At 48.4% G+C, this 57,446-nt stretch overlaps 3 protein-coding genes across 3 annotated transcripts; 2 read left to right on the top strand and 1 right to left on the bottom strand.

The window, feature by feature from the left end:
* The first annotated feature begins 315 nt into the window (after positions 1-315).
* On the top strand, positions 316-2,097 carry LOC149275519 (uncharacterized). Its single transcript, XM_089504638.1, has one exon. It carries the CDS (start codon positions 316-318, stop codon positions 2,095-2,097), a length of 1,782 nt encoding a protein of 593 aa, XP_089360764.1.
* A 12,304-nt stretch (positions 2,098-14,401) lies between these two features.
* On the top strand, positions 14,402-25,792 carry LOC149275518 (uncharacterized). The gene is made up of 5 exons (XM_089504636.1): positions 14,402-14,458; positions 14,551-14,715; positions 14,797-14,920; positions 15,377-16,445; positions 24,931-25,792. The coding sequence occupies exons 1-5, from the start codon at positions 14,402-14,404 to the stop codon at positions 25,790-25,792; spliced, it is 2,277 nt and encodes a 758-aa protein (XP_089360762.1).
* Positions 25,793-36,939: 11,147 nt separating this feature from the next.
* LOC149275517 (uncharacterized) lies at positions 36,940-56,956 on the bottom strand. The gene is made up of 10 exons (XM_089504635.1): positions 56,882-56,956; positions 56,618-56,791; positions 56,391-56,457; positions 54,516-55,892; positions 51,767-51,882; positions 51,441-51,543; positions 49,713-51,202; positions 43,328-43,765; positions 41,246-41,254; positions 36,940-37,374 (listed from the first exon to the last, which is right to left on the bottom strand). The coding sequence occupies exons 1-10, from the start codon at positions 56,954-56,956 to the stop codon at positions 36,940-36,942; spliced, it is 4,284 nt and encodes a 1,427-aa protein (XP_089360761.1).
* Positions 56,957-57,446: the final 490 nt, after the last annotated feature.

The raw sequence follows: 57,446 nt of genomic DNA, 5'->3' as shown, positions 1-57,446 counted from the left end.
TGTTCTAAACATGATTTAAAATTATTATTATTTTTTTTTTTTAAGGAGTGTAAATATTCAGAATAAACAGACATTCCGACCACGTAGATGGAAGATCATCTCCTGCGTCATCTCTCTCGTCATCGAGTCTGAAGAAACAAATACAATCACAAGAAAATCCTGAAACGATCCGTAACGAGGAGTTTGGGGATAAAAGTGCCGCCACTCGCAGCCGAGGAACCCCAATCTCTGGTGGATAAAGTGTTTAGTGAGCGAAATAGAAACATTCATAGAAATTTGAGGTTCTCCATTATCTTCTGAACCCAATCTCGAGACATGGATGATCAAACAGCAAAACAAACCTTTCCGTGTTCCGAATGTGGGAAATGTGACACCTCAATAGGAAATTGTAATAAACATGAGAAAATCCACACGGGAGAGAGTCCGTTTGCGTGTTACACCTCCCAGACGGCGCTTACGATTCACCAGAGAAAGCACACGGGGGAGAAGCCGTTCGCCTGCTCCGAATGTGGGAAATGTTTCACGAGAAGTCATGAGCTGAAAAAACACGAGCGACGTCACACCGGAGAGAAGCCTTTTGAGTGCTCCGAGTGCGGGAAACGTTTCTCCCAAATAGGAAATCGTAATAAACATGAGAAGACCCACACGGGGGAGAAGCCGTTTGTGTGTTCCCACTGTGGGAAATGTTATACCTCCCAGACGGCGCTTACTATGCACCAGAGAAAGCATACGGGGGAGAAGCCGTTCTTGTGCTCCGAATGTGGGAAATGTTTCACGAGAAGTCATGAGCTAAAAAAACACGAGCGACATCACACCGGAGAGAAGCCTTTTGAGTGCTCCGAGTGCGGGAAACGTTTCTCCCAAATTGAAAGTCGCAATAAACATGAGAAGACCCACACGGGGGAGAAGCCATTCGCATGCGCCGAATGCGGGAAGCGTTTCATCACAAAAGCAAACCTTATCCAACATGAACGGAGTCACACCGGTGAGAGACCGTTTGCGTGTTCCCACTGTGGGAAATGTTACATCTCCCAGAAGGCGCTTACTATTCATCAGAGAAAGCACACGGGGGAGAAGCCATTTGCCTGCTCCGAATGTGGGAAATGTTTCACGACAAATCATAAACTGAAAGTACATGAGCGACATCACACCGGAGAGAAGCCTTTTGAGTGCTCCGAGTGCGGGAAACGTTTCTCCCAAGTAGGAAATCGTAATAAACATGAGAAGATCCACACGGGGGAGAAACCATTCGCATGCATCGAATGCGGGAAATGTTTCATCACGAAACCCAACCTTATCCAACACGAACGGAGTCACAGCGAAAAGAGACCTTTTGTGTGTTCCGAATGCGGAAAAAGTTTCACCACCAACCAAGCGCTTACCAGGCACGAGCGGATTCACACCGGGGAGAAGCTGTGCGCGTGTTTGGAGTGCGGGAAACGTTTTCTTACAGAGCCAGAGCTACGGAGACACGAGCTGTATCACAGCGAAGAAAAAACATTTGCGTGCCTAGAGTGCGGAAAACGTTTCACCTTAAAGTCAGAACTCACCAGACACATGCGATACCATACTGGAGAGAAACCATTCGAGTGTCTGGAATGCGGGAAATGTTTCACTACGACGACAAGCCTCTGCGCTCACAAGAGAACGCACACGGGAGAGAAACCATTCGCGTGTCCTGAATGCGGGGAACGCTTCATCAGGTCATCACACCTCAGTGCTCATGTGAGAACGCACACAGGAGAGAAACCATTTGCGTGTTCCGAATGTGAAAAATGTTTCACCACAAAGCCTTCTCTCGTCATACACCAGCGAATCCACACGGGAGAGAAGCCGTTTGCGTGTTCTCAATGCGGGAAAGGTTTTATCACAAATTCAGCCCTCAGCGCACATGTGAGATATCACACGGGAGAGAAGCCGTTCGCATGTTCAGAATGCGGAAAGGGTTTTAATGCAAAGTCAACGTTAATTCGACATGTGAGAACTCACACGGGAGAGAAGCCGTTCGCGTGTTCTCAATGCGGGAAATGTTTTAGATCAAGCCAGCACCGGAGTAGACATGAGAAAACGCACCTTGGAAAGGGAGAATTTGCGTAATAGAAAGTAGCAAATTCCCACATAAAGGAAAAAAACAACTCCATGGTACAAGTAACGGCTTTATTAGATACAGGAACTCGCATCGGGAAATTTGTTCCGAGTCCTGAAAGGGAAGAACCGGATTTTTCACAATTCTCTCGGAACTCACCTTGTATAAAGTCACGAGAATCATTTATGTGTTAAATTTCCTAATTCCTATAATTCATACTCTCTGAGGTTTTACATCGATTCGAAGAATAATCTGGGCCATTATCTGCTGCGAGGTTTATGTTTTATAATCATTTGTTTCTTGTTTCCATTTTGAAGTATTTTTTTAAAATAAATAAATCGTGTGAAGCAAATTTTCTGGTGCATGGAACCAAAATCCTCTAACATAAACCACTGAAGTCGGGAAAAAAGTGATCGTTACCTATTTGAGAGAAGGTTTACGATGAGGAGGAACGAGTCGTTTCCCTCAACACCGATGATATATTTCACCCATTATTCATTACGTCACTTGGATTTCTTTCTAAACAGAATAACATGGATTCCAGTGGAGTCCATAACCTGCCTTATATCTAAAGTACATCCGTAAAATGACATAAACACCGGTCTCTGACGTGGAGACAGGGACAGGCCACACTGAGGAGATGGTTATTATGGGTAACAGACGTCAGCACAGAGTAAATCCCATTCTTTTACGAGGTCGGCCATTCGCGGCTCTCCTCTTACCTTTTGGGTTGTGATCTTGAAATATTCCTATGAATCTTTGTAATTTAGACAAATTCTCTAAAGCTTTTGCTGCAGAATCTATAAAACCATCGGCTGAAGGACACCCCATTTATAACCATGTCAGAAGACTCGATTCTCAGCAACGAAAGCGCCTTCCGCCAGACTGTCACTTCATTCTTATTAAAAATCACAAAGTTCTCTGATTCCTGAAATCGATGGAAGACCTCGGAGTATGAATTATAGTAATCATGAAATTTAACAAATAAATGATTCTCGTTGTCAGGAACGCACCCTACTCCAAGCGTGTGCGTGACTTAGTTCTGGTGGTAAAGGGGTTAAAATTCACTGTCTGCCCTAGACCAGAAATAGTGATAAAAATATCCACCCTTAATACCCCCCACAATTAGCTATAATGATATAACTGATACCATAACGCTGCCACCAAGACAATTTATAAATGGGGTGCCTCGATCCCCCAAGTGAATTACACGCAAAACCCACAAAATATACTTTAACTCAAAAATAATGTGACTTCAAATCACCAATAAAATGGTCTAAAACAGATGCTAAACAGATTATTTACACCAAACAGATAAAATAAAAAGGAGAAATTACAGAAAACCTAACTACTCACTTGAATGGTAAAGTAACAGTTTTTCTGTCCGTAGGACTCCGGCAAGGAAAGATGGCGACTTACTCAAAAGTAGATCTTGGCCCCTAGTAACCCCCACCCCCGACCGATTTCCTCTTATTAACTTTATACCTTTTCCAGTTCATCTCGAGTTTCCAAGTCGGCCCAGAGGCGGTATAAGCGGATAGAAGGGGTACCTATAGGATCCATAAGTGACCTCCCCCTTGTGTGGTGGAACCATATCAGTCAAAATAACTCATTTTATCGTCCCTCCTGTGCTCGCCCCAGCAATAATTCATGCATTTAGGAATTTCTTGTAAATTATGAAGTCATAGATATGTCACATATTTATCGATTTTTTTTTTTTTTAACAGGGTATCAGAAATTATTAGTAACATAAACTGTTAACTCTATATGCTCCAGCAGCTTTGTAAATGTGTCCTTTGGTGCTAAGCAATAAAGGAATATTTATTAACAAGCCCCGGACCTGTTACCCACAATTCTTTCACATGGTTCTAACCCGTGTGCGCGCTGGCGCTTACTGAAATTCCCTTTAGTGTTAAAACATTTGGCACAGTCCCAACACTTTATGGCTTCTCCCGGCCGTGCAGTCGGAGATGTTGAACAAGGTGCGAGTGACAGGTGAAGCATCTCTCGCACACGGAACACGGAAACGGTTTCTCTCCTGTGTGGGTCCGCTGGTGGACTACTAACCCGATCTTTTGTTTGAAGCTCTTCCCGCACTCGGAGCAAGGAAATGGCTTCTCACCCGTGTGAGTCCGCTGGTGGACTACCAACTCTATCTTTTGCGAGAAGCATTTCCCGCACTCATCGCACAAAAACGGCCTCTCGCCGGTGTGAATTCTGAGATGTTTGACGAGGTTTGAGTTAGTGTTAAAATATTTGCCGCACTCGCAACACGAGAAAGGCTTCTCCCCGGTGTGGGTTCTGGTATGTTGAATAAGGTGCCAGTTACTGGTAAAACTTTTCCCGCACTCGGAACAGGAAAAAGGGTTCGCCCCGGTGTGAGTTCTGAGATGCACAGAAAGGCTTGCTTTACTGATGAAACAACCACCGCACTCAGAGCAGGAATATGGCTTCTCCCCCGTGTGAGTTCTCAGGTGTTCCACAACATGTAAGTTCCTATTAAAACATTTCCCACACTCAGGACAGGAAAAAGGCTTATCACCCGTGTGAGTCCTGAGATGTTCAAGAAGCTGCAAGTTCCTGTTAAATTGTTTCCCGCACTCGGAGCAGGAATAAGGCTTCTCCCCGGTGTGAATACGACGTCGCCTAACGCGCTTGGATTTAGAACAAGAACTTTTCCCGCAGTCCTGAGAGGAGGCCGCCGATCTATCATGGATGGTCTGATGTAGAAGAAGATCAGAGTCACTGGTAAACCGTTCCTGACACTCGGGGCAGCTATATGCACCCTCATCGGGGGGCGTTTCACACTGAAAATGTGTGTTACTGGTTTGGGTTTTATCAGTAGAAGTAGATCCCTTGTGTTCGGTTGGGATCCAATAATCTTCATTGGAAGCGGATTCCTCCTTTACGTGGACAGACGTATTATCCCCCCCGTCGTGCTCTGTGTGTGTATCGGGGGCCGAGACATTTCCGACTTCATCAGAGGGGGGTCCGTCCTCATTACGAGTCGATGTGAGCTCTGTCTGTGGAGACTCCGCCGGGTCACAAATGTCTGTCTCTTCACATGAGGCGGATTCCTCCTTAATAAAATGAGACGTCTTACAGTCCAGCGGAGAATTAGGGGCTCGATCTCTGACCTCGGACGCGTCTGTCGGAGAGAAATCATCAAATTAAGTGAAGCAGCCGCTTTCCCAAACAAGCAGATTTCAGATCTCTCGCGGCTGCCTTATTGCCGAGTATTTATTATACGGACCTCACATTTTACACGTTATTTGTTACAGTGAAGATGCCTTAATATCTACACACAGACCGCAGGGATTAAACCTCTTACCCGGAGAGCCGCGGGGCTGGTGGGTCTCCATCATCACGTCCCTGTAAAGCTCCTTGTGTCCTTCTAAATACTCCCACTCCTCCATGGAGAAATAGACGGTGACATCATCACACCTCACAGGAACCTGAGACACACAATGAGCCGTCACCATCCAGACACACGCCTCGGTGTTACTGTATAACGTCCCGTTCCCAGCAGCGCTCACCTCTCCAGTCAGCAGGGACATCATCTTGTGGGTCAGTTCCAGGATCTTCTGCTCGCGGTTCCTCTCGTGGGTCAGCGAGTGAGGTGGAGGCACCGGGCTGAGGCTCCGGGTCCCGGGGGGTCCGTCTGACACACGGGGGCCGTCGCTGGGTGGGACGCAGTCACTGGGCTTCCTCACAATCATATAATCCTGTATATCGGGAAAGATATTGAAATATCGATGAGCAAAGAAACATCTGAGCTGCAGTTTGTGGACAGAACGACATCCATGTTCTGGCCCCAGAGACACCGGCCCCTCACCTCTCCGCTCAGCAGGGAGATGATCTCCAGGGTGAGGCTCAAGATCTTCTCAGTCACCGGATCCTTGTCCATGTTCAGTCCTAAACCGGACTCTTTCCTGGGTCACCGCGTTTGGCGCTCAGACGCCTCCCTGTACCACAAATTCTAATAACGTGACGGCAAAAAGACAAAACCCCCAAAGAGAGCGCAGCAGCCGTCACATCACCCGGCACAGGGTCACTGTATAGGACGGTCTCCTCCGTGACTGACACTCACCTATCAGCTTCCGGGTTACTGAGGATGGAGCGTTGGCCCCTCGACCAGATCAGGGCCCTCGGCAGCCGCCTCTGGGACTGTCCGGGTCTAACTGGAAGAAAACAGAGACCTCAGACGGAGCTCCGGCCGCGATATCCTGCCCCGGAACGAGGGAAACGGAGAAATCAAGGAGAAAGCGGCCACACCGGAGATCAGTACTGAGTATGGTTACAAAGCTGAGTATAACCAGAACCCCAGCATTTACCTGCACACAGACCTGCCAGGGGTTTCAGGGAGAGTGTCAGCTCCTGGGCCCAGACTGCCCCTCCCCCCAGCATTTACCTGCACACAGACCTGCCAGGGGTTACAGGGAGAGTGTCAGCTCCTGGGCCCAGACTGCCCCTCCCCCCAGCATTTACCTGCACACACACCTGCCAGGGGTTACAGGGAGAGTGTCAGCTCCTGGAGCTCCACCCTATACACTGGAAGTGAGTTAGAGGGTCCCATTTGTTTTACCAGCCTGCATTTCTAAAAGCATCAGTGTTAAACGTTACTTCCGGTTTTGCGTTCCATGTAACTTCCGGTTTGGCGGTCCATTTGCGTTCCAATCCCCTGCAGTACTTCCTGTGCATGGAGAAGCTGCAGACCGGACGTTCTCCTGTGAGGATTACCGGTTTGTAGTCATTGTTGCGGTTTTGGTTTTAAGTCCAAGCGGATATAGGGATGATGGGAGTTGTCTCTCTGCCCGGCTCCACGGATAGTGGGAGTTGGGATCTTTAGTTCGTGATTGGTTTCCCTTTAATTGCTGTCAGGGCCCAGTGCATGATGGGAGGCAGGCCGAGGGGAATCTGGATGATAGGATTTGTAATTTGATTTATGTGAAAGCAGACAAGAGTGTAATGGGAGTTGTAGTCCTTGTGTGTATTGTGAGGCAGAAGCCATTGTGGATTGTAATGGGGTGCTGAGGATTATAGGAGCTGTAGTTCCGCCAGGGGAGGGGATAGAGTGTGAGTGACCCTTACGAAAAAATTACTGCAGTTTTTCTGAAGTAATACTGCTGTTTTTTGGACATGAAAAAAACTGCAATACTGCACTTTTACTGCACTTTTACTGCATTTGTACTTCACTGTACTGCAGTTTTACTGCAGTTATTTTTGTACGGAAGTACAAAAGCAATAAAGCTGCAGTACATTGAATTACAACTGTAGGTTTGCAATATAAAAAAAAAAAGTACAGTAAATGTGCAGTAAAACTGCAGTACAGTGAAGTACAAATGCAGTAAAAGTGCAGTAAAAGTGCAGTATTGCAGTATTTTCATGTCCAAAAAACTGCAGTATTTCTTCAGAAAAACTGCAGTAATTTTTCGTAAGGGGAGTGTGAGAATACCGTCAGTGTGTGAGTGTGTATAGTGCTGGAGTGAGTGAGTGTGTATAGTGTAGTGTCAGTGTATAGTGCTGGAGTCTGTGTGTGAGTGTGTATAATGTAGTGTCAGTGTGTGTATAGTGTAGTGTCAGTGTATAGTGCTGGAGTCGGTGAGTGTGTATAATGTAGTGTCAGTGTGTAGTGCTGGAGTTTGTGTGTGAGTGTGTATAGTGTAGTGTCAGTGTATAGTATTGGAGTCGGTGAGTGTGTATAGTGTAGTGTCAGTGTGTAGTGCTGGAGTTTGTGTGTGTGTGTGTATAGTGTAGTGTCAGTGAATGTGTATAGTGTAGTGTCAGTGTATAGTATTGGAGTCGGTGAGTGTGTATGCTGTAGTGTCTGTGTGGGTATAGTGTTGGAGTCAGTCTGTGGGTGTGTGTATAATGTAGTGTCAGTGTGTGTATTGCCAGATTCTTTGTGTGTGTCCATGGTGTTAGCATGTAGCCAGTGTGTGCATGTATGTGGTGCTAGTGTGTATGGTGTGTATGCTACAGTATGGCATTAGCACAAGTGTGTATCAGTGTATGGTGTTAGCATGTGTGTGCATGAGTGTATGATGTTGGCGTGTGTTACTGTATGATGTTGGCGTGTGTTACTGTATGATGTTGGCGTGTGTAACTGTATGATGTTGGCGTGTGTTACTGTATGATGTTGGCGTGTGTTACTGTATGATGTTGGCGTGTGTAACTGTATGATGTTGGCGTGTGTTACTGTATGATGTTGGCGTGTGTTACTGTATGATGTTGGCGTGTGTAACTGTATGATGTTGGCGTGTGTTACTGTATGATGTTGGCGTGTGTTACTGTACATTTGAGTCCATCTTTCTTATTCTTTCTATCGTGTCGTCTATTATTCTTCATTGATAAATATTGGTGACTAAAGCAGGCATTATAATATATAATATTGGGGAAATCCAGTCCTGCTCCATGGGGCTGTATGTAGCTATGATGCGCCAGTGTCTGCCTGCCCACCCAGACCCGGTACTCTACTGCTGCTGCCCCTCTTTGGGTCACTCTGGGGGAACCAGAAGGAGAAGGAAACGGACAGGAAATTCGCAAATTATCGTTCCGCGTGTGACGTGACCCAACGGTCTGTGTTTCCTACTGGAGGGGGACTTTCCTGAAACAAGGATGACTGCCCTGTGCACTCACTTCCTGTGACATCACATCCGCCTATCGTTGAGTCACTCCAGCCATTTCTGTGCATGTGCAGTGCAGATCAGAGGTAGTGGGTACCAGGCCTGGATGACCTGTGGGAGCCCAAAGGTAGTCACTACAGGGTTGGGGTGGACCGGAAGTAGTGGGTACAGGGCTATGATATGAGACACTTGGCAGTATTCTACAGAGAGTGAGGAGTAGTAGTCCACACAGGTTACAGACACTGAGGGTAGGAGGGGCTTCTTCCTCTCTGGCAGGCTGAGGCTCATGGGAGGTTTTTTTATGGTTATTTTAGGGAAGCCAAGAACATGCCCAACTGCATCGTCAACAACTGCAAGTACTACTCCGGAAAGAAGGTGGAATGTCGGGACGTGACACTGCACGTCTTCCCCAAAAACCTGGACGTCATCAAAAGGTGGCTGCAGCAGATGGAGGAGGCCGGCCAGAGCTTCGGGGACCTCGACGACTTCGCCCGGCGGGTCTATGACGGGAAGCGCAGCGACCTCTTCCGCATCTGCTCCCAGCACTTCACCGACGACTGCTATACCATCCAGGCTGTCCAAAAGAGGATCATGAAGAAGGACTCCATACCCACCATATTCTCCCCCCGGCAGGAAGGCGACAGGGGCCCACCAGCCAGGAAACCCCAGCGGGATCCGCTCCCGTCAGAGGGCAGCAGGGGTCAGTGGTCAAAGCAGCAAGGAATGGTAGGTGATGTCTGGCCCAATGCCATCAGCCTCTAAAGGCTCAAACCTTAATGGTTCTTAGTCTTAGACTAAGGAGCCATCTGTTGGGGGGGTAATACAGTGAGGGTATTAAACATGCATGGGATAGGCTTGAGTCTCTACAAGGGGCCAGGGGCAGATCTGTCTTAGCGCTGTATGACGCCACCTTTTTTTTGTGCAAATGATGTACCCTTCAAGAAATGCTAAATACCCTTCTAAATAAGCCAATCGTCTTCAGGGGTCGCCCAGGTCACGCTATAGACTTATTGGTCTTTTTTAAACACAGTATATGTATCTAATGGCAGAAATGGGCCGGATTCACCAAGTTCAGCCCCGCCCACGAGGATCAGAGCCGTGTCTCAGGGACCTTGGCAGACTCAGCTGGGAGGAACAAGGACAGGATCGGGGTGGCTGAGGAGATATTGGAGATCACCATGGAGATTGTCTACCTGCTGACAGGAGAGGTGAAGAAGTGATGCCATTATTCACTGGCAGTGTTCGCAGCACTAGCCCATCACTCATTTGGTAGACGATTTAAGTGCAGCCCTTGCTTGGTCGATAGGCTGAGGTGGTCCTCCTAGGTTGGTCCATAAGTAACATTTTATAATTTTGGGAAATATGATGTTCAAGGAAGATATTTCCAATAATCCAATCAACATAATCAATAGGCAGAGGAGACATGTTATAGGGGGCCCAGTCCACGCGTGATTGGTCCAAAAAGATGGTCGGTAGATGTATTTGGCTTCTAGAGTGGGCAGAGGAACCACTTCACCACCGACATAATCATCATCATCATTATTATTCTGTAGGACTATATTGTTGCGAAAAAGTGTGATGAGTATGTGACACATCGTAGGAGTTCCCATCTGTCAGACGGACCCCCCGGGACCCGGAGCTCCAGCCCGGTGCCTCCACCTCACTCGCTGACCCACGAGAGGAACCGCGAGCGGAAGATCCTGGAACTGACCCACAAGATGATGTCCCTGCTGACTGGAGAGGTGAGCGCTGCTGGGAACGGGACGTTATACAGTAACACCGAGGCGTGTGTCTGGATGGTGACGGCTCATTGTGTGTCTCAGGTTCCTGTGAGGTGTGATGATGTCACCGTCTATTTCTCCATGGAGGAGTGGGAGTATTTAGAAGGACACAAGGAGCTTTACAGGGACGTGATGATGGAGACCCACCAGCCCCGCGGCTCTCCGGGTAAGAGGTTTAATCCCTGCGGTCTGTGTGTAGATATTAAGGCATCTTCACTGTAACAAATAACCTGTAAAATGTGAGGTCCGTATAATAAATACTCGGCAATAAGGCAGCCGCGAGAGATCTCAGGAGCCGGGGCCGCTGTTACCCAACAAGACTTGCGAGTTTTAAAGATTCTGCCAGACGGGGAGCGTTTAGAAATGGCGGCGTCTCCGCAGGTAGAAGACATTTATCTGAAAGAGACTCTGAAATCTGCTTGTTTGGGAAAGCGGCTGCTTCACTTAATTTGATGATTTCTCTCCGACAGACGCGTCCGAGGTCAGAGATCGAGCCCCTAATTCTCCGCTGGACTGTAAGACGTCTCATTTTATTAAGGAGGAATCCGCCTCATGTGAAGAGACAGACATTTGTGACCCGGCGGAGTCTCCACAGACAGAGCTCACATCGACTCGTAATGAGGACGGACCCCCCTCAGATGAAGACGGAAATGTCTCAGCCCCCGATACGCACACAGAGCACGACGGGGGGGATAATACGTCTGTCCACGTAAAGGAGGAATCCGCTTCCAATGAAGATTATTGGATCCCAACCGAACCCAAGGAATCTACTTCTACTGATAAAACCCAAACCAGTAACACACATTTTCAGTGTGAAACACCCCCCGATGAGGGTACATATAGCTGCCCCGAGTGTCAGGAACGGTTTACCAGAGACTCTGATCTTCTTCTACATCAGACCATCCATGATAGATCGGCGGCCTCCTCTCAGGACTGCGGGAAAAGTTCTAACTCTCAGCACGTTAGGGATCAGCGTATTCACACAGACGAGAGGCCTTATTCTTGCCCCAGGTGCGGGAAACGTTTTAACAGGAATGCACCCCTTGTAAGACATCTAAGAATTCACACTCAGGAGCCTTTTTTCTGTTCTAAGTGCGGGAAAAGTTTTAGCAATAACTCACACCTTGCCCATCATCTCAGAACTCACAGCCAGGAGATGTCTTATTCCTGCTCTGAGTGCGGAGAATGTTTCACGAGGTACCTGCATCTTGTGCGGCATCTCCGTATTCACGCCCAGGAGAAGCCTTATTTCTGTCCCCAGTGCGGAGAACGTTTTAAAAGCGACTCGTGTCTTGTTCAACACCGCAGAATTCACCCCCAGAAGAAGCCCCATCGCTGTTCCGAGTGCGGGAAATCTTTTACCAAGAACAGGGACCTCGTCCAGCATCTCCGAATTCACACCGGGGAGAAGCCTTATTCCTGTTCGAAGTGCGGGAAACGATTTAACCGGAACGCAAACCTCTATCGGCACCTCAAGCTTCACAGCGCGAAGAAACAACACGAGCGTGCGGACTGCGGCAAAGGTTTTAACAAAAAGACCAACCTCGTTAGTCACCGGAATGCACGCACGAGGTAGAGACAGCGTCCGCGCGCAGGATCTTCGGACCCAATAAACGTATTCTAGGAAGATTACTGGGGCTGCAGGGGTTAAATTGTAATATTTAGTATTAAACCCTTTTGTCTCTGTATTAAGGGTGACTCGCCGTCTGGTCCACTGTGCCGTTACTAATCCCCGCGCCTCTGTTGCGTATGCGCCATTGTTGAGCGGAATGGAATCCATTTCGTTAGCCGAGGGTCCGTCGTGTTAACTCTTTCCTGTTCCCTGATAAAATACGCTCAGTCCCAATAAAGCGTGACTGGGGCGTCGTGTCTTCGCTGGCTTTATGCTTCTTTACTGACGTCCCTCACCCCTGCCAGATGCCCCTTCGCCTGCCTCCCGCCCCGCACTGGGCTCTGACAGCCATCAACAAACACTTTAAACGAGGACTCCAACTCCCAATATCCGTGTGGCAAGGAAAAGAGAGAACTCCCATCATCCCTATGTGATTTTGGGATTAAAAACAAACGGCCACCGATGACTCCGATCCCGGCAATCCTTACAGGAGAGCGGCCCGGTCTGCAGCTTCCCGATACACAGGAAGTACTGCAGGGGCTTGGAACGCAAAACCGGAAGTAACGTTTAACCCCTTCAGTCCCATTTCTGCGCTCTGTGGGTTCAGCGATGATTCTCTTTTCCTGTGAATAGTGTACCCGTGTAAACTATATATTGTTTTTTCAAGGAGAGATAGAGCTTTCTTTTCAGACCATAGTTGGGTGATTAGCTGAAGATTTAGACTGTTGTTTAGAGGTTGTGTTAGGGCGATGGGATGTAAGGGTTTATTTTCCTTTTTATTATTAGCTTTTTATATTTTTTTGTATATTTTTTACCGTACACCGTTATCAGCGCAGTAGGGTTAGTGGTTCTCGCAGAGACCTCTTGAACATGTTATTAATGCCAGTGATGTCACAATGACATCATTTAGCTCACTTTATTTTTTTTTTTAAATGATTATTTATTGTTTTATTTTAATGATTTTTTTTCTTTTTGCTGGTTTGTGTTGCAGTGTGAAAGCCAGCAAATACCCCCCCCCCATGCCAGAAAGTATAGGGACTGGGTAGTGGGCTCTGGGGTGAGCGTTAACGGGTCAGAAACGGACCGGACGTGGCCTCTAAAACCTGTCCTGTTTTGCCACCCAGACAGCCTACAGGCTCATAGCTACCTACTGGCGGTTTAACCCCATCTGGGGGGGCGTCCGTCGGGGTTTAGGATGGCCTTCTGGTATTTATTACCCCATTGGCTCATTGGCCCAGGTCGGTGTACCCGGCTGCATTTATCCAATCGCTGGAGAGGTAATAGGGTAATAGCCTCATAATAGTGCCGAGTATCTAGCAATAATATAATAATAACACATAACATATGTCAGTATATGTCAGTATATCTCCATCCCATAGTGATACTGAGTACCACACTGTGTGTTTACTATTATATTCCCTGGGGAAACCACCTACCTGCCCATCTGTGCCCAGACTCAGCACAGCCTGCACTACTACTGTAATCCTAAACAGGGGCAAAAGAAAGTAACAGACCGGACGCGAGAGAATTTACCGTTCGGAGACATATTGCAGTGAAAAGGGGTGATGTCTCTCGTGTTTTGAACTCCAGGCATGCGCACGCCCACCGCTACCCGTCGCTTTCACTATCCCCATGGCAACCGGGTCACGCGAGCGCCTGCGCGTACGGCATCGAGGGTCCTCCGCTGTTCTGCCGACCAGGACTACATCTCCCGTGATGCCCCGCGCCGGGCAGGCTGAGTTCAGTGATGTGTGCAGAGCCTGTAATGAGTGCAGAGGGGCGCAGGCTGACAGGTAAGTGTTCAGGGCCTAGGGGCTGCAGAATGCCTAATTAATGTCCGATGGGGGTACATTCACTCAGCTTTTTCATTAAAAATAACCCCCACGCCACCTATTTGCCCCATGGGGCTATTATAAGTCTCAATAATTTTGTTCTTACTGGTTAAAGTTAAAACTCTGGCTCTTTGGCGATACAGAAATGTTAATTTTTAGAAAATCATATGTTTTGCCCGAGTATTTTGCCCCCTGTTACAGGGAGACGTGCACTTCCTTTATGATACATACGGTGGCGCTGTCACGTGGGCTCCCACAATGCACTGGGGCCTCGGAGGACAGCAGCACGTGGTTTTATGGTCGTGGTGGCCGATGCGTTTCGCCATCAGCCCCTCCCCCATCTGTGCGATTTAATTCAGGGTTTATCGCGTGATTCGTTGATTCTTTGGCATCTAATTTACATTTTTTTTAAACACAAAATTCAAGCCAAACGCAGAAGGTCCTCGCGGAGATCTGGACAGGCGATGACCGAGAGGATCCTGGAGCTCGCCCTGCAGATCGTCTCGCTGCTGACCGGAGAGGTGAGCGGGGGATGGGGACATCTCTTCTGTACTCATACTCTTCATTTATGAATGACTGCGTATGGATTATCATCATCTTTCTTAATAAACAGGAATACACTTTTGTAAAGAAGCCTGGTGACCATGACCCAGACCGGCCCCCCGGGACCCGGAGCCCCAGCCCGGTGCCTCCACCTCACTCGCTGACCCACGAGAGGAACCGCGAGCAGAAGATCCTGGAACTGACCAACAAGATGATGTCCCTGCTGACTGGAGAGGTGAGCGCTGCTGGGAACGGGGCGTTATACAGTAACACCGAGGCGTGTGTCTGGATGGTGACGGCTCATTGTGTGTCTCAGGTTCCTGTGAGGTGTGATGATGTCACCGTCTATTTCTCCATGGAGGAGTGGGAGTATTTAGAAGGACACAAGGAGCTTTACAGGGACGTGATGATGGAGACCCACCAGCCCCGCGGCTCTCCGGGTAAGAAGAAATATGACGACTCATGTTTTACTTCTTAAGCGTTTGGTAACCTGGATAAGACGTGTGAGGGGCCCATCAGATATATCTCAGTACAGCCCTTGTTCATCAAGTCCTGTCACTTTGGCTATCGCTTCTCGTGTCTACCTATCTCTGTGATGGACCCTGTGATGTTTTAAAAGGGATATTAGACCGGGTTGGAGCCGCGTCTGACCATGACGGCTACTATCACACCTGCTTCAGACCAGCAGCTTCCTGGAAAACTCCGCCTAAGAACCATTGAGAGGTTACCCGAGACAGTTAGCTCAGGCAGCGTTCAAAACCTTTGTAAAAGTACATAAAGATGATTTGGGGTTAAAACCCGAAAAACCATTGCCCGTTAATGCCCTTTTTTAATCGTCTTTCACTGATAACGGTCAATACAATGACTTCTCGTGTCCTGCTAATTATATGTTCCAGGAGACGGATTGGTGGTCAGCAGAACATCTGAAGGACCTGGTCATAAAAGGTGCTTGTGGATGGACAAACTGAAAAAGAAAGGGAACCCGACCATGGAATCCTCTCCGCGGGAAGAACTCTGTCTCACAGTAACGTCCGCACCCCCCGGAAAACAGCAAGGAACGCGGCCGTGTAATATTACCGAGGAGGAACCTTCCACGTGTGAAGAAGCAGACCTCACCCGTGAAGATATTCTTCTACCCGCCGGACCGAAATGTATAAATAGTGAGGAATCAGCCATAGCCGAGGAAGGACATTTCACAGAACAAACTTCGCAGATGGGGTCTACTCGCCCTGAGGTCCTCCATGGACAAGAGCATTTCCCCCACCATGGCCTTCACGTACCCATAGGAGATACGCTCACAGGCACAGAGTCTGCTTACGCCCTTGAGAGGAACAGTCATCTGTCTTCTTCTGCATCTCCCGAGCCGCCGGAGAGGACGTTAAGCTGCTTGGAGTGTCCGAAGTGGTTTACGAGTAACTCGGCCCTCGTTAGACACCAGAGGACTCATAACGGGAAGAAGCTGGCTTGCTCTGAGTGCGGGGAGGAATTCACCTTTAAACTGGAACTTGTTACGCACCAGAGGGTTCACTCCTCGGACAAATTATTCATCTGCCCCGAATGCGGCAAACACTTCTTCTACAACTCGGATTTCCTGAAGCACCAGAAGTATCACTCGCGAGAGAAGCTCTTCGGCTGCGCGGACTGCGGGAAAGCGTTCATCCAGAAGATCCACCTTCTGACCCACCAGAAGATTCACACGGGGGAGAAGCCCTTCGGCTGCCCGGAATGCGGCAAGCGCTTCACCCAAAAACCCCATCTCACCCGACATCAGCTGACCCACAGCGGGGAGAAGCCGTTCTCGTGCTCGGAGTGCGGGAAGTACTTCCCGAATAACGCGTATCTGATCATCCATCGGCGGGTCCACACGGGGGAGAAGCCATTTCCCTGTCCTCAGTGCGGGAAAAGCTTCACCAACACCTCGAATCTCTTCAGACATCAGAGGCAGCACGAGGGGAAGAAGCCATCGTAACGTTCCGGAACCTTCTCGTCCTACTTAAATAAATCGCATGTGATTTTACGCGCCTTTTTCTCGCATTGTTTGCCGCCGTAGACTTGAGGAGAACAGTCCATGAGCTTCCGCTTCCTTCCTTCGGCTCTGTGTCATCCCATTAATATCCAGACCCCCCCTACCCATAGCATCTCTATGTCCACAGAGGGGGGCTACACCCTGAATCCCACTCTCAGCCTAATCATTTACGCGCCAGGTTTTAGCCCCTTCTTTATCACCGGAAGAGTTTGGAAAAGACTGAAGTCAACGGATGAGTGTGCAAGGTCACTGGAGGTTGCTGATCCTTCACGGCCGGCAGATCGGCCCCATCCGGCCCCCGTCTAGTCGCCCGTTTCTCCTGCTGTAAAGACTCAAACCTAAATCAGTGGTTGGTCTTGTCTTAGATTCAGGAGCCGTATGCCTATCCCCTCACTGTGTTACCCTCTACCGCTTCTGCTGGGAGGCTGTTCCACTTTCAGTAAAGTAAAACTTCTTTATATCACACCCAAGCCTCTGACCCTCTAGTGTTAGATTCCAGCCTCTTGGAACGCATTTCCTCCTTTGAAATAATCTTCACTTCTGTCCTTTGTTTACTCCTTTTGTGTATTTAAATATTCTCCCTCGTCTCTCCCCCACCCCCTCTCTCGTCTCCCCATCTTTTTTTTTTTTTTCCTCCCATCCCCTTTCTCTCCCCATCCTTTTTTTTGTCTCCCGTCCCTTCTCTCCCCATCCCCCCCCCCCTTTTCTCTCCCCATCCCCCCCCCCCTTTTCTCTCCCCATCCCTCAGTTTTTCCTGATCATTTTTCTCCTGTTAACCGTTGCCCTTTTTAGTCACTTCGTCTGATCTCTCTCCAGAATGTTATCGTTCTGGAGATGGGAACTCCAGCACTGTACCCACTACTCTAGCAGAGGTCTGACCATAGATCTGTAAAGTGGTATTAAAGCCCCTCGATATACAGCCCGGAACCCACCCTGCTTGCTTTTCTGCCCCTTTATCGCTTACCTCTAAGCCTTGCTTTCTGAAGTTTTTGGTCATTACTGACCCCTGAAATATGGACGCCGCGCAGGGATACTTTTTGAGGGCTCTAGAAAACATGGTTTTTCGGAAATTAATGTTTACTGGGTGTTGTGGCGCTGAGAAAAACACTGCATCTTTACAGAATTTTTTTTTTTTTTTTTTAATTCATTGGCATAAAACAAAACATTCATGGCAACTTAAACCTCGACATTCTAGGGAGGACCGGAATATATACATTTAACTGATACGGCCCCCCTAAAAAACAATAAAACGCGTGACGGACTAAAACACAGACGCGATGCATATATAATAGAAAAAAAATATATAAAAAATGCTTGCTACATAGAAAAAATACATAAAAACTGACCTGTTAGTAGGAATAAAATAGATTTCTTTTTCCCCCTCCCCGACCACGTCTGCCATTTAGATTTCAACGTTTCAAATTTCAATTTAATTTTACCAAATAAATCTGAGATTCAACTTTTTTTTATTTAAAATTTTAAAATTCTAAATTAAAAAAAATAAGTAAAATTGAACTAATATATATTTTTTTTGTTGACCAAGATTGGACATCTTAGTAAAAAAAAAATATATATATATATATACCGTATTAGCCTGATTATAGGCTGATTATTATGGGGCACTTTTTCCCCAGAATATAAATCTTTAAAGTGGGGGTGCGGCCTATAATCGGGGTTTTGTATTTTTTTACCGTCTCCAGGGTGTCTGGAAAACCGGATCAGAAGACTGCAGAGCGCTCTCGGTGGTGCGGTCCGGCCAAAATGCACCCCCCCCCCGGCAACGCAGAATGTAGATGAGGCAGACAGGCGCAGGAGGCGGAGATCACTAAAGTTTCGGTACGGAGGGTGGGAGCCTCATACATTACATTAAATGTATAAAAAAAAAAATGGAACGTCCCGGACATTCTAAGGACATTAAGATAAAGAATTAATCCCGGGTAGATCCAGTCTAATGGTAGTAGGACAGGTCATCTCAACGACGAGGCCATAGAACGATCAACAGACATGACGACCAATGAGAAAGAGGAACTCGTGTTATGGAGACTGGAACGAGTTTTCCCCGACGTGGGTCTTCAAATGCTTATTCATGTTGCTTTTGTCCCCGAACATTCGGCCGCAAAGGGAGCACGCGTAGGGCTTTTCTCCGGTGTGTATCCTTTGGTGGATAACCAGGTGGGAGCCCCGGCGGAAACATTTGCCGCATTCGGGGCACGAGTACATTTTCACCCCCGTGTGGATCTTCTGGTGAGTGGCCAGGTTGTTTTTTTGCGAGAAGCATTTCCCGCACACGGGGCAGGCGTATTTCTTGTCCTGCGTGTGGATTCTCAAGTGCCTGTTGAGGTTCTTCTTGTGCCCGAAACGCTTCCCGCACTCATAGCAGGAGAAGAAGCTCCCCGCGTGGATCTTTTGATGCAGGAGAAGGTGTGACAGCTGCGTGAAGCATTTCCCGCACTCGGGACACATGTAGAGGTCGTCCACCGTTCTAAAGACCTGTTCTATGAGGAGCGGGGAATCATAAGAGCTTCCTGCAGAACATCGAGAGCAAGTTATCTCCATTCTATCGTGACTGAGAACATCGGCATTACCGCTGAAGCGTTTCTGGCACCTGGAGCAGGTGTAGATCCTCAGCCTCTGGTTGAAGGAGGTTCTACGATGGAGATCGATTGGGAGTTCCGTGTTCTTCAAGAATGAGAGGTTCTCAGATGTGTTATAAAAACCTTGAGCATTGACTTCTACGTGAACCTTGTCTTCACACGAAGGCGGTTCTTCCTCGATAGCCCCAGACGTATAATGTGTGTGTGGGTAACTGTCCGTGTCTGTAAGTTCATCGTCGTCATCATCACATGAGATCGGTCCTTCCTCAATAATAACCGGCGAGTATTGTCTAGGTGGATTGGTCTTGGCGCCTACGTCCTTGCTCCTTGGGACGAGCTTCTCTTCAATACTTACAGAGCCGTATTCCGTGTAGGTTTGGTGCGAAGGGGACGTTGCGTCGGTCTTCTGGGAACTTCCTTGGCCGTACGAGATCGTGTTCTCCTTAATTTGAGGAATCTGTGGAGCATCACTATAAACGATGTCGCTGTCGTCCGAACATTCGTCGTCGTCGCTGACTATCGTCACTGTGTCGTCCGGTCCTGCAATAGATTCATATATAAGTGGAAGCGTATCTCGCTATGAAGACACGGTTTGGGGGAGGAACCTGGACATTCGAGTTCTAGATGTTTATTTCAAGAAAAAGAAATATAGGACCAAACGATTGCCCTTCTAGGGTTTTCGTCATGTCCACGTGCACCCTGCTGTGATCGCTTAGTGACTTGGCCATGGAGGGTACAAAAAGAGGGAGAAAATTTTTTTAAATGATCAGACTCCAGTGATGTCACCATGACATCATAAGGGCGCCATCCAGTTCCAAGAGAGATTCCAGAAAAATAAAATGTAAAAAAAAAATAACCCAAAGTATTGCACGTTCCAAGTACTAGAGATGACCCCCGCACACCTCTCACCTACGGAGCCGAGGGGCTGGTGGCTCTTCACCTCCTTATCGTCGTTCTCGGGTCCTTCTAAGTACTCCCACTCCTAGGGGGAGAAACACAAAACTCAAGACGTCATAGAAACCAGACCCTCCCCGTAAAGACCTAGCTGGGGAAGCTCTCACCCCTCCGGTCAGCAGGTGAATGATCCGGTTGGTCAGTTCCAGGATCTTCTTGTCATACCGCCTCTCGTACATCAGCAAATGGGGCGGAGGCACCAAGCGAGAGGTCTGCTTCCGAGTGAAGTCTTCCTGTGAGTGGTGGCTGCTGCCGTGTTTGAGGGTCTCACTGGACTTCTTCATAACAACGTAATCCTAAAGATGGACAGAAGAGACCAAGAGGAACTACAGCTTTAGCGACAAGCGGACCTCTTAACCTCAGAATGGTATGATCCACTGCTGGCTTGGACCAAATACAACGGGGCCCCCTCACCTCTCCGGTCAGCAGGTAGATGATCTCCAGGGTGAGGTCCAGGATCCTCTCAGCCATCTGACCCCTGTCTTTGTTCATCATCGCCAAGTCCGCTCAAAGAAAAGACCCCAGCTACCCAAATATCAGCCTGAAAGAAATTAACTGCGATGACTGGCAGCTGCTCGTCAGCATGAAGCACAGACCCCCACCCCATAGTGATACTGAGTATCCCCCCCATTATATCAGCAGCACAGACCCCCCCAGCCCATAGTGATCCTGAGTATCCCCCATTATATCAGCAGCACAGACCCCCCAGCCCATAGTGATACTGAGTATCCCCCTATTATATCAGCAGCACAGACCCCCCCCAGCCCATAGTGATACTGAATCCCCCCCCATTATATCAGCAGCACAGACCCCCAGCCCATAGTGATCCTGAGTATCCCCCCATTATATCAGCAGCACAGACCCCCCCAGCCCATAGTGATACTGAGTCCCCCCCCATTATATCAGCAGCACAGACCCCCCCAGCCCATAGTGATACTGAGTCCCCCCCCATTATATCAGCAGCACAGACCCCCCCAGCCCATAGTGATACTGAGTATCCCCCCATTATATCAGCAGCACAGACCCCCCCAGCCCATAGTGATCCTGAGTATCCCCCATTATATCAGCAGCACAGACCCCCCAGCCCATAGTGATACTGAGTATCCCCCTATTATATCAGCAGCACAGACCCCCCCCAGCCCATAGTGATACTGAATCCCCCCCCATTATATCAGCAGCACAGACCCCCAGCCCATAGTGATCCTGAGTATCCCCCCATTATATCAGCAGCACAGACCCCCCCAGCCCATAGTGATACTGAGTCCCCCCCCATTATATCAGCAGCACAGACCCCCCCAGCCCATAGTGATACTGAGTCCCCCCCCCATTATATCAGCAGCACAGACCCCCCCAGCCCATAGTGATACTGAGTCCCCCCCATTATATCAGCAGCACAGACCCCCCAGCCCATAGTGATACTGAGCATCGCCTGAGAAGACGAGGACCCCACACCCACCTAAACTTTGATCTTCTTTTACAGGCCGAGCTCTGCCCCTACTACTCCTTTCAGCTCTCTCGCATGTCTAGAACCGGGATAACGGACAGCTGCGGTGCGAGGGATCATGGGAAATGTAGTTCCCAGGTGCAGACGCAGACTCTGCAGCGCATGCGTATTCACCAACGCCTAGCAGGAGGAACCGCACTGTGCGTGCCGTCACTTCCCGCGTGCAGTATCGTGCTGAGCATCTCGCGCATGCGCAGTACCCACTAGTACCCTCCAAACTCATTATTATAGGGGATGATCACGTCGTGTTCAGCAGACTATTTTATACAATTATTCTATTTAACGGAAATGCCAAGTGTCTCGAAACGGTCCTGGAGGCCCCTCATGCCGGGGTCCCCCAGCAGCAGCCATGTTTTCCATACGTGTCACTGCTGTGCGCAGGTATAGTGCTGCCCCCTGCAGGGGGTATTAACGCATGGAAGAGAATAAAATACTGTTATACCCCAAGGTCAGGAAGTGGGGCAGATGTGACTTGCTGGTACATGCGGCCCCTTGTACACGCCGGGGGCCTGATGTCTACACTGCGCGGATGAGCACGCGAGCAAAGGGTCACGGGAGTCGTAGTTCGTAGAGAGTGCATGCGCAGTGAATGAACGAGCGCGCGTACCCCCCCCCCGCCGCCGCTGCGTTTCTTTCGTCTCCCGTGGTAACGGCAGTCCCCGCGCCTGCGCAATATCGGGCCTCGTGTAATAACGTCACCATACGGCCGTACGATTCAGGCTGAGAGAACAGGGGAGGCGGAGCGCGGGTACTTGGGGCAGGCAAATGGTACGTGCCAGGTGTGTGGGAGGGAACACAGGGCTGTATGCCCGGTGTGAGTGTGCCCTTCCCTTCTCAGCCAGCTGTGTGAGTGCCCCTCTCATTCCCCAGTCTGTTTTTTTTAATATGCTCTCCTACCCCCTTCCCTTTCTTTTTGAGTGTGCCCTTCCACTCACCCATCTCTTTATGAGTGTGCTCTTCCACTCCTCCTTCCCTTTCTTTCTGAGTGTGCCCTGGCACACCCCCTCCTGTCTCTGAGTGTAACCTCCCATTGCCCCCTCTCTCTATGTGCACTCCTGCTCTTCTCTCTTTTTGAGTGTGCCCTTCTCTATCCCTCTTTCTTCCTCTGCCCTCCCATCTCTTTGAAAGTGTGCCCCCCTGGCCCTTCTCTCTCCCCTCTGTGGCGTCCTACCCCTCTTCTATTTTTTGGAGTGTTCCTTCCCACTTGCCCTTCTCTCTCTTTATCTTCCTTTGTGCCCTCCCACCCCAGCCTCTCTCCTTTTGAGTGTTCCTTCCCAGTTGCCCCCTCTTTGTGCACACCCACAAACCCTTCTCTCTCTCTCCCCTCCCACTTGCCCTTCTCTCTTTCTTAGGGTGCCATCCCACTCGCTGATCCCTTTTAGGCTGCCCTCCCACCTCCTCATCTCTCTTATTGAGTGCGTCCTCCCCCTCCTCTGTGTAACTCCACAGATCTCTTCTGCGGAATGTGCTGGAGATACGCCGGTTATAAGTCTCTCTGTGTTCTCTTGAGTTGCGGTGTGGCCCCGGAGGGGGTGTGTGGCCCCAGAGGGGGGGGTGGCCCCGGAGGGGGGCGGCCTGGGTTGTGTTTCTTACATCTTCGTTCTCTTCAGTTTTAACCCTAAATTGGAAATACGACAAGATCCGTACAGCGGCCGCAGCCCCTTGAGCTGGGGAAGATGGACCAGGACAGGACCCAGATACACGAGAGGCTCCTGGAGCTCGCCCTGGAGATCATCTACCTGCTGACCGGACAGGTGAAAGGGTTAATTGGCAATTTTATTTAGGAAAAGGATCCGCTGAGATCACGTTGACAGCAGTACAGTTACAGGCGGCTCCTCTCCTGCTCCCCGCGCTCCTCTCCCGCCACCCACGACCCGCGCACCCCTCCCGCTTCCTGATCAATTTAAATGTCTCTTTCTCCTGTTGGCTCTCCCCCAAGCCGAACTTATTGCCAAATGTATCATAATGGCCCCCAAAGGGGGAGAAACTTCTAATGGAATTTCTACCTGCTAAACCAAACGATTCTAAAATGTATGCCTTGATCCAGATCTTCCAGCTCCGGTCACAGACAGGCTGGTGGATGTTTTGTGAATGGAAGTCCAGCAGAAATTGTTTGATCTCAGAGGGTTCATTTCTCTGCTTTCTTAAAACTGTGTTCTTAATCGATAGGATCATGTTGTTGTGACGAAACGCAGCCTCGCACAGAGCAGAGGTGTCACCGAGCCTCCATCTCGACCGATGACCCACGAGAGGAACCGCGAGCAGAAGATCCTGGAACTGACCAACAAGATGATGTCCCTGCTGACTGGAGAGGTGAGCGCTGCTGGGAACGGGACGTTATACAGTAACACCGAGGCAGGTGTGTGACAGCAACGATGGGGTCTTCAGTCATCACATGTTCCTCACACTCTGGCCGGCTACTGATTGGTAGCCACCACGGTCCTCGGAATAAGGTGCTTCCACCAGAGTGATAACACAACAAGGGACCGGATGCAAAACCACTAATGTTTATTGGGGGAAAACACAGGGTCAATGATGGACAGGATGATGTCCTCTTATGGAGTGTCTGGATGGTGACGGCTCATTGTGTGTCTCAGGTTCCTGAGTATGGCACCGTCTCTTTGTCCATGGAGGAGTGGGAGTATTTAGAAGGACACAAGGAGCTTTTCAGGGACGTGATGAAGGGAAGTGACCATCCCCACCCTTCTCAAGGTAGGAAATAGTTCGGTCGTTGTCCCATCTGGAGAAACTATGCTTTTAGATTCCTTGATTATTTTTATTTCTATGTTTTTTTTTTTGTTTTATTAGGCTTTTTTTTCCAGGCATCGGCCTATCTCTAAATGGTAAAAAGTAAAATTTGAAAAGTTGTTTTAAAAAATCATCGTTAATAAAGGCACCTCGAATATATTGTTTCATGTATTTGTTATTTTTATTTTAAATAGATGGATCCGTGGTCAAGGATAGAGATGACAGATCTTGTAATCCTATTTCTTCCCTGGGTGACCTTAAAAAAGACATAGAAAGTACCCGGGGTAAAGTGAAGAAGGTAGAGCTAAAAGCTGTGAGGAACATGGAACTTGTGAAGAAGACGAAAATTCCCAGAGATCTCTGTACATCATCTCCTGCTAAACGGGATTCGGACTCCAGGAAAGAGAGCAAACCCACCGACGTTTATACTCCGACGGATATCACTATATGTATTAAAGAGGAGTCCGTGTCATCGGAGGAAGAAGAAGACCTTTCGGCCACCAAAACGAGCGTGACTGAAAAAGGCACCCCTAGTGGTGGTTGGGAGGATAGCGAGGATGATCGCAAGACGAGTATTGACTTGGAATTGGTTGGTTCTCACCAAAGGACGAGCAGCGGGGGCAGGGTTTATAGCTGCGGACAGTGTGAGAAGTGTTTCGCTAGCAGCTCTGAGCTGTCCAAGCATCGGCGGGTTCACAAAGTCAAGAATTTGACCTGCGACGAATGCGGGAAAGCCTTCTCCTACAAATCGCATCTTCTGAAGCATCAGAGGATCCACACCGGGGAGAAACCGTTTTCCTGCGACGAATGCGGCAAACGTTTCACCAGCAAAATCAACCTGATCACCCACCAGCGGATACACACCGGGGAGAAGCCGTTCGCCTGTTCCGTGTGCGGCAAGTGCTTCACCATTAAAACAAACCTTCTCCGGCATCAGACTATCCACACGGGGGTGAAGCCGTTCGCCTGCTCGCAGTGCGGGAGGTGTTTCACGAGCAGCTCGCGGTTCCTCGCCCATCAGACCATTCACACGGGCGAGAAACCCTTTTCTTGCACGGAATGCGGGAAGCAGTTTTCGGATAACTCGTACCTCGTCCGGCATCGGAAGATTCACACGGGGGAGAAACCCTTTGTGTGCTCCGAGTGCGGGAAGTCTTTTATCAGTAGCTCCAACCTGATATCCCATCAGAGGATCCACACGGGGGAGAAGCCGTTCTCCTGCCCGGTCTGCAAGAAGAGCTTCAACAACAGCTCGCACCTCGCCAAGCACAAGAGGATTCACACCCGGAAAACGCCGTACGCGTGCTCCGAATGCGGGAACTGCTTCACCCGAAGTTCTCATCTTCTCACGCATCAGAGCGTCCACTCCGGGGAGAAACCGTTTGCGTGCCCCGAGTGTGGCAAATGTTTTGGATGTCAGAGTTACCTGAGTAGGCATATGAAAGTCCACACTCTGAGAGAAAGTACTTTACAGTCGCACCTATGATTAGCCCCCCCAGGATATTATTAGCTTTTATTTATCTAGATATTTATCTTAACATGCAGCAAATGATTTATTTGAGCCGTACTGCTGCTTGTGTGCGTGTTTTAGAGGATTAATAAAGCTTTATATCTTTTGATCGGAGCAGCATAATATGTTTCTATTGGACTTCCATAGATTATACTTTTTTCTTCAACTGATATAACTAATCCCGTCCTTATAACCTGTTATAGCCTGTATATTCCTCATATTATATATTATATACTCTCCGCCCCTATAACTAATTCCGTCCTTATAACCCGTTATATCCCTGTATATTCCTCATATTATAAATTATATACTCTCCGGCCGTATAACTAATCCTGTCCTTATAACCCGTTATATCCTGTATATTCCTCATATTATATATTATATACTCTCCGGCCGTATAACTAATCCCGTCCTTATAACCCGTTATATATCCCTGTATATTCCTCATATTATATATTATATACTCTCCGGCCGTATAACTAATCCCGTCCTTATAACCCGTTATATCCTATATATTCCTCATATTATATATTATATACTCTCCGTCAGTATAACTAATCCCGTCCTTATAACCCGTTATATCCTGTATATTCCTCATATTGTATATTATATACTCTCCGGCCGTATAACTAATCCCGTCCTTATAACCCGTTATATCCTGTATATTCCTCATATTATATACTCTCCGGCCGTATAACTAATCCCGTCCTTATAACCCGTTATATCCCTGTATATTCCTCATATTATATACTCTCCGGCCGTATAACTAACCCCGTCCTTATAACCTGTTATATCCTGTATATTCCTCATATTATATATTATATACTCTCCCACTGTATAACTAATCCCGTCCTTATAACCCATTATATCCCTGTATATTCCTCATATTATATATTATATACTCTCCGGCCGTATAACTAATCCCGTCCTTATAATCCGTTATATCCTGTATATTCCTCATATTATATACTCTCCTACTCTCCGGCCGTATAACTAATCCCATCCTTATAATCCGTTATATCCTGTATATTCCTCATATTATATATTATATACTCTCCGGCCGTATAACTAACCCCGGCCTTATAACCCGTTGTATCCCTGTATATTCCTCATATTATATATTATGTACTCTCCCACTGTATAACTAATCCCGTCCTTATAACCCGTTATATCCTGTATATTCCTCATATTATATACTCTCCGGCCGTATAACTAATCCCGTCCTTATAACCCGTTATATCCCTGTATATTCCCATATTATATATTATATACTCTCCGGCCGTATAACTAATCCCGTCCTTATAACCCGTTATATCCTGTATATTCCTCATATTATATACTCTCCGGCCGTATAACTAATCCTGTCCTTATAACCCGTTATATCCTGTATATTCCTCATATTATATATTATATACTCTCCGGCCCATATAACTAATCCCGTCCTTATAACCCGTTATATCCTGTATATTCCTCATATTATATACTCTCCGGCCGTATAACTAATCCTGTCCTTATAACCCGTTATATCCTGTATATTCCTCATATCATATATTATATACTCTCCGGCCCATATAACTAATCCCGTCCTTATAACCCGTTATATCCTGTATATTCCTCATATTATATACTCTCCGGCCGTATAACTAATCCTGTCCTTATAACCCGTTATATCCTGTATATTCCTCATATCATATATTATATACTCTCCGGCCCATATAACTAATCCCGTCCTTATAACCCGTTATATCCTGTATATTCCTCATATATTATATATTCTCCGACCGTATAACTAATCCCGTCCTTAGAACCTGTTACATCCCTTACGTAAGTGGGCAGTCCCGTGACGTCGGTGGCGGTCCCGCGGGAAACACCCCAATTTAAAGGGAAGCGGCCAGGACTGCACACTGACGTAAGCGGAGCGGTCCCACTGACATTAATGGGAGTTCCCCCCGATGTCTGAGCGCTGCTCCTCTGGTTCTGGGGGTCAGGACCGGAATCCTCTGGGCTGCGGGAGCGGGGATTTGACTCGCCCCACTCCCCGCCTATTTTCCAGCTGGAACTCCCATTAACGTCAGTCCCCAGTAAATTCCTCGTCTCCTCTTAACTTGCGGCCTTGATCTGAGGAGATCCCCGATGCGCAGCGAGGGACCCAAAGACACAAAATGGCTGCACACGCAGAAGGAATCTAGATTAAACAGTGGAAGCTAATTAATAAGGATGATAATTATTAATTGATAATTAATGAAGCATTTTTCTCCTGTATTTACTATGAGGAAATGTCTGCAATTCTGCCTGTAAAGGTTCAGGGTAGAAGACAGGAGGGCGCTGGGTCGTCCGTTCCCCTCAACTACTACTAACTATGAGGGGCACAGAGCGACAGCCGTTACTGGTAACCTAGCAACAGCCACCAACAAAATGTCGCCCGCCGCGCAGCGCGTTTCGTGTCTCTTGTGCGTAGATCTCGTCGGCGTGCTTTTTACGTCGCACGGCTGCGGGTTAAGCTTGGTCCCGGGAGCCGCCGAGGAGGTCGGTGACCGTTTACCGTTAATAACGGAGAGAGGGCACGGGAATCGGATGGTCTACCTGGGAGGGGAGCGGGCGTTGTGTGACGTAATATACCCGCGCCTCGCCTCTAGAAGGCAGTTACAGCTAAAGGGGCAGATTGGGCAGGTCTGAGGGAGCCCTGCAGCTAATGGGGGCCACAGATAAGAGGGGGTAAATGAGGAGGGAAGGGGTTAAAAGTGGACTGGGCAAATACACATGCCCCCCCCCCCCTCTGATACATACCCCCAGCCTGAGGCAGTAATGCGAGACTTGCCCCGTGTTCACGCACTGGGGTAGGAATGTGTATATCGGCCGTAGCGTGGCAGATAACGTTCCTTTTACCATTTTACGCTGTCCCTAAATAGTTTGAATCAGCCTTTTGTTTTCAGAGGCTTCTAGCGGCGTCTGATAATGAGCCACGGCGGCCGGCTGGCGACCGGTAAGGTCCTGAACGTCTCCTTGGAGATCGTCTCGCTTCTGACCGGAGAGGTGAGGAGTTTCGGGACCCTCGTTATATATCGGTGACCTATGGGGGGTGGTAACTTCTATGCTATGACATCATATATGATGGGGCGGATTTATGGCATCGTTATTGACCTCATAGCCTTGGGTTTGCGGCATCTTTGTGTAACCTGTGCCACCTCTCAGGGGATTTTCTTGCCCCCTTTGCAGACTTGCTTCTAAAATGTCTTTTGTGCCAGATACCCGCCATCCCAAGGGGTCCTTGGAGCGACCCCACGGAGAGAGCGGCGGGGTATTACAAAAAATTACAATGCGCAGTAGATGGTCTACAGCCCAGAAGCCGTCACTTCTATGTCATCTCATGATACTTTCTGAATGTGTAGAATTATGTTGTTGCCAAAAAGAAGCAAGAACCCAGAAGCAGCCTCCGTGTGTCTGACGGACCCCCAGGGGCCCGGAGCGCCAGCCCGGTGCCTCCATCTCACCCGCGGATCAACAAGAGGAACCATGAGCAGAAGATCCTGGAGCTGTCCAACAAGATGATTCAACTTCTCAATGGAGAGGTGAGCTTTGCTGGGAACGGGACGTTATACAGTAACACCGAGGCGTGTGTCTGGATGGTGACGGCTCATTGTGTGTCTCAGGTTCCTGTAAGGTGTGATGATGTCACCGTCTATTTCTCCAAGGAGGAGAATTCTGAAGGACGCAAGGACGAGAAGACAAAGAGTCACCAGCCTCTCAGCTCATTAGGTGAGAAGAGCTTTCTCCTCCACGAGCTGTGTCTGCTGCTGGGGGTGAGTGAGATAAAACCTCTTCTGTGCCTCTACTTCCTGCGCCAGCGAGAGCTCAAAGCTCTTTCGTCTCCAGCAGGGGCCAGAAGACGGACACCAGAGAGTGTCTGAATGCTTTATCAAAGGCAGTCTACGCTTTAATAAAAAGTTGGGAAGTATATGCACAGAAAAGGTTTTAGCTGCTGGACCTTCAATAACCAGGAGGACATCAAATAGTCTCGACCAAGCGGGGCCGATCTGCCGGCGGGTTCTATCTTCACCCTGCTGACTTCTTCAGGCTTTTGTGTTTGCTTCTAGGTAACGGATCCAGTACGGCAGGAGGATCTCACACTCCAGCTAACCCACCGAACTCAGCGGGAATAAACACGCAACAACCAGAGCCAAGTGAGGGCGTGAAACCCGAAGACGATATAACAGCCTCGTGTGAAGAAAGGAGGCCAGGAGAGGTGGAAATTAAAGAAGAGGAGTCCACGTCTTTCCTTATCAAGGACGAACCGGAGTCCGGGGAAGAAGGGAGTCTGTCGGACGAAGACATTGATAGGTCAGCAAGCGTGAAGGATGAAGTGGCTTCAAAGCTCGTCACCAGTGAGACGTCTGACGCGGAACTGACGTGTCCTCTGTGCGGGAAAGAGTTCACGTATAAAGCCGACTTGATTTTGCACGAGAGGGAGCACACAGGGGAGAAATCGCTCATGTGCCCCATCTGCATGAAAGGCTGCACGACCAAACCGCACCTGGCCACGCACCTCAGGAGCCACACCGGAGAGAAGCCCTTCGGCTGCCCCAAGTGCGGAGAGCGCTTTATCAACATGACCTGCCTCGTTCGGCACGAGCAGAAGAACCACAGGGAGGAGAAGTCCTGCGCTATTTGTGGCAAATGTTTTAACCGCACGTCCAACCTCCTCACCCACCTGAGAGTTCACAGGGGAGAGAAGCCCTTCCAGTGCTCCGAGTGCGAGAAGAGCTTCAGTAAGAAGTCAAATCTGGCCGCTCATCAGAAGATCCACAGAGGAGTGAAGCCGTACGAGTGCTCGGAGTGCGGAAAACGGTTTGCCAGGAACTCACACCTTGTCACCCATCGACGCATTCACACGGGTAATTGGGGTAACTACAACAGATGGGATGATGGGAAATCGTAGCAAAGAGGTAGTCCGAGTGGGTGAGATGTTCTAGTGGCTGATCTACTTAATGTGTCTCTGTTTCCACACGCAGGAGAGGAGCCGTTCCGCTGCGAGTTGTGCGGGAAACGCTTTAAAAGGAGCTCAAACCTCCTTGCGCACGAGAAAATTCACCTCGGGGTGAAGTCGTCCCAGTGCTCGGAGTGCGGGAAAGGCTTCATCGACCAGTCGAGTCTGAGTCGGCACCGCAGGATTCACCTGCGAGAGAAAGAGTCCGCATCTTAAGAACGCGGGAGAGGCTTTGCCCTTTGGTCCTGATCTTTTTTGGCCATTTTATCTCATTTTGTGAGGGGGGGGGGGGCGCAAAGAAACTTCTGGGAACCATGGCAACAGGGTAGGGGTATATATTAACAATATAGTCTGGCTACCCCATGACTCCTGCCCTGTAATGGAGCCTAAACCCCTCTACTTCCTGCCCTGCGGGAAGCTCCTTATATTCCAAGCAGAAGAAAGTACAGTTTGGAGACGAACCATGAAAAAAAAACAAAAAAACTGAGATTGTGTTTCTAGAAGTTCTCATCGTGTTTCGGGGGAAAAAAATGGACTTTGAGACAAAACTTTGTTTAATCATGACAAATATTTAAGATGTAATGTAAATGCTTCTAAGCTGGTTGAACTGTATGGGGGGTACCAAGAGTGGACTGAAACCAATTTTTGTTGTTATAGAGACTTTTCTGATATTCGTTTCTATGGAAACAGACCAGGCCGTGAACCCTCCCTGGTCCATCCTCTGACGGCGAGGCGGCCCCTTTCCATTTTTATTTTATTTTATTGTCTTGTTATTAATATGGACCAGTATTGTACATTTTTTCCGTTTGTAATTTCACAATACTTCATTTTTCCAAACATTTGTTATCAGGAGTGTTTGTCTATGGCGGCATTCAGGTCGATGTATTGTGTGAGGTCCACCATCTGCTGTACCTCCTCACGTCCTGCTCGGGGAGGAAACAATAAATGTGGGAATTCTACCTTCAATGAGGTTATGGGAGGCAATGTAGCTGGCTGATTAGTCCGAGAGGGCCATTTATGTACCGCGTCCGGGTCCTCTACATCCGTGAGTTCCATAAAAAAAGATCAGACTAAAGGGGTATATATATGAGCAATATACAGGGATATAACGGGTTATAAGGACGGGATTAGTTATACGGCCGGAGAGTATATAATATATAATATGAGGAATATACAGGGATATAACGGGTTATAAGGACGGGATTAGTTATACGGCCGGATAGTATATAATATATAATATGAGGAATATACAGGGATATAACGGGTTATAAGGACGGGATTAGTTATACGGCCGGAGAGTATATAATATATAATATGAGGAATATACAGGATATATAACGGGTTATAAGGATGGGATTAGTTATACGGGGGAGGAGGGTATATAATATATAATATGAGGAACATACAGGATATAACGGGTTATAAGGACGGGATTAGTTATATGGTCGGAGAGTATATAATATATAATATGAGGAATATACAGGATATAACGGGTTATAAGGACGGGATTAGTTATACGGCCGGAGAGTATATAATATATAATATGAGGAATATACAGGGATATAACGGGTTATAAGCACGGGATTAGTTATACGGCCGGAGAGTATATAATATATAATATGAGGAATATACAGGATATAACGGGTTATAAGGATGGGATTAGTTATACGGCCGGAGAGTATATAATATATACTATGAGGAATATACAGGGATATAACGGGTTATAAGGACGGGATTAGTTATACGGCCGGAGAGTATATAATATATAATATGAGGAATATACAGGATATAACGGGTTATAAGGATGGGATTAGTTATACGGCCGGAGAGTATATGATATATAATATGGGGAATATACAGGGATATAACGGGTTATAAGGAGGGGATTAGTTATACGGGCGGAGAGTATATGATATATAATATGAGGAATATACAGGATATAATGGGTTATAAGGACGGGATTAGTTATACGGCCGGAGAGTATATGATATATAATATGAGGAATATACAGGATATAACGGGTTATAAGGACGGGATTAGTTATACGGCCGGAGAGTATATAATATGAGGAATATACAGGATATAACGGGTTATAAGGACGGGATTAGTTATACGGCCGGAGAGTATATAATATATACTATGAGGAATATACAGGATATAACGGGTTATAAGGACGGGATTAGTTATACGGCCGGAGAGTATATAATATATAATATGAGGAATATACAGGATATAACGGGTTATAAGGACGGGATTAGTTATACGGCCGGAGAGTATATAATATATAATATGAGGAATATACAGGGTATAACGGGTTATAAGGATGGGATTAGTTATATGGTCGGAGAGTATATAATATATAATATGAGGAATATACAGGATATAACGGGTTATAAGGACGGGATTAGTTATACGGCCGGAGAGTATATAATATATACTATGAGGAATATACAGGGATATAACGGGTTATAAGGACGGGATTAGTTATACGGCCGGAGAGTATATAATATATAATATGAGGAATATACAGGATATAACGGGTTATAAGGACGGGATTAGTTATACGGCCGGAGAGTATATAATATATACTATGAGGAATATACAGGGATATAACGGGTTATAAGGACGGGATTAGTTATACGGCCGGAGAGTATATAATATATAATATGAGGAATATACAGGATATAACGGGTTATAAGGATGGGATTAGTTATACGGCCGGAGAGTATATGATATATAATATGGGGAATATACAGGGATATAACGGGTTATAAGGAGGGGATTAGTTATACGGGCGGAGAGTATATGATATATAATATGAGGAATATACAGGATATAACGGGTTATAAGGACGGGATTAGTTATACGGCCGGAGAGTATATGATATATAATATGAGGAATATACAGGATATAACGGGTTATAAGGACGGGATTAGTTATACGGCCGGAGAGTATATAATATGAGGAATATACAGGATATAACGGGTTATAAGGACGGGATTAGTTATACGGCCGGAGAGTATATAATATATAATATGAGGAACATACAGGATATAACGGGTTATAAGGACGGGATTAGTTATACAGCCGGAGAGTATATAATATATAATATGAGGAATATACAGGGATATAACGGGTTATAAGGACGGGATTATACGGCCGGAGAGTATATAATATATAATATGAGGAATATACAGGGATATAACGGGTTATAAGGACGGGATTATACGGCCGGAGAGTATATAATATGAGGAATATACAGGGATATAACGGATTATAAAGACAGGATTAGTTATACGGGGGAGGAGGGTATATAATATGAGGAATATACAGGGATATAACGGGTTATAAGGACGGGATTGGTTATACAGCCGGAGAGTATATAATATATAATATGAGGAATATACAGGCTATAACGGGTTATAAGGACGGGATTAGTTATACGGCCGGAGAGTATATAATATATAATATGAGGAATATACAGGATATAACGGGTTATAAGGATGGGATTAGTTATACGGCCGGAGAGTATATAATATATGAGGAATATACAGCATATAACGGGTTATAAGGACGGGATTAGTTATACGGGGGAGGATGGTATATAATATATAATATGAGGAATATACAGCATATAACGGGTTATAAGGACGGGATTAGTTATACAGCCGGAGAGTATATAACATATAATATGAGGAATATACAGGATATAACGGGTTATAAGGACGGGATTAGTTATACGGCCGGATAGTATATAATTTATAATATGAGGAATATACAGGGATATAACGGGTTATAAGGACGGGATTAGTTATACGGCCGGAGAGTATATAATATATAATATGAGGAATATACAGGATATATAACGGGTTATAAGGACGGGATTAGTTATACGGGGGAGGAGGGTATATAATATATAATATGAGGAATATACAGGGATATAACGGGTTATAAGGACGGGATTAGTTATACAGCCGGAGAGTATATAACATATAATATGAGGAATATACAGGATATAACGGGTTATAAGGACGGGATTAGTTATACGGCCGGAGAGTATATAATATATAATATGAGGAATATACAGGGATATAACGGGTTATAAGGACGGGATTAGTTATACGGCCGGAGAGTATATAATATATAATATGAGGAATATACAGGGATATAACGGGTTATAAGGACGGGATTAGTTATACGGCCGGAGAGTATATAATATATAATATGAAGAATATACAGCGATATAACGGGTTATAAGGACGGGATTAGTTATACGGGCCAGAGAGGATATAATATATAATATGAGGAATATACAGGGATAAAACGGGTTATAAAGACGGGATTAGTTATACGGGGGGAGAGTATATAATATAAAATATAAGGAATATACAGGATATAACGGGCTATAAGGACGGGATTAGTTATACGGCCGGAGAGTATATAATATATAATATGAGGAATATACAGGGATATAACAGGTTATAAGGACGGGATTAGTTATACGGCCGGAGAGTATATAATATGTAATATGAGGAAGATACAGCATATAACGGGTTATAAGGACGGGATTAGTTATACGGCCGGAGAGTATATAATATGAGGAATATACAGCATATAACGGGTTATAAGGACGGGATTAGTTATACGGCTGGAGAGTATATAATATATAATATGAGGAATTTACAGCATATAACAGGTTATAAGGACGGGATTAGTTATACAGCCGGAGAGTATATAATATATAATATGAGGAATATACAGGGATATAACGGTTTATAAGGACGGGATTAGTTATACGGGCGGAGAGTATATAATATGAGGAATATACAGCATATAACGGGTTATAAGGACGGGATTAGTTATACGGCTGGAGAGTATATAATATATAATATGAGGAATTTACAGCATATAACAGGTTATAAGGACGGGATTAGTTATACGGCCGGAGAGTATATAATATGAGGAATATACAGCATATAACGGGTTATAAGGACGGGATGAGTTATACGGCTGGAGAGTATATAATATATAATATGAGGAATTTACAGCATATAACAGGTTATAAGGACGGGATTAGTTATACAGCCGGAGAGTATATAATATATAATATGAGGAATATACAGGATATAACGGGTTATAAGGACGGGATGAGTTATACGGCTGGAGAGTATATAATATATAATATGAGGAATTTACAGCATATAACAGGTTATAAGGACGGGATTAGTTATACAGCCGGAGAGTATATAATATATAATATGAGGAATATACAGGATATAACGGGTTATAAGGACGGGATTAGTTATACGGCCGGAGAGTATATAATATGAGGAATATACAGGATATAACGGGTTATAAGGACGGGATTCATTATACGGGCCGAAGAGTATATAATATGAGGATTATACAGGGATATAACAGGTATAGAGAGTATAGAATATTAAGAATATTCATATTCAACATACAGGTGCCAACTTCTGGCGCTATTCCTGTCAATAGTGACCAATTAAATTATTGGGTGTATCCTATCAGGTCTCACGGATTTCTGTTTTTACTTTTTAATGTTTTAGTAACCCAGTAAAAAAATAAATTAGTTTGAGTCGATCTCCCTGCAGTAAACCCACGCATTTTATAACGTTGGAAACCATTTCCTTCCAGACTTTGGGAAGTCCTCTCCTTTAGCTCGGTTTCCATTAATTTCCGCATTACTGATGTAAGACTGTAGTTGGCCGAGTCTTCCCTACTAAACAATTTATATACCCAACGCCTGGCCAACTCCAGTCAGATTAACTCTTTCCTAACCAACGCACGCGTCTTCTGTCTGTGAACGAGCCTTTCAGGACAACCTGTAAACCCCTCAATAAAGTTCTGACAAATAATCAGAATAATCAGGAATTATGCAGTTGTTCACAAACATATTATACATAAATGAAAACTTTTTTTTATATAAAAAAGCTATTTTTTATAAAACAATCTGAATCTGATACCAGCGTTTAAAACAAACTACCCCCAAAAAAGGTTTTGTATCAAGTGGAGAATCTTTTGCCGAGGAGGCAAATATTCCGGGAATATCCAGCTTGGAATATCGTTATTTTTTGAGGTATGGGAAAAACTTCAGTTTCTAGTTGAATCTGTGATGTCATAACTGTGACAGCTCCCTGATGTGAATCTTATAGTGTTTATTTAAACCATTTCTCTGGGTGAAACATTTTCCGCACTGAGAACAGGAATACGGCTTCTCCCCCGTGTGGATCCGCTGATGCTTCACGAGAGACGAGCTGTGGGAGAAGCTCTTCCTGCACTCCGAGCAGGAATAAGGCTTCTCTCCAGTGTGGACTCGCTGATGGATAATGAGGTGAGAGCTCTGGTTGAAGCACTTCCCGCATTCTGAACACGCGAAGGGCTTCTCTCCCGTGTGAATCCGCTGGTGGGTAATGAGGACAAATTTACAGGTAAAAGTTTTCCCGCATACGGGGCACGAAAATGGCTTTTTGCCCGTATGAATCTTCCGATGATGGGCAAGAGCTGAGCGCGCGGTAAAGCACTTCCCACATTCGGGACAGGAGAACGGTTTCTTCTTCATGTCACATTGTCTCTGTGTCTCCTCTGGGTCTGGTTCCTCTGAGATACGAACTGCTATATAATCAGCCTCCCCGTCCGTGTCGTCCCCGTCATCACAGGAAGCCGCTTCCTCTTTAATACGAGACAGCGTGCAGTCCGCGGGCGCGGGTTCTGTCAGAGCATCTGCCGGATCTTCCTGCGTGACGGGGGTCGGCGATGTATCAGCAGGAGCCCATCGCGCAGGTTCTTGTGATGTGTGAGCGTCGCGGTCTGACTGCCCTGTCATATCTTCCAAAGACTCGCTCGTCGTCGCGCTTTCTATATTCACATTCTGAGGGTCTGTTTGAAGAAGGTCGCGTTTCTCTTCATTCTCACAATCCCCGGAATTAACGAAGATGTCGCCGCAGGCAGATTCAGCTACTGAATAAAAAAATAAAAGAAATTAAACCCAACTCTAGATATGAATCCACCTGAAGATCACGGAGACAGCACTGCTTGTGGCAAACAGGCCAGAGATCGGTCATCGTATTACCCGGAGAGCCGCGGGGCTGGTGGGTCTCCATCATCACGTCCCTGTAAAGCTCCTTGTGTCCTTCTAAATACTCCCACTCCTCCATGGAGAAATAGACGGTGACATCATCACACCTCACAGGAACCTGAGACACACAATGAGCCGTCACCATCCAGACACACGCCTCGGCGTTACTGTATAACGTCCCGTTCCCAGCAGCGCTCACCTCTCCAGTCAGCAGGGACATCATCTTGTCGGTCAGTTCCAGGATCTGCTTGTTGTTCCTCTCGTGGATCAGCGAGTGAGGTGAAGGCACTGGGCTGGGGGGTCCGTCTGACTCATAGTGAATTCTTTTACACATGACGGGGTCTCCACGTTTCTTCACAATAATATAATCCTAAAGAGAGTGCGAGAAACACCTAATGAAAGGCGTTCAGCCTCCTGCTCCCAGTAGATATTCTCACAAAGTCCTAAAATACAGTTTTGTACTTCTTTGAATTTCAGGTTGACCAGCACTTTGGCTTCTTGGGTAAATATGAATTACAAATTGTAAACAACAACAAAAACATGGAAAATCCCACTTTGGAAAATGAAGCGTCTCTTGCCGTGACCTCCTCTCACCTCTCCGATCAGCAGAGACAGGATCTCCAGAGTGAGGTCCAGGATCCTCTCGGCCACCAGGTTCCTGCTGTTGATCATCGCGTCCGACCCGTCCGTCCGTCTATCCTCGGAGTGACCGGGGAGGAGAATATATTGTATTTACCAACAGCAGCAAACGGCCCTGAAATGATAAAAGCAGAAACTCCTTTCTGGCCAAAAAGTCTAACAAATGGTTGATAAGCTATATGAGGAAAACAGAGTAGAATAGAAGAGCCTAAAACGGTGAGTTCCTGGTAGGATGGGGGTATTTGTTCTGTAGCCTAAGTAGGATATGGTGCAGACGGCCTGGGAAGTCCTTGCTGAATTGCAGAATGCCTCGGTGACACTAACTATACGAGTTGATGTATCAATAACTTTGATGTCGAGGAGGAGATGGCATTCTTTGGCTTGGAGGCTTCTATGGGGTTCTTACTTCCAGGCCTCCTCTAAGATATGTTAGGGAACAGGTCCCTTAACCAAGTCCAGATAAGACAGCAACTAGGAGACCAAGGACTATCTAAGGTAGTTAGTGGAGCTAAAGCGAGATGTTCGGTTTTATCACATAACAGAAGGTTAAGACTCCGGGGCGCTTCCTTTCCAGCGACCCACCTTTCATGCATTGGAGGCTGAGCTTGACCATATGCCAGTGTTGGGGTTCATCGGGCACTTGAAGAGCCAACTGGCCTCAGCAGCTCTGTACCTAAATAAGATAGAAGCACACAAATTTGGGTGGGTTACAGATGACAGAATGACGGGGCCATCGCTGACTCAGTGCCCTGACATAATGACCTTTCATGCTGCCCAGCTGGACCACCCTTGGTCTGGGGAAGTTGGCAGATCCCCAGATCATCCTATCACCCAGAATTCTGGATTAAGCCCTAAGTAAAAGTGTCCCGAGAGGAGGTTAAATTGGGGTAAGCCATGCCGGGGTTAGATAGGACCCGTCAGGATCGGGGGACTTTCACATGGTGGGTGGATAATCAATATACGGTCTTATTGCATGACTACATCTACCACTTTCAGGTCATGACTCCCCCGGTGAAGAACGCTGCAGCAGCCTTCCCTATCGGATGGGCTCCAGGAATTTGCCTCCCCCTGTCTGGACGGCATCACGAGTTTCCACTGTACCGGGAGGATCGTCTCCAGCTCCTAGTGACGCCGTTAGACCGGACCTGACAAATGTCAGATAAGGGTGACTGAAGTCCAGGACTTAGGAACATCAGGTGAACAGCAGAAGACAACGCGACACAGCAACGCCAGAAGCTTAAGCGGTCCGGCCCCTTCGGACAGCTGGGTCCCAGTAGAAGCTTTTGTAGCAGGTAGAGGAACCGCTGAAGGATCTGCCCTGCAAACTGGGGCATTCCGAAGACGGCACCGGGAAAACTCGAGCGTTGGCCGCACCACACGTTTCTCGGAAGCTTCCATGTTTGGAGTCGGAGCAGCACAGAGAGCCACCGAGCTACGAGATCACGAGGTGAGATCCACCACTGAGGAGCAGCACCTGACACCCAGCGAGGACTTCACCGGTGATCATGGACTATAATCTTCCGGCACAGCCAGAACCCGAGCGCTACTGGATTTTCAGTTACTCTCACAGCGGTGGGGTGTATGATGGAGTAGTATATACACTGCTCTGCATCTAGCAGATCTCCACTGGTCACAGCCTGATAGTTACCGATAGTTACCCCTATGTGCCCCACTGATTGACAGGAGGTGAGCCCCATCACACACAGCCACCCCCTGCTGGGTAAATCCCGGACACAGGCAGGTTTTCACCCCTCTGACGTCACACACAGCTCTCCCAGCGACTTTAAAGCATGCACTCACCTGTTTCTCAGGAAGCTTGTTAAGCGGAAGTGACGTTGCCTAGCGCTAAGCCTCAGCGGCCGCCATTTTTGTTTTGGGCAGAGAGCCGTTCCTCGAGGTTCTGACAGTCCGGGTGTTTCTTTTTCCTTTCAGGTTTTTGGGTGCCGGGAACTCAGTGGGGCTAAAACGGAGGCCTGTCTGTATGCGCTGAGGTAAAGAAGCGGCTTCCGGTAAACACCATGAACCGGAAATGTCTCTGGTAACGGAAGCCGCCATGTTATTGGTGGGCAACAATTTCCCACCGGTGGGGAATCTTTTATGAGGGGAGAGAAATGGAGGCGGAAGGGGAGGGCTGGCAGGGACAGGGGCTTCAGTTACTACAATCCTGGGCTTTCATTTTACTGAAATATATATTTCTTACCCAAATTACTCGAATTCAAGAACCTGCCACAGCTCCTCACAGCAGTGGGTGACCGATCCGTCTTCCCTCCTGTTACTCCTCTCCCCACGCCGGTGACCGATCCGGCTTCCCTCCTGTTACCCCTCTCCCCACGGCGGTGACCGATCCGGCTTCCCTCCTGTTACCCCTCTCCCCACGGCGGTGACTGATCCGGCTTCCCTCCTGTTACCCCTCTCCCCACGGCGGTGACCGATCCAGCTTCCCTCCTGTTACCCCTCTCCTCACGGCGGTGACCGATCCGTCTTCCCTCCTGTTACCCCTTTCCTCCGCTCCTCACAGCGGTGACCGATCCGTCTTCCCTCCTGTTACCCCTCTCCTCCGCTCCTCACGGCGGTGACTGATCCGTCTAAAGCACTTTTACACTAAAGCATACTCGCTCGCTCCATCACACCTCGCACCCTTACCTTCCCTGCAGCTGTTTGTAATGGCTGCAGACACAGTAGGCAAGCAGCCATACCGTTGTGCGACCTCACCGCACTCCCGTGAGTGGGCCAGCCCTGTTGGGAAACTTCTGGACTGACCCTGACGGGCGATATCCCTCCTCATATATAGGGACGTGCTGCATTAGCAGCAGGGGAAGTCAGCGATGTGATATAGGCTGGGATGCATAAAGCAGGCTCGGCTCACAAGCTAACAATCTATAGATACCGTTAGTTTCCTGACCTGTGTGTCACCCCCTCCTCTAACACGCACCAGCACCCCATGTATAGTGTAGAGAACATACATGTCCTTTTTATCAGTATACCTAAGGGCCAGAATTTCTTGATTAGGCAAAACACGTGTCGCGTGAGGCTTATGTTTGGGGGACACCAGTTTCTGGGGGAGTGGGGGTGCCAAGTAAATTTAAGAACCCTGGGCTACTATAACAACAATCTGCCCAGAGGTGGGAGCCTTCACACAAAAAGGCCAAGAGGAGCTCCCACGCTCTTTTGCCACCTGGGTGGCTATGTGGGGATTTGGGTGGCTACCTTACCTTATAGTGAAATAACGAGTTGCCGACCCATCTCTAAGCGTCTAACGGTTACTTGTAGTAATCCGCGAGGCACAAATACTAACAAGAAAATGCTTCTTCAACAAGGAAATGGAGACTTTAATGCAACGATGGAACGGCTTCACAAAACTAACTGCGTGGATACCGCATGTGATGGCGGGAGTCGAGGTAATTGGGGGGTATGTCAGGGACCACCTAACCCTCGTCGGGCAGAGATGTTTCAAAGCCCTCATTGTATGGGGTGGAATACGGGCGTCATTGTCTTCTGATGTGTGTCCTCGATCTCTGCCCTCGTCGCGTATCGTATCTTCAGCCTTCGCTAAAAACCGCGCGGTGATGTCATAGCCGTGATGTCATAGCCGTGACCTCTCCCTGATGTGAATCTTCAGATGGTTCGTTAAGCCGTGCCTCTGGGAGAAACATTTCCCGCACTCGGTACACGTGAACGGCTTTTCCCCTGTGTGGGTCCTCAGGTGGTTGGCCATGGAGGACCTTTCTGTAAACCTCCTCCCGCACTCCGAGCACGAGTAGGGCTTCTCCCCCGTGTGGATCCGCTGGTGTTTAGTGAGGTTCGACGTCTTGTTGAAACATTTTCCGCATTCCGAGCAGGAGAACAGCTTCCCTCCCGCGTGGGTCCACAGGTGCTGGGTGAGCTCCGAGCTCTGGATGAAACACTCTCCGCATTCCGGGCACGTGAAAGGTTTCTCGGCATCGGGAATCTGCCGGCGAGGAACGAGAATGAATTTATGGCGAAAGGTTTAAACTCCGACGGGAAAAAACCCGTAAAAAACTAAACGGTAATTTGGGTGCTTAATAGGACTCCTCGAATCAACTTTATTTATAATCCTAAAACGTCATCCCCATGCTGCCCAACGCAGTTGGTGGAAGTCTCATTCTACCATGCCAAGCTCCTGCTACTCCGCTCTCACCCTTACTAAGGAAACCTACGTCACCTCCCTCACCTCCTCTCTAACCCCAAATGCCTCTTCGGTGCTTTCAATTCCATTCTTGCCCCTGTCACAACTACCCCTTCCGCCAGCCTCCCCGCCTCTGACTTTGTCACCTACTTCGATAATAAAACTGAGGCAATCATACGTGAAATGTCTGATCGGTCTGCCATATGCTCCTTCACACGCACACACACACACGTACGCGCACACACGCACACACACACTAAACTGTCCTTCCTCCTGTACTATTAACCAGTTCTCTCTGGCCACTGATGAGTTTTCTCTCCTCGCCTAACCTATCCTTTCTCATCCACTCCAGCCAAACACGCATCTTTAACCTCTCCCTCTTTACTGGATCCATCCCATACTCCTTTAAGCTTCCATCACTCCTATCCTGAAAACAGTCCTGACCGATCTGCCCAACCACCGTCTCATCGCTCTTCCACTCGCCTCCAAGCTTACTGAATGACTTCTATTAGACCCCAGTAACAACGTTTCTCTCCACCTCTTTACTTGCCCCCCTTCAGTCTGGATTACCCTCTATATATTCCCCTCGATTTTTTATTTCGATCAGGCGCCGTGATGTCATACCTGTGACTTCTCCCGGACGTGAACCTTCAGATGATTTCTTAAGCCGTGCCTCTGGGCGAAACACTTTCCGCAGTCCGCACACGCGAAGGGCTTCTCTCCCGTGTGGGTCCTCAGGTGGCTAATCACGGACGTCCTGTCTGCGAAGCTCTTCCCGCACTCGGGGCAGGAATACGGCTTCTCTCCGGTGTGGATCCGCTGATGTTTAATGAGGTTCGAGCTCTGTCTGAAAAGCTTCCCGCACTCCGAGCACGAGAACTGCTTTTCTCCCGTGTGGATCCGCTGGTGAATGACGAGACTGGATTTACAGCCAAAGGTCTTCCCGCATTCCGAGCAGGAGAACGGCCGCTCCTCCGTGTGAGTCTTCTGGTGATAGACAAGAGCTGAGCTCTCGGCAAAACGCCTCCCGCACTCCGAACACGAGAACGGCTTCTCCCCGGCATCACGCGGCCTCCGCGTCTCCTCAGTGACATCACCCTCATCTTCTGTCAGAGTATCTGCCGGATCTTCCCACATGACGGGGGTCGGCGATGTATGAGCAGGAGCCCGCCGCGCAGGTTCTTGTGATGTGTGAGCGTCGCGGTCTGACTGCCCTGTTATATCTTCCAAAGACTCTCTCGTCGTCGCGCTTTCTATATTCACATTCTGAGGGTCTGTTTGAAGAAGGTCGCGTTTCTCTTCATTCTCACAATCCCCGGAATTAACGAAGATGTCGCCGCAGGCAGATTCAGCTATTGGGTGGTGAAACATTAAATAATGTTGAGAGAAAGAACAAAAACTCACCCCGAGACCACACAGCTCTATCTCTAAAGAGGAAATCCAACCACAGTTTTAGAGAGAGAGAAAAAAACCTCACCCAAAATCACTGCCTGTGGGGAACAATAGAATGGCTCTGTCTTAATCAACGAGTTGGACTCCCTGACTAATGAAAGTCTATGGAGGAAGGGACTTCATCAGCGTTGTCATAAAGCATCAGCTCAGTGTGGTGTTTGAGTCGGGAAAGTCACCCAAAATATCACATGACCGACAGCAATGGCGGCTCCAGGTCTGCAGGTTAAGGGGCTTATTGGGGCAAAATGAGATAAAACCAGGTTTTTGTCACCGACCGACATTACTGTAAACAAGGTGGGGGGATTATATTACTATATACAGCATTGGGGGGTTATTTCAGTGTATATACTGTGGGTTTAATTACCAAGATACCAAAAAATATAGAATGAAAAAATCATTCTAAAACAAAATTGCATAAGAAACACATAATAATCAGCAACCCCCCCGTCCGTGACGTCACCTCCATCGCGGGAAGCCGCTTCCTCGTTAACATGAGACGGAGTGCAGTCCGCGGGTTCTGTCAGAGTATCTGCCGGATCTTCCCGCGATGTATGAGCAGGAGCCCGCCGCGCAGGTTCTTGTGATGTGTGAGCGTCGCGGTCTGACTGCCCTGTAATATCTTCCAAAGACTCGCTCGTCGTCGCACTTTCTATATTCACATTCTGAGGGTCTGTTTGAAGAAGGCCGCGTTTCTCTTCATTCCCACAATCCCCGGAATTAACGAAGATGTCGCCGCAGGCAGATTCAGCTACTGAATAAAAAAATAAAAGAAATTAAACCCAACTCTAGATATGAATCCACCTGAAGATCACGGAGACAGCACTGCTTGTGACAAACAGGCCAGAGATCGGTCATCGTATTACCCGGAGAGCCGCGGGGCTGGTGGGCCTCCATCATCACGTCCCTGTAAAGCTCCTTGTGTCCTTCTAAATACTCCCACTCCTCCATGGAGAAATAGACGGTGACATCATCACACCTCACAGGAACCTGAGACACACAACGAGCCGTCACCATCCAGACACACGCCTCGGTGTTACTGTATAACGTCCCGTTCCCCGCAGCGCTCACCTCTCCAGTCAGCAGGGACATCATCTTGTGGGTCAGTTCCAGGATCTTCTGCTCGCGGTTCCTCCCGTGGGTCGGCGAGTGAGGTGGAGGCTTCGGGTTGGGGCTCCGGGTCCTGGGGGGTCCGTCTGACACATAGTGACTCCTTCTACACATGACGGGGCCACCACGTTTCTTCATAATAATATAATCCTACACAGCGTGAGAAACACAAGTGTCACTGAGCCCTGGAATATGTATAATTCTATACACTTTCTGCACTCCCCCAACCCCGGGACCAATCAGATTATCAGCTCTTCGGCTTTATAAGAATATAAGAAACACGGAGACCCCCAGTTGGTAAAATGAAGCGTCTCCCGCCGCGACCTCCTCTCACCTCTCCGATCAGCAGAGACAGGATCTCCAGAGTGAGGTCCAGGATCCTCTCGGCCACCCGGCTCCTGCTGTTGATCATCGCGTCCGACCCGTCCGTCCGTCTATCCTCGGCCTGACCGGGGAGGAGAATATATTGTATTTACCAACGGCATCAAACGGCCCCTGAAATCATAAAAAGGGTCTAATTGTTATTATGAGGTTTATGTTGCTTTATACATCTCACACAGAAACAGATCACAGATAACATTAAACTGCAGCCGCCGCGCTCTCCCCCATTCTTCTAACATTAAACTGCAGCCGCCGCGCTCTCCCCCATTCCTCTAACATTAAACTGCAGCCGCCGCGCTCTCCCCCATTCCTCTAACATTAAACTGCAGCCGCCGCGCTCTCCCCCATTCCTCTAACATTAAACTGCAGCCGCCGTGCTCTCCCCCATTCCTCTAACATTAAACTGCAGCCGCCGCGCTCTCCCCCATTCTTCTGACATTAAACTGCAGCCGCCGCGCTCTCCCCCATTCTTCTAACATTAAACTGCAGCCGCCGCGCTCTCCCCCATTCCTCTAACATTAAACTGCAGCCGCCGCGCACTCCCCCATTCTACTAACATTAAACTGCAGCCGCCGCGCTCTCCCCCATTCTTCTGACATTAAACTGCAGCCGCTGAGCTCTCCCCCATTCTACTAACATTAAACTGCAGCCGCCGCGCTCTCCCCCATTCTACTAACATTAAACTGCAGCCGCCGCGCTCTCCCCCATTCTTCTAACATTAAACCGCAGCCTCCGCACTCTCCCCCATTCTACTAACATTAAACTGCAGCCGCCACGCTCTCCCCCATTCTTCTAACATTAAACTGCAGCCGCCGCGCTCTCCCCCATTCTACTAACATTAAACTGCAGCCGCCGCGCTCTCCTACATTCTACGAACATTAAACTGCAGCCGCCGCGCTCTCCCCCATTCTACTAACATTAAACTGCAGCCGCCGCGCTCTCCCCATTCCTCTAACATTAAACTGCAGCCGCCATGCTCTCCCCCATTCTTCTAACATTAAACTGTAGCCGCCGCGCTCTCCCCCATTCTACTAACATTAAACTGCAGCCGCCGCGCTCTCCTACATTCTACGAACATTAAACTGCAGCCGCCGCGCTCTCCCCCATTCTACTAACATTAAACTGCAGCCGCCGCGCTCTCCCCATTCCTCTAACATTAAACTGCAGCCGCCACGCTCTCCCCCATTCTACTAACATTAAACTGCAGCCGCCGCGCTCTCCCCCATTCTTCTAACATTAAACTGCAGCCGCCGCGCTCTCCCCCATTCTTCTAACATTAAACTGCAGCCGCCGCGCTCTCCTACATTCTACGAACATTAAACTGCAGCCGCGGCGCTCTCCCCCATTCCTCTAACATTAAACTGCAGCCGCCGCGCTCTCCCCCATTCCTCTAACATTAAACTGCAGCCGCTGCGCTCTCCCCCATTCTACTAACATTAAACTGCAGCCGCTGCGCTCTCCCCCATTCTACTAACATTAAACTGCAGCCGCCGCGCTCTCCCCCATTCTACTAACATTAAACTGCAGCTGCCGCGCTCTCCTACATTCTACAAACATTAAACTGCAGCTGACGGTTTCCCAGTGGTGGGACTTAGGTTTTACACTAAGGGCAGTTGGGAGGCTTGGTGCATACAGGTAATACACATGGTGTATTGGAGTAGTAGATACATAGCTCTGCATCAAGCAGGCCTCCACTGGGCACAGACCCAGCCCGATATACCCCCTCTAGTTACCCCTGCCCCCTTTGTGCCCCACTGATTGTCAGGAAGTGATCCCCATCACACACAGCCCCCCACCCCCCCCCTGTTGGGTAAAGTAAACCCCAGACAAAGACAGCCCCCCCTGACGTCACACACCTCTGCCAGCGATTTTAAAACATGCACTCACCTGTTTCTTCCGACGTCCGGTAAGCGGAAGTGACGTTGCGTGGCAGTGAACGTACACAGCCGCCTTGTTTATTGGGGTCGCTAAAATTGGATTCTGCCAAAGTTGGAGAATCTTCGGAAATGAAAGGATGTTCTGCGACTGCGCACTGAACAACGGGTAGTGCTTCCTGCTGTGAACAGGAAATGTCGCTGAAAACGGAAACAACCGCCGCCATCTTGTTGGTGGGTTAGAATTTGCAATTAGTCTGTGAGTGTTTTCCCACCCACAGGATGGCCGCCATTTTTTTCTTCTTTCTTCTCCTTTTCCATGTAGAGGATGTGTAGAGACGGTGAGACAGAAGGATGGAGAGTAGAGCTGAGGCAGAGGGAATTAATGACAATTACAGTAATCCTATTGTTTTTATTTCCTGCCAAAAAATTACGTGACCCCCTGCGAGAGTCATCACACCTAACTCGCATCACACCTATCACTCAAAACACCTCACTCCGATCGTTCTTCACCCATGACGCCTCCTTTGCAGCTGCGATATTACTTGAGGGTCACGTGACATCATGTCCTGTGACCCCACAATGCTCCCACTGCTGGTGGGTCCAACCTCGGCGGCCACTCACAGCTTGGTGCCATTTTACAGAGATTTTTTTGCTCAATGAAATTTTCATTTGAAAAGAAAGCCCTATTTGGGGAAAAAATAATGCTAAAAATACTTTAATTGTAAAAACACATTAAAAAGCCTCAGGCCTTAAGGGGTAAAGGCGTTAGATAATTCAACTTAAAAGTCTTCACTCATTTTATTTCTCTTTACCGCGTGGCTTAACCACTCGTAGCAGCTGGTACTTAACCCTGGTACGCATAGCGATGGGAAGGTCTGGGGGGAAAAAACGGAAAATTGGTAAATCTTTACATTTATATGGGGGGGGGTTCTGAAAAAATTGGACCAAACTAGAGTGTGGAAAATCTTTTACAACAAAAAAAATATGTTTACGACGTGAAAGACACACAAATAATGCCAGTTACTGTTTCATTTGGGGTAGGCGCTAAGGGGAAAATCTGATTGGGCGATTGTGATCGCTCTCCCTGTCCAATCCATGGAGGGGCAGAGATCTTTTTTTGGGGGGGGGTTACCTGTTCTCATGTTGTTCCGTTTGCAACAAAAAATAGTTTTAAAAACCTCTAGGACAAGATAAAGCGAAGTGGGGGGCTCTCATTTATTAGGGAAGGTATGTTTTTAGTTTTTACCATTCAATGACAAACATTCCTCAGCCGGTTCCCTTTTCATATCCTTATAACGTTTTATCTTTGGCAAAACTGAAAATATCTTACAGTTCTGTGAAGACCGTATTGGCTCGATTATGAGGTTTTATTTAGAAAAAAAAAACCTTGTCTTATAATCGAGGTCATCTTTTATTCAGACCTCAGATCAGGTGTTTACTCATCTCCCACACTAACTCAATCTCACACTCACTCTCCTTTTCTGCAGCTCCACTTCTTCTCTTGCCTCTTCTTGTTAGTCTGTCTTCTTTCTTCGCTTATGTGTGAACCAGTCCTCCGGGAGCACTTCTACAAAAGGAGAGTCTCTGGGCCCTCCCTCTTCCCTAATTGGAGAAACGGGGGAGAGGCTCCACCCTTTTGCGGAAGTACTTGGATAACGGAGGACAAAGAAAGAAGGCAGAAGGATAAGAGACAAGAGAAGAAAGAAGGCAGAAGCATAAGAAGAGGCAAGAGAAGGAAGAAGGGAGAAACATAAAATAGACAAGAGAAGAAGGCAGAAGGATAAGAAGAGACAAGAGAAGAAAGAAGGCAGAAGGATAAGAAGAGACAAGAGAAGAAAGAAGGCAGAAGCATAGGAGACAAGAGAATATGGCAGAGGGATAAGAAGAGGCAAGAAAAGAAAGGAAGCTACGGAAAAGGAGAGAGGGACATTGACAGAGAGCTTTAGGTAGTGTGAGGGAGTGAGGGTAAGAGAGAGAGAGTCAGAGTGCGAGAAAACTAAAGCATTAGTTTTATTTTTTTTCCCCCCAATAGGGTCGCCTTATATTCAGGACTTTTTTTTGCATTAGGATGCAAAGTTGGGGGGGGGGGGGGGGGTTGTCTTATAATCAAGCAAATACGGTACGCCCTTATATGGACAAATGTCTGCAAAGTCAGTTTCCATGCACAGGATCAGTTCGTTCTCACAGCGCTAACTGCGCTTGTCCCGCGCGTGAATCTTTTGGTGCGTCAGAAGGCTCGACTTTGCCGCGAAGGAATTCCCGCACTGGGAACAGGAGAACGGCTTCTCTCCTGTGTGAGTCCTCTGATGGTAAATAAGTCCTGACCGGTCGGTGAAACCTTTGCCACATTCGGAACACACAAAGGTTTTTTTCCCGGTGTGAATGCTCTGATGCCTAGAGAAATGCGACTTGGTGCTGAAGCGCTTCCCGCACTCGGAGCACGAGTAAGGTCTCTCTCCCGTGTGGACCTTCTGATGCTGATCGTGACTTGACTTGAACGTGAAACACTTCCCGCACGTTGAACACGCGAAGGGCTTCTCCCCAGTGTGCGTCCTCTGATGCTTCACAAGACTGGATTTCAAGGTAAAAAAATTGCCGCACACAGAGCAGGAGAACGGCTTCTCTCCCGTGTGAACCCGCTGGTGCTGGACCAGCTGCGACTTGGTGTTAAAACGCTTGGCGCACTCGGGACACGGGAACGGTCTCTCCGTGCCGTGAGTCCTCTGATGGTAAAGGAGATGCGACTTGTCAGGAAAACGCTTCCCGCACACAGAGCAGGCCAAAGTCTTCTCGACGGCGTGACTCTCCTGATGCGAAACGCGGCCGGACTTCCCGCACGCAGAGCGCGAGAACGGCTTCTCTCCCGTGTGAATCTTCTCGTGTTTAACCAGACTCCACGTCACGGCAAAGCGTTTCCCGCACACGGCACACGGAAAAGGCTTCTCTCCCGTGTGGCTCCTCTGATGGATCACCAAATGCGCTTTGGTAATAAACCGCCGTCGGCATTCGGAACAGGCGTACGGCTTCTCCGAGGCGTGGACCCGCTCGTGGCACACCAGACCCGACTCATGGGCGAAGCATTTCCCGCATATGGGACAGGAGAAGGGCTTCTCCCCTGCGCGGCTTCTCTCGTGCATCTTGAGATCTTGGTGTTTCGCGTGGTCGCCATCTTCCGTCACGTCTGCTGGGTTTCCTTCTTCGCCCGAGGTTGATTCCTCCTTCACGATGAAAGTGGTGTATTCTATCGGCATTCCTTCCGCGTCGGTGGCATCGTCTTCATCGAAGGAGTCCGATTCCTCCTTGACGACCACGGTTTTATATTCTACCCGCGTCTGTTCCACGAGGTTTCCCTCATCTCCGGACGGGGACTCCTCCTTGATGATAACCGTTCTGTATTCCGCCTCTTCGTCCTCCGAGCGCGGTTCCTCCTTTATACGAACGGTCAGAAGTCCCCTTTCGCCTGAGAGGGACTCTTCTTCGCTTCCTTCCTCCTCAATACCGGCATCTGCGTGCTTTGTATGTTCTTCGCGTGTAGAATGATCTGTGTAGCTCTGATTCGCTTCTTTGGCTCCGCCTTCTCGCGCTCTTCTCCCGCCCCGGCCTTTTCTCTTCTTCGGATTACACGTAGGGCCTCCTTCGTCGCCCGGCATAGGGATACGGCTGGGGAAGCCCTTGGTTTCTTTACTTCCCACAGATCCATCTGCCTCGTGGAGAGAAGTTTAGATTAGAACTCGTTAGAGGCCGTCACGGACATTCTACAAGGAACGCGCTAAACCTGGATTTATAATGAGGGGTGAACGTTATATTTTATTATCCGCATTGGATTAGCACTACGGGACCCATCAGGAGTCCTATCCGGGGCCCCACCGATGTCACGAGCGTAATACCCCAACGCCGAAGCTGCACAGGACAACACGGCCCCTGAGGCTATGTCTTACCCCGAGGCCGGGTTATCGCTGATGTCTCATCACCGTGAAGTTCCTCTTCCTCCATCTTCTGTTCTTTGATGCAAGCAGCTCTGTCGCCCAGCATGGATGGTACCTAACAAAAAAATGACTACGGTCAGTCTGTAATTTGCTCTGGAGATGACTCTAAAGTGCAGTCCCATGCGTGTTTAAATTTCCTCACTGGACTACCCTCTACCACCTCTGCTGGGAGGCTGTTGGCTTCCTGGTAGCCACAAAAGCCCTTCCTTGTCAGTAACTCCAGCTGACGTGACCTCTCTTAACCCCGGACCGGCTGTTAACACGCATGTCTCTCTTACCCGTCCGCCCACCTCTTCGGAGGGACTCGAGACCAGCAGGTAAACTTTTAATGCTGAGACCACCCCGGCAGGTAGGGGGCTACCGGTAACAACGGCGCAGCACCCAGACTTGCTTCCTGCAAAGAGACGATTAGTAATTTAAGAGACCCATTTCAAATGTGTCCACCATCTTGTAAAATCATAGTTGCCAACTGCACTGACACAAGTCCTGCTGCTCATCTCGTCTGTCCCATGGCTAATTGCACAGTGACCGGGGGGGGACATTAAAGCCCCAATTGATTCAGTAAAGAAGGACGTTTAATTGAATTATTAATTATGACACATGACTGCCCCTCAGCTGTTACCCCACCTCTGGACCCCCCACATACCGTCTGCCCCCACCAGCAGAGGACAGCTCACTGCACGGACCCTCTCTGCCCAGGCAGCGCTTTATTTTGACGTCACAGCTGCCCGTGGGGTGACGGGAGCTGTAGTTTAACGTTGGAGGTGCACTACACATGCGCACTGGATCCCAGCCTCCCGGCTGCGTTACCATAGAGTTGAGGGCGTGTCTGCACAACGCTCAACAACGGAAATAGGATTCGTCGGCGGCCATGTTGGATGAGGGCGGGATTCCCATTAGTAGCAGGGAGCCTGGTAGGTGCCTGGGTCATGTGAAGAAAACGGGGTATTTGGGGCAAGTGAGCTTTAAGCCCAGAAGTGTTTAATGTTCAGCAACGTCTGCTTTGGTGAGATGATCTGCAGTGATAGATATGGGAGGGTACAGAGTATTGTGATGCTCTGCAGCCCTGGGAGGAAGTGGGGCAGGACTGTGTGATGCTCTGCAGATCCTTCTATGGAAGGGGTGCAGTCCGATGTGATGCTCTGCAGACTGGGGGGGAGCGTCCTGAGCTAAATAGTGATTAGACAGTGAGATGCTCTGCAGTCCTGCCGGGGCATTTAGAAGGACACAAGGAGCTTTACAGGGACGTGACGATGGAGACCCACCAGCCCCGCAGCTCATTGCGTAAGAGGAGAGGCCTATCGTATCATTAATGGAGTTACTTTGACTTTTTGGACATTCTCGTAAAGATTGACATTTTGAATAAAGCTATGTATTCATGTATTTGTTTTCTTTAGAATAAAGAGGAAGTGCGTTACTCTGCAGTTCCCTCACGAGGTCCCTCCTCGACAGGCATGACGTGTCCGGCACAGGAAGTGCTCCCCCGCTCAGGACTCACCCGGGGGAGACGCGCTTCTCTCGTTCCCGCTGCGGGGTCAACTCGGAACAGAAGACCTCTTCGGGGGAGGGCCCGTCCTCGTGAGGCTCGTTCTCAGGGTTGTCTGTGTAGGACCTTTCATCCTTTTCTTCTAGATTGTAAGCTCTTCTGAGCAGGGCCCCTCCTCGCTTTTGGTAACACTATGCTCTGCCCGTTGTACAGCGCCCCGCAATCCGGCAGCACCCTACAAATCCGTCCGTCAGACAAATCCTTGCGTTAAATGGTAAGCCTGGTCTAAATAACCTGAAGCCTCCGTGACTGGAGAACTCTATGGTGTCTATTGAAGAGTCTATTGGTGTTCCACCTCCTTGACCCGACAAATGAAGGAGGTCCGACCCCCGTGGGCTTCTGCGTCAGGAATCACCTAGCCAGGCCCTGTATAATGTACAGTTAAGTCCTCGCCCATTAAATTATACATTATACGGGGCCAGCTCAGCCGTTCTTCCTGGAGTGGCTCATTTTCCTTTATCTGTGAATTTTAATGTGTGATGTCATAACCAGTGGCAGATCCTGGCCTAGGCGGCAGTCCCCCCTCTCCTGCTGCAAAACCAGTGGGGCAGATCGCCATCTTGGGTGATCAGGGGCTGCCATAGCCTGCATTTTGAAGTGGCGTTATAACTAGGAGTGAGAGTTGAGGAGAGGGATGGGGTAGGAGGGTATTTGGAGATAAGTGAGGAGATGTAGATACTGCCTGCGGGACAAAATAGAATGGCTTGGTCTGAATCACCCAGTCGGACACTCTAATGAAAGTCTATGGAGGAACGGACTTCATTAGCATTGCCATAAAGCATCAGCTCAGTGTGGTGTTTGAGCCGGGAAAGTCACCCAAAATATCACATGACTGACAGCAACGGCGGCTCCCGGTCTGCAGATAAAGGGAAGTTTTTGTCAATTCCAAACGACATTACTGGATACAGCCCTGTGGGTTATATTACTGGATCCAGGGGGGGTTCTGATATTACTGGATACAACCCTGGGGGTTATATTACTGGATCCGGGGGGGGGGGGTTCTGATATTACTGGATACAGCCCCATGGGGGCTGGATAAAGTGCCAGGGGGATTTATAACTGAATATAGCTCAGGGGGGTTATATTACTGGATACAGTGCTGATACAGTACAGATACTGTACACCGCGGTGTGGGGTGGGGGGGTTATTACTGCGATAACAAAAGAATCGTCCACGTAAGACTCCCCCATGTCTAATTCAGGCTGTTCTTAATTCGGTGTCCTCTGCAGCATATTTTGCGCCGGGGTCTCCTGCTGTCCCACCATCTAATCCTTCCTGGAAGACTCCCCCCCTTTGGCCTGGAGCCTGTGCTATAAACGGGTCTCTGCGACCTATACCGTGGGGTTTATTTAAATATTTAGCCATAAAAAATTTAGAACATCAATAAAACCTTTTTATAAAATCCCGTCAAGAATCTCTCTCCGTTGGCGGTCCTCCGACGCGAGCTCCTTCCCTTTCTCGTTATCCCGAGGACACGTTACTTTTTGTGTGGGTCCTCTGATGCCTGACACGGCTGGAGCTTTGGGCGAAACATCGCCCGCATTCCGAACACGAGAAGGGTTTCTCCCCCGTGTGGACCCTCTGATGGTAGACGAGCATCGACTTCTCCAGGAAGCTTTTCCCGCACTGCGGACACGAGAACGGCTTCTTCCCGGAGTGAATCCTCTGATGCTTGACGAGATTCGACTTGTCGGTGAAGCACTTCCCGCACTCCGCGCACGAGAAGCGGTCTCCTCGGTGCTTTCTCTGATGTCTGAGGAAGTGGGACTTGGTGATGAACTTTTTCCCGCACTCGGAACACGAGTACGGCTTCTCTCCCGTGTGGATCTTCTGATGGTACGCCAAGCTCGACTTATCGGTGAAGCTTTTCCCGCACGCCGAACACGAGAACGGCTTCTCTCCCGTGTGGATCCTCTGGTGCTTCACCAGGTTCGACTTGTCCGTGTAATACTTCCCGCATTCCGAACACGAAAAGCCGTCTCCCGTGTGGACGCGCTGATGGCGGGCAAGGTGCGAGCTGTTGGTGAAGCCCTTCCCGCAGTCGGAACACGCGTAGGGCTTCTCTCCCGTGTGGATCCGCCGGTGGACGATAAGATTTCCGTTTCTCGTGAAACATTTCCCACAAAAGGAACATATGAAGGACCTTGGCTGCTTGTCGGCTGCCTGGTTTGCGGCGGGATCGGAATTACCGGACTCGCAAAGATCTCGACCCGTCTCTTCTTCTTTACCGGAAGACGATTCCTCCTTTACGAGGTCGGCTTCGGTGGGCGCGTGGAAGTCGGTGTCTGAGAGGTCCTCTTCTTCACACGAGGTCGATTCCTCCTTAATGACCAGTTTATATTCTGACTGCTCATCATCCGCGGGAGACCCCGCATCGCATGAAGTAGGTTCCTCTTTAATTCGACGAGACGGACGTTCTCCGGGTGTGTAACCGTCGCTGTCTGCGAGATACGCTTCTTCACCCAAGGCTGATCCCTCTTTTGTAGGAGGACATTCTGTGGGGTCATAGTTGTCCATAAGATCATCTTCACCCTTTAATGCCGCGTTCTCTTTGATCTGACGCGTGTTTCCTGTCTCAGCAGCGGTGTCTCCGTGGCCTTCCGATGGGGCTTGTTCCTCCTCAGAGTCACTACGTGTATATTCTGACTGGATACCGATTATGGTGCCCCTGGGACTTCTTTCTTCACGCCGGGAGGGTTCCTTTCCCACGCGTTTCGCAGCTAGGCTCTCACTTGGCTTGTTTGTTCTCGGGTCTTTTTCTTCTGGAACATTCCCAAAGCTTCTATTTTCGGTTACACGGTCCAGCAGCGATACGGTGGTGTCACGTCCCTCGTGCTGGATTCCGAGAACTCCTCCATCTGGGGAAAAAGCGAAGAGTTAATGGTGAGCGAAACATTCTCAGAGGGAAATCTAGAAAGTGTTTTCAGGATCCAGAAGAAAGAAGGCTCGCAACTCATTTTTTTGGGGCGCATCTGCTCAGAAAAGGTTCAATAGTTACGTTGTTTCAAAACTGGAACTTTTTGGGTTTTGATGTTACAGAGGAGAAGACCTCCCACCGATTCCACGTAATAAAGACGTATCTGGGCCGGCCTGACCCGGGGAAGCTCAACGGTTGCCTTTTATTATGCAGAGCGTGCGATGCGACATCATGAGCCGTGTCACTACGGAGGATGTGCTAGGTAGACACAGTGCTCCATAGTGCTTGCGATGGAGATCTTTGAGTGCTGAGGAGCCTGATCGCCCGATAGGGACGACTGTGCCCCTGAAACTGCCACCCTGAGCGCGATCGGCGATGAATATCCGTACAGCCCCTGCTTACGAGTGCAGCAAAGATCCCGGGAGAGAGAATGCCTTACCCTGTGACCTGGGCGGTCGGGTGTCCTCTGTCTTCGCTTTACTGCGTCCTTCAAAATCCTCGCATTCCTACACAAAGAAACACAGTGACATCATCACACCGTATGATGGAGAAATAGACGGTGACATCATCACACCTCACAGGAACCTGAGACACACAATGAGCCGTCACCATCCAGACACACGCCTCGGTGTTACTGTATAACGTCCCGTTCCCAGCAGCGCTCACCTCTCCAGTCAGCAGGGACATCATCTTGTTGGTCAGTTCCAGGATCTTCTGCTCGCGGTTCCTCTCGTGGGTCAGCGAGTGGGGTGGAGGCACCGGGCTGGGGCTCCGGGTCCCGGGGGGTCCGTCGGACACGCGGGGGATGGGGTCACTGGGCTTCCTGACGATCATATAATCCTACATGTTGAGAGCATAACACGCCTCAGATCCATGCACATAAAGGTGGGGAGGACAGGGACATGACTGCGCCATTAGCAGCCGCCTCACCTCTCCGGTCAGCAGGGAGATGATCTGCAGGGTGAGCTCCAGGATCCTCTCAGACACCCGGTTCACGTCCTTCATGGTGAGCGCGGAGTTAATAAAACGAATTTACGGATCACTCAGAGTCAACCTATAGGACAAAAAGCCTTAATGTTGGGCCGGCGGGATGGGAGTGCGCGATGGCGTGCGTGGTGGGGAGAGGCGGGGGAGGGGATCATCAGCTCAACCAAACTTACATTCGGTCTTTATCCAGAATTTAGACGGGATCTACACCCCAAAGGGGTACCTGGGAGCTCCCCGCCCATTTCCCCCTTAAATGTGGGTGTGTCCCACAACATTGGTGGGTAGTCCTGGCCGTGTCCCATAAGGAGGGACTCTGGGTAGCCGGAGCCTTAAAATTCCCTGGTATGCCCAAGGGGACGGGGAACGGTCTACACACCTATATCTGCAGAGCATCCCACCACCCCTTACTCCTTTAATACAGTCCTCCAAAGCATCCCACCTCTCCTTACTCCTCTAACACAGGTCTGCAGAGCATCCCACCTCCCCTTACTCCTCTAACACAGTTCTG

Source organism: Sceloporus occidentalis, unplaced genomic scaffold, assembly GCF_023333645.1.
Source record: "Sceloporus occidentalis isolate IW3139 unplaced genomic scaffold, rSceOcc1.0.p SCAF_282, whole genome shotgun sequence".
Lineage (NCBI taxonomy): Eukaryota > Metazoa > Chordata > Lepidosauria > Squamata > Phrynosomatidae > Sceloporus > Sceloporus occidentalis.
This window is presented reverse-complemented; position numbering and strand designations above follow the sequence as displayed.

Coding starts and splice junctions, on each gene's coding strand:
- LOC149275518 (XM_089504636.1), top strand. CDS start 14,402: ATGACCGAGAGGATCCTGGAGCTCGCCCTGCAGATCGTCTCGCTGCTG. Junction 14,459..14,550: donor TCTCGCTGCTGACCGGAGAG/GTGAGCGGGGGA, acceptor CTTAATAAACAG/GAATACACTTTTGTAAAGAA. Junction 14,716..14,796: donor TGTCCCTGCTGACTGGAGAG/GTGAGCGCTGCT, acceptor TGTGTGTCTCAG/GTTCCTGTGAGGTGTGATGA.
- LOC149275517 (XM_089504635.1), bottom strand. CDS start 56,956: ATGAAGGACGTGAACCGGGTGTCTGAGAGGATCCTGGAGCTCACCCTG. Junction 56,458..56,617: donor TGTCCCTGCTGACTGGAGAG/GTGAGCGCTGCT, acceptor TTCTTTGTGTAG/GAATGCGAGGATTTTGAAGG. Junction 51,203..51,440: donor AGCGATAACCCGGCCTCGGG/GTAAGACATAGC, acceptor TCCACGAGGCAG/ATGGATCTGTGGGAAGTAAA.
- LOC149275519 (XM_089504638.1), top strand. CDS start 316: ATGGATGATCAAACAGCAAAACAAACCTTTCCGTGTTCCGAATGTGGG.